This window comes from Silurus aristotelis (assembly GCF_946808225.1).
Source record: "Silurus aristotelis genome assembly, chromosome: 13".
Lineage (NCBI taxonomy): Eukaryota > Metazoa > Chordata > Actinopteri > Siluriformes > Siluridae > Silurus > Silurus aristotelis.
In genome coordinates, this window is record NC_139586.1 from 6563361 (window position 1) to 6625257 (window position 61897).

Here is a 61897-nt window from a genome sequence, read left to right on the forward strand (position 1 = left end):
CACAACATAGGTAGCATTAGAGCTATAGTAGCAGAACAATGTTGTGCTACTATGACTTAATTCAAAATAGCTTGTGCTGCCAGGGCCCTGATGTGAAACACTGTGCTGCTATAATAGCTCAAATGCTAATTATGTTGCGGTGCTATGACTATAATCCGATTTATGTTGGCCAACTATGGCTCTAAGTCGAATGATGCTCTGCTACTATGACTCTAATTCAAATTATGTTGTGCTGCTAGGGGCCTGATGTGAAACACAGTTAGCATTACAGCTATAGTAGCGGAACAGTATTTCACATCAGGGCCCTAGCAGCACAACCTAATTTGAATTAGAGCCTTAGTAGCACAACATTGCTCTGCTACAATAGCTCTAATGCTAATTATGTTGTGCTACTATGGCTCTAATTCAAATAAGGTTGTGCTGCTAGGGCCCTGATGTGAAACACTGTTGTGCTGCTATGGTTTCAATTCAAATGATGAAGTACTACTATGGCTCTAAATTACATTATGTTGTGCCACTATGACCTTGATGTGAAACACTGTTTTGCTACTATAGCTGTAATGCTATATATGCAGTGCTGCCATGACTCTAATCCAAATGATCTTGGCCAACTCTGGCCCTAAGTCTAATGATGCTCTGCTACTATGGCTCTAATTCAAATGATGAAGTACTACTATGGCTTTAAATTAAATTATGTTGTGCTACTATGGCCCAAGTGGGAAACACTGTTCCTCTACTGTGGCCCAATTCAAATTCTGCTGTGCTGTCCTGGCCCTGATGTAAAACACTGTTGTTCTACCGTAGCTCTAACTCTAATTATGCAATGCTGCTCTAATTCTAATTCAAATGATGGTGTGTTGCTAGGGCCCTCATGTGAAACACTGTACTGCTACTATAGCTCTAATGCTCACTGTGTTTCACATCAGGGCCCGAGCAGCACAGCATAACTTGAAGTAGAGTCATAGTAGCACAACATTGTTCTGCTACTATAGCTCTAATGCTAATTATGTAGTGCTGCTATTACTATAATTCAAATTATGTTGGCCAACTATGACTCCAATTTAAATGATGTGGTGCTACTATGGCTCTAATTCAAATTATGGTGTGCTGATTATGGCCCTGATGTGAAACACTGTGCTGCTGCTGCTATGGTTTCACTTCAAATGATGAAGTACTGCTATGGCTCTAAATTCAATTATGTTGTGCTACTATGGCCTTGATGTGAAACACTGTTGTGCTACCGTAGCATTAATGCTAATTATGTAATGCCAATATGACTCCAATACAAATCATGTGGGCCAACTATGGCTCTGATTCGAATCATGTTGTGCTGCTAGGGCCCTCATGTGAAACACTGTACTGCTACTATAGCTCTAATGCTAACTGTGATTCACATCAGGGCCCTAGCAGCACAACATGATTTGAATTAGAGCCATAGTAGCACAACATAGGTAGCATTAGAGCTATAGCAGCAGACCAATGTTGTGCTACTATGACTTTAATTCAAATTATGTTGTGCTATGTTGTGCTGCCAGGGCCTTGATGTGAAACACTGTGCTGCTACTATAGCTCTAATGCTCTCTTGTGTTGTGCTCCCATGACTCTAATCCAAATGATCTTGGCCAACTATGGCCCTAAGTCTAATGATGCTCTGCTACTATGGCTCTAATTCAAATTATGTTGTGCTGCTAGGGCCCTGATGTAAAACACTGTGGTGCTACTATAGATCTAATGCTAATTATGCTGAGATACTATCTCTCCAATTTAAATTTAGTTGTGCTGCTGTGGCCCTAGTGGGAAACACTGTTCCGCTACTGTGGCCTAAATTCAAATTATGCTATGCTGTGCTGTCCTGGTCCTTATGTGAAACACTGTACTACTACTATAGCTCTAATGCTAACTGTGTTTCACATCAGGGCCCTAGCAGCACAACATGATTCGAATTAAAGCCATAGTAGCACAACATAGGTAGCATTAGAGCTATAGTAGCAGAACAATGTTGTGCTACTATGACTTAATTTAAATTAGGTTGTGCTGCCAGGGCCCTGATGTGAAACACTGTGCTGCTACTATAGCTCTAATGCTAATTATGTTGTGCTGCTAGGGCCCTGATGTAAAACGCTGTGCTGCTACTGTAGCTCTAATGCTCCCGGTGTTTTACGTCAGGGCCCTAGCAGCACAACATAATTCGTATCAGAGCCATAGTAGCACAACATAGGTAGCATTAGAGCTATAGTAGCAGAACAATGTTGTGCTACTATGACTCTAAATCAAATTATTTTGGCCAAATATAACTCCAATTCAAATGATGTGCTACTATGGCTCTAATTCAAATTACTGTTGTGCCACCATGGTCCAAATTTAAATTATGTTATACAAAAGTGCACATGTATATTAGGTTGTGCTGCTATGGTTCTAATTTAAATTATATTGTGCTGTTCTGCAACTATAGCTCTAATGCTAATTATGCAGTGCTGCTATGACTATAAATCAAATTATGTTGGCCAACTATGACTCCAATTTAAATGATGCAGTGCTACTATGGCTCTTATTTAAATTATGTTGTGCCACTATGGCCTTGATGTGAAACACTCGACTGCTACTATAGCTCTAATGCTAACTGTGTTTCACATCAGGGCCCTAGCAGCACAACATAATTTGAATTAAAGTCATAGTAGCATAACATTGTTCTGCTACTATAGCTCAAATGCTACCTATTTTATGCTACTATGACTAATTCAAATTATGTTGTGCTGCTATGACGATAATCCGATTTATGTTGGCCAACTATGGCTCCAATTCAAATGATGCTCTGCTACTATGGCTCTAATTCAAATTATGTTGTGCTGCTAGGGCCCTGATGTGAAACACTGTGGTGCTACTATAGATCTAATGCTAATTATGCTGGAATACTATCTCTCCAATTTAAATTTAGTTGTGCTGCTATGGCCCTAGTGAGAAACACTGTTCTGCTACTGTGGCCCAAATTCTAATTATGCTGTGCTGTCCTGGCCCTGATGTAAAACACTGTTGTGCTACCATAGCTTTAATGCTAATTATGCAATGCTGCTCTAACTCTAATTTAAATTATGGTGTGCTGCTAGGGCCCTCATGTGAAACACTGTAGTGCTACTATAGCTTTAATGCTAACTGTGTTTCACATCAGGGCCCTAGCAGCACAACATAACTTGAGTTAGAGTCATAGTAGCACAACATTGTTCTGCTACTATAGCTCTAATGCTAATTATGTAGTGCTGCTATGACTAAAATTCTAATTATGTTGGCCAACTAAGACTCCAATTTAAATGATGTGGTGCTACTATGGCTCTAATTCAAATTATGGTGTGCTGTTAGGGCCCTGATGTGAAACACTGTGCTGCTACTATAGCTCTAATGCTAACTGTCTTTTACGTCAGGTCCCTAGCAGCACAACATAATTCGAATCAGAGCCATAGTAGCACAACATAGGTAGCATTAGAGCTATAGTAGCAGAACAATGTTGTGCTACTATGACTCTAAATCAAATTATTTTGGCCAAATATAACTCCAATTCAAATGATGTTGTGCTACTATAGCTCTATTTCAAATTACTGTTGTGCCGCTCTGGCCCAAATGGCAATTATGTTGTGCCACCATGGTCCAAATTTGAATTGTATTGTTCTACAAAAGTGCACATGTATATTAGGGTGTGCTGCTAGGGCCCGAATGGGAAACACTGTTGTGCTGCTATGGTTCTAAATCAAAAGATGATGTGCTACTATGGCCCTAATTTAAATTATGTTGTGCCGCTAGGGCCCTGATGTGAAACACAGTTAGCATTAGAGCTGTAGTAGCAGAACAGTGTTTCACATCAGGGCCCTAGCAGCACAAAATAATTTGAATTAGAGTCATAGTAGCACAAAATTGCTCTGCTATGATAGCTCTAATGCTAACTATGTTGTGCTACTATTGCTCTAATGCTAATTATGATGTGAAACAGTATTCTGCTGCTATGGTTTCAATTCAAATGATGAAGTACTACTATGGCTTTAAATTAAATTATGTTGTGCTACTATGGCACAAGTGGGAAACACTGTTCCTCTACTGTGGCCCAATTCAAATTCTGCTGTGCTGTCCTGGCCCTGATGTAAAACACTGTTGTTCTACCGTAGCTCTAACTCTAATTATGCAATGCTGCTCTAATTCTAATTCAAATTGTGGTGTGTTGCTAGGGCCCTCATGTGAAACACTGTACTGCTACTATAGCTCTAATGCTCACTGTGTTTCACATCAGGGCCCGAGCAGCACAGCATAACTTGAAGTAGAGTCATAGTAGCACAACATTGTTCTGCTACTATAGCTCTAATGCTAATTATGTAGTGCTGCTATTACTATAATTCAAATTATGTTGGCCAACTATGACTCCAATTTAAATGATGTGGTGCTACTATGGCTCTAATTCAAATTATGGTGTGCTGATTATGGCCCTGATGTGAAACACTGTGCTGCTGCTGCTATGGTTTCACTTCAAATGATGAAGTACTGCTATGGCTCTAAATTCAATTATGTTGTGCTACTATGGCCTTGATGTGAAACACTGTTGTGCTACCGTAGCATTAATGCTAATTATGTAATGCCAATATGACTCCAATTCGAATCATGTTGTGCTGCTAGGGCCCTCATGTGAAACACTGTACTGCTACTATAGCTCTAATGCTAACTGTGATTCACATCAGGGCCCTAGCAGCACAACATGATTCGAATCAGAGCCATAGTAGCACAACATAGGTAGCATTAGAGCTATAGTAGCAGAACAATGTTGTGCTACTATGACTTTAATTCAAATTATGTTGTGCTATGTTGTGCTGCCAGGGCCCTGATGTGAAACACTGTGCTGCTACTATAGCTCTAATGCTAATTATGTTGTGCTCCTATGACTCTAATCCAAATGATGCTCTGCTACTATGGATCTAATTCAAATTACGTTGTGCTGCTAGGGCCTGATGTGAAACACTGTTCTGCTACAATAGATCTAATGCTAATAATGTTGGGCAACCATCTCTCCAATTTAAATTTTGTTGTGCTGCTATGGCCCTAGTGGGAAACACTGTTCCGCTACTGTGGCCCAAATTCAAATAATGCTGTGCTGTCCTGGCCCTGATGGAAAACACTGTTGTGCTACCGTAGCATTAATGCTAATTATGTAATGCCAATATGACTCCAATACAAATTATGGTGTGCTGCTAGGGCCCTCATGTGAAACACTGTACTGCTACTATAGCTCTAATGCTAACTGTGTTTCACATCAGGGCCCCAGCAGCCCAACACGATTCGAATTAGAGCCATAGTAGCACAACATAGGTAGCATTAGAGCTATAGTAGCAGAACAATGTTGTGCTACTATGACTTAATTCAAAATAGCTTGTGCTGCCAGGGCCCTGATGTGAAACACTGTGCTGCTATAATAGCTCAAATGCTAATTATGTTGCGGTGCTATGACTATAATCCGATTTATGTTGGCCAACTATGGCTCTAAGTCGAATGATGCTCTGCTACTATGACTCTAATTCAAATTATGTTGTGCTGCTAGGGGCCTGATGTGAAACACAGTTAGCATTACAGCTATAGTAGCGGAACAGTATTTCACATCAGGGCCCTAGCAGCACAACCTAATTTGAATTAGAGCCTTAGTAGCACAACATTGCTCTGCTACAATAGCTCTAATGCTAATTATGTTGTGCTACTATGGCTCTAATTCAAATAAGGTTGTGCTGCTAGGGCCCTGATGTGAAACACTGTTGTGCTGCTATGGTTTCAATTCAAATGATGAAGTACTACTATGGCTCTAAATTACATTATGTTGTGCCACTATGACCTTGATGTGAAACACTGTTTTGCTACTATAGCTGTAATGCTATATATGCAGTGCTGCCATGACTCTAATCCAAATGATCTTGGCCAACTCTGGCCCTAAGTCAAATGATGCTCTGCTACTATGGCTCTAATTCAAATGATGAAGTACTACTATGGCTTTAAATTAAATTATGTTGTGCTACTATGGCCCAAGTGGGAAACACTGTTCCTCTACTGTGGCCCAATTCAAATTCTGCTGTGCTGTCCTGGCCCTGATGTAAAACACTGTTGTTCTACCGTAGCTCTAACTCTAATTATGCAATGCTGCTCTAATTCTAATTCAAATGATGGTGTGTTGCTAGGGCCCTCATGTGAAACACTGTACTGCTACTATAGCTCTAATGCTCACTGTGTTTCACATCAGGGCCCGAGCAGCACAGCATAACTTGAAGTAGAGTCATAGTAGCACAACATTGTTCTGCTACTATAGCTCTAATGCTAATTATGTAGTGCTGCTATTACTATAATTCAAATTATGTTGGCCAACTATGACTCCAATTTAAATGATGTGGTGCTACTATGGCTCTAATTCAAATTATGGTGTGCTGATTATGGCCCTGATGTGAAACACTGTGCTGCTGCTGCTATGGTTTCACTTCAAATGATGAAGTACTGCTATGGCTCTAAATTCAATTATGTTGTGCTACTATGGCCTTGATGTGAAACACTGTTGTGCTACCGTAGCATTAATGCTAATTATGTAATGCCAATATGACTCCAATACAAATCATGTGGGCCAACTATGGCTCTGATTCGAATCATGTTGTGCTGCTAGGGCCCTCATGTGAAACACTGTACTGCTACTATAGCTCTAATGCTAACTGTGATTCACATCAGGGCCCTAGCAGCACAACATGATTTGAATTAGAGCCATAGTAGCACAACATAGGTAGCATTAGAGCTATAGCAGCAGACCAATGTTGTGCTACTATGACTTTAATTCAAATTATGTTGTGCTATGTTGTGCTGCCAGGGCCTTGATGTGAAACACTGTGCTGCTACTATAGCTCTAATGCTCTCTTGTGTTGTGCTCCCATGACTCTAATCCAAATGATCTTGGCCAACTATGGCCCTAAGTCTAATGATGCTCTGCTACTATGGCTCTAATTCAAATTATGTTGTGCTGCTAGGGCCCTGATGTAAAACACTGTGGTGCTACTATAGATCTAATGCTAATTATGCTGAGATACTATCTCTCCAATTTAAATTTTGTTGTGCTGCTGTGGCCCTAGTGGGAAACACTGTTCCGCTACTGTGGCCTAAATTCAAATTATGCTATGCTGTGCTGTCCTGGTCCTTATGTGAAACACTGTACTACTACTATAGCTCTAATGCTAACTGTGTTTCACATCAGGGCCCTAGCAGCACAACATGATTCGAATTAAAGCCATAGTAGCACAACATAGGTAGCATTAGAGCTATAGTAGCAGAACAATGTTGTGCTACTATGACTTAATTTAAATTAGGTTGTGCTGCCAGGGCCCTGATGTGAAACACTGTGCTGCTACTATAGCTCTAATGCTAATTATGTTGTGCTGCTAGGGCCCTGATGTAAAACGCTGTGCTGCTACTGTAGCTCTAATGCTCCCGGTGTTTTACGTCAGGGCCCTAGCAGCACAACATAATTCGTATCAGAGCCATAGTAGCACAACATAGGTAGCATTAGAGCTATAGTAGCAGAACAATGTTGTGCTACTATGACTCTAAATCAAATTATTTTGGCCAAATATAACTCCAATTCAAATGATGTGCTACTATGGCTCTAATTCAAATTACTGTTGTGCCACCATGGTCCAAATTTAAATTATGTTATACAAAAGTGCACATGTATATTAGGTTGTGCTGCTATGGTTCTAATTTAAATTATATTGTGCTGTTCTGCAACTATAGCTCTAATGCTAATTATGCAGTGCTGCTATGACTATAAATCAAATTATGTTGGCCAACTATGACTCCAATTTAAATGATGCAGTGCTACTATGGCTCTTATTTAAATTATGTTGTGCCACTATGGCCTTGATGTGAAACACTCGACTGCTACTATAGCTCTAATGCTAACTGTGTTTCACATCAGGGCCCTAGCAGCACAACATAATTTGAATTAAAGTCATAGTAGCATAACATTGTTCTGCTACTATAGCTCAAATGCTACCTATTTTATGCTACTATGACTAATTCAAATTATGTTGTGCTGCTATGACGATAATCCGATTTATGTTGGCCAACTATGGCTCCAATTCAAATGATGCTCTGCTACTATGGCTCTAATTCAAATTATGTTGTGCTGCTAGGGCCCTGATGTGAAACACTGTGGTGCTACTATAGATCTAATGCTAATTATGCTGGAATACTATCTCTCCAATTTAAATTTAGTTGTGCTGCTATGGCCCTAGTGAGAAACACTGTTCTGCTACTGTGGCCCAAATTCTAATTATGCTGTGCTGTCCTGGCCCTGATGTAAAACACTGTTGTGCTACCATAGCTTTAATGCTAATTATGCAATGCTGCTCTAACTCTAATTTAAATTATGGTGTGCTGCTAGGGCCCTCATGTGAAACACTGTAGTGCTACTATAGCTTTAATGCTAACTGTGTTTCACATCAGGGCCCTAGCAGCACAACATAACTTGAGTTAGAGTCATAGTAGCACAACATTGTTCTGCTACTATAGCTCTAATGCTAATTATGTAGTGCTGCTATGACTAAAATTCTAATTATGTTGGCCAACTAAGACTCCAATTTAAATGATGTGGTGCTACTATGGCTCTAATTCAAATTATGGTGTGCTGTTAGGGCCCTGATGTGAAACACTGTGCTGCTACTATAGCTCTAATGCTAACTGTCTTTTACGTCAGGTCCCTAGCAGCACAACATAATTCGAATCAGAGCCATAGTAGCACAACATAGGTAGCATTAGAGCTATAGTAGCAGAACAATGTTGTGCTACTATGACTCTAAATCAAATTATTTTGGCCAAATATAACTCCAATTCAAATGATGTTGTGCTACTATAGCTCTATTTCAAATTACTGTTGTGCCGCTCTGGCCCAAATGGCAATTATGTTGTGCCACCATGGTCCAAATTTGAATTGTATTGTTCTACAAAAGTGCACATGTATATTAGGGTGTGCTGCTAGGGCCCGAATGGGAAACACTGTTGTGCTGCTATGGTTCTAAATCAAAAGATGATGTGCTACTATGGCCCTAATTTAAATTATGTTGTGCCGCTAGGGCCCTGATGTGAAACACAGTTAGCATTAGAGCTGTAGTAGCAGAACAGTGTTTCACATCAGGGCCCTAGCAGCACAAAATAATTTGAATTAGAGTCATAGTAGCACAAAATTGCTCTGCTATGATAGCTCTAATGCTAACTATGTTGTGCTACTATTGCTCTAATGCTAATTATGATGTGAAACAGTATTCTGCTGCTATGGTTTCAATTCAAATGATGAAGTACTACTATGGCTTTAAATTAAATTATGTTGTGCTACTATGGCCCAAGTGGGAAACACTGTTCCTCTACTGTGGCCCAATTCAAATTCTGCTGTGCTGTCCTGGCCCTGATGTAAAACACTGTTGTTCTACCGTAGCTCTAACTCTAATTATGCAATGCTGCTCTAATTCTAATTCAAATTGTGGTGTGTTGCTAGGGCCCTCATGTGAAACACTGTACTGCTACTATAGCTCTAATGCTCACTGTGTTTCACATCAGGGCCCGAGCAGCACAGCATAACTTGAAGTAGAGTCATAGTAGCACAACATTGTTCTGCTACTATAGCTCTAATGCTAATTATGTAGTGCTGCTATTACTATAATTCAAATTATGTTGGCCAACTATGACTCCAATTTAAATGATGTGGTGCTACTATGGCTCTAATTCAAATTATGGTGTGCTGATTATGGCCCTGATGTGAAACACTGTGCTGCTGCTGCTATGGTTTCACTTCAAATGATGAAGTACTGCTATGGCTCTAAATTCAATTATGTTGTGCTACTATGGCCTTGATGTGAAACACTGTTGTGCTACCGTAGCATTAATGCTAATTATGTAATGCCAATATGACTCCAATACAAATCATGTGGGCCAACTATGGCTCTGATTCGAATCATGTTGTGCTGCTAGGGCCCTCATGTGAAACACTGTACTGCTACTATAGCTCTAATGCTAACTGTGATTCACATCAGGGCCCTAGCAGCACAACATGATTCGAATCAGAGCCATAGTAGCACAACATAGGTAGCATTAGAGCTATAGTAGCAGAACAATGTTGTGCTACTATGACTTTAATTCAAATTATGTTGTGCTATGTTGTGCTGCCAGGGCCCTGATGTGAAACACTGTGCTGCTACTATAGCTCTAATGCTAATTATGTTGTGCTCCTATGACTCTAATCCAAATGATGCTCTGCTACTATGGATCTAATTCAAATTACGTTGTGCTGCTAGGGCCTGATGTGAAACACTGTTCTGCTACAATAGATCTAATGCTAATAATGTTGGGCAACCATCTCTCCAATTTAAATTTTGTTGTGCTGCTATGGCCCTAGTGGGAAACACTGTTCCGCTACTGTGGCCCAAATTCAAATAATGCTGTGCTGTCCTGGCCCTGATGGAAAACACTGTTGTGCTACCGTAGCATTAATGCTAATTATGTAATGCCAATATGACTCCAATACAAATTATGGTGTGCTGCTAGGGCCCTCATGTGAAACACTGTACTGCTACTATAGCTCTAATGCTAACTGTGTTTCACATCAGGGCCCCAGCAGCCCAACACGATTCGAATTAGAGCCATAGTAGCACAACATAGGTAGCATTAGAGCTATAGTAGCAGAACAATGTTGTGCTACTATGACTTAATTCAAAATAGCTTGTGCTGCCAGGGCCCTGATGTGAAACACTGTGCTGCTATAATAGCTCTAATGCTAATTATGTTGCGGTGCTATGACTATAATCCGATTTATGTTGGCCAACTATGGCTCTAAGTCGAATGATGCTCTGCTACTATGACTCTAATTCAAATTATGTTGTGCTGCTAGGGGCCTGATGTGAAACACAGTTAGCATTACAGCTATAGTAGCGGAACAGTATTTCACATCAGGGCCCTAGCAGCACAACCTAATTTGAATTAGAGCCTTAGTAGCACAACATTGCTCTGCTACGATAGCTCTAATGCTAATTATGTTGTGCTAATATGGCTCTAATTCAAATAAGGTTGTGCTGCTAGGGCCCTGATGTGAAACACTGTTGTGCTGCTATGGTTTCAATTCAAATGATGAAGTACTACTATGGCTCTAAATTACATTATGTTGTGCCACTATGACCTTGATGTGAAACACTGTTTTGCTACTATAGCTGTAATGCTATATATGCAGTGCTGCCATGGCTCTAATTCAAATTATGTTGGCCAACTATGACTCTAATTAAAATTACGTTGTGCTGCTAGGGCCCTCATGTTTAACACTGTACTGCTACTATAGCTCTAATGCTCACTGTGATTCACCTCAGGGCCCTAGCAGCACAACATGATTTGAATTAGAGCCATAGTAGCACAACATAGGTAGCATTAGAGCTATAGCAGCAGAACAATGTTGTGCTACTATGACTTTAATTCAAATTATGTTGTGCTATGTTGTGCTGCCAGGGCCTTGATGTGAAACACTGTGCTGCTACTATAGTTCTAATGCTCTCTTGTGTTGTGCTCCCATGACTCTAATCCAAATGATCTTGGCCAACTATGGCCCTAAGTCAAATGATGCTCTGCTACTATGGCTCTAATTCAAATTATGTTGTGCTGCTAGGGCCCTGATGTAAAACACTGTGGTGCTACTATAGATCTAATGCTAATTATGCTGAGATACTATCTCTCCAATTTAAATTTTGTTGTGCTGCTATGGCCCTAGTGGGAAACACTGTTCCGCTACCGTGGCCTAAATTCAAATTATGCTATGCTGTGCTGTCCTGGTCCTTATGTGAAACACTGTACTACTACTATAGCTCTAAGGCTAACTGTGTTTCACATCAGGGCCCTAGCAGCACAACATGATTCGAATTAAAGCCATAGTAGTAATTATGTTGCGGTGCTATGACTATAATCCGATTTATGTTGGCCAACTATGGCTCTAAGTCAAATGATGCTCTGCTACTATGACTCTAATTCAAATTATGTTGTGCTGCTAGGGGCCTGATGTGAAACACAGTTAGCATTACAGCTATAGTAGCGGAACAGTATTTCACATCAGGGCCCTAGCAGCACAACCTAATTTGAATTAGAGCCTTAGTAGCACAACATTGCTCTGCTACGATAGCTCTAATGCTAATAATGTTGTGCTACTATGGCTCTAATTCAAATAAGGTTGTGCTGCTAGGGCCCTGATGTGAAACACTGTTGTGCTGCTATGGTTTCAATTCAAATGATGAAGTACTACTATGGCTCTAAATTACATTATGTTGTGCCACTATGACCTTGATGTAAAACACTGTTTTGCTACTATAGCTGTAATGCTATATATGCAGTGCTGCCATGACTCTAATTCAAAATTATGTTGGCCAACTATGACTCTAATTAAAATTACGTTGTGCTGCTAGGGCCCTGATGTAAAACACTGTTGTTCTACCGTAGCTCTAACTTTAATTATGCAATGCTGCTCTAATTCTAATTCAAATTGTGGTGTGTTGCTAGGGCCCTCATGTGAAACACTGTACTGCTACTATAGCTCTAATGCTCACTGTGTTTCACATCAGGGCCCGAGCAGCACAGCATAACTTGAAGTAGAGTCATAGTAGCACAACATTGTTCTGCTACTATAGCTCTAATGCTAATTATGTAGTGCTGCTATTACTATAATTCAAATTATGTTGGCCAACTATGACTCCAATTTAAATGATGTGGTGCTACTATGGCTCTAATTCAAATTATGGTGTGCTGATTATGGCCCTGATGTGAAACACTGTGCTGCTGCTGCTATGGTTTCACTTCAAATGATGAAGTACTGCTATGGCTCTAAATTCAATTATGTTGTGCTACTATGGCCTTGATGTGAAACACTGTTGTGCTACCGTAGCATTAATGCTAATTATGTAATGCCAATATGACTCCAATACAAATCATGTGGGCCAACTATGGCTCTGATTCGAATCATGTTGTGCTGCTAGGGCCCTCATGTGAAACACTGTACTGCTACTATAGCTCTAATGCTAACTGTGATTCACATCAGGGCCCTAGCAGCACAACATGATTCGAATCAGAGCCATAGTAGCACAACATAGGTAGCATTAGAGCTATAGTAGCAGAACAATGTTGTGCTACTATGACTTTAATTCAAATTATGTTGTGCTATGTTGTGCTGCCAGGGCCCTGATGTGAAACACTGTGCTGCTACTATAGCTCTAATGCTAATTATGTTGTGCTCCTATGACTCTAATCCAAATGATGCTCTGCTACTATGGATCTAATTCAAATTACGTTGTGCTGCTAGGGCCTGATGTGAAACACTGTTCTGCTACAATAGATCTAATGCTAATAATGTTGGGCAACCATCTCTCCAATTTAAATTTTGTTGTGCTGCTATGGCCCTAGTGGGAAACACTGTTCCGCTACTGTGGCCCAAATTCAAATAATGCTGTGCTGTCCTGGCCCTGATGGAAAACACTGTTGTGCTACCGTAGCATTAATGCTAATTATGTAATGCCAATATGACTCCAATACAAATTATGGTGTGCTGCTAGGGCCCTCATGTGAAACACTGTACTGCTACTATAGCTCTAATGCTAACTGTGTTTCACATCAGGGCCCCAGCAGCCCAACACGATTCGAATTAGAGCCATAGTAGCACAACATAGGTAGCATTAGAGCTATAGTAGCAGAACAATGTTGTGCTACTATGACTTAATTCAAAATAGCTTGTGCTGCCAGGGCCCTGATGTGAAACACTGTGCTGCTATAATAGCTCTAATGCTAATTATGTTGCGGTGCTATGACTATAATCCGATTTATGTTGGCCAACTATGGCTCTAAGTCGAATGATGCTCTGCTACTATGACTCTAATTCAAATTATGTTGTGCTGCTAGGGGCCTGATGTGAAACACAGTTAGCATTACAGCTATAGTAGCGGAACAGTATTTCACATCAGGGCCCTAGCAGCACAACCTAATTTGAATTAGAGCCTTAGTAGCACAACATTGCTCTGCTACGATAGCTCTAATGCTAATTATGTTGTGCTACTATGGCTCTAATTCAAATAAGGTTGTGCTGCTAGGGCCCTGATGTGAAACACTGTTGTGCTGCTATGGTTTCAATTCAAATGATGAAGTACTACTATGGCTCTAAATTACATTATGTTGTGCCACTATGACCTTGATGTGAAACACTGTTTTGCTACTATAGCTGTAATGCTATATATGCAGTGCTGCCATGACTCTAATCCAAATGATCTTGGCCAACTATGGCCCTAAGTCAAATGATGCTCTGCTACTATGGCTCTAATTCAAATTATGTTGTGCTGCTAGGGCCCTCATGTGAAACACTGTACTGCTACTATAGCTCTAATGCTCACTGTGATTCACCTCAGGGCCCTAGCAGCACAACATGATTTGAATTAGAGCCATAGTAGCACAACATAGGTAGCATTAGAGCTATAGTAGCAGAACAATGTTGTGCTACTATGACTTTAATTCAAATTATGTTGTGCTGCTAGGGCCCTGATGTAAAACACTGTGGTGCTACTATAGATCTAATGCTAATTATGCTGAGATACTATCTCTCCAATTTAAATTTTGTTGTGCTGCTATGGCCCTAGTGGGAAACACTGTTCCGCTACTGTGGCCTAAATTCAAATTATGCTATGCTGTGCTGTCCTGGTCCTTATGTGAAACACTGTACTACTACTATAGCTCTAAGGCTAACTGTGTTTCACATCAGGGCCCTAGCAGCACAACATGATTCGAATTAAAGCCATAGTAGCACAACAATGTTGTGCTACTATGACTTAATTTAAATTAGGTTGTGCTGCCAGGGCCCTGATGTGAAACACTGTGCTGCTACTATAGCTCTAATGCTAATTATGTTGTGCTGCTAGGGCCCTGATGTGAAACTCTGTGCTGCTACTGTAGCTCTAATGCTCCCGGTGTTTTACGTCAGGGCCCTAGCAGCACAACATAATTCGAATCAGAGCCATAGTAGCACAACATAGGTAGCATTAGAGCTATAGTAGCAGAACAATGTTGTGCTACTATGGCTCTAATTCAAATTACTGTTGTGCCACCATGGTCCAAATTTAAATTGTTATTCAAAAGTGCACATGTATATTAGGTTGTGCTGCTATGGTTCTAATTTAAATTATATTGTGCTGTTCTGCAACTATAGCTCTAATGCTAATTATGCAGTGCTGCTATGACTATAAATCAAATTATGTTGGCCAACTTATTTAACTCCAATTTAAATGATGCAGTGCTACTATGGCTCTTATTTAAATTATGTTGTGCCACTATGGCCTTGATGTGAAACACTCAAATCATGTGGGCCAACTATGACTCTAATTCAAATTATGGTGTGCTGCTAGGGCCCTTATTTGAAACACTGTACTGCTACTATAGCTCTAATGCTAACTGTGTTTCACATCAGGGCCCCAGCAGCCCAACACGATTCGAATTATAGCCATAGTAGCACAACATAGGTAGCATTAGAGCTATAGTAGCAGAACAATGTTGTGCTACTATGACTTAATTCAAAATAGCTTGTGCTGCCAGGGCCCTGATGTGAAACACTGTGCTGCTATAATAGCTCTAATGCTAATTATGTTGCGCTGCTATGACTATAATCCGATTTATGTTGGCCAACTATGGCTCTAAGTCGAATGATGCTCTGCTACTATGACTCTAATTCAAATTATGTTGTGCTGCTAGGGGCCTGATGTGAAACACAGTTAGCATTACAGCTATAGTAGCGGAACAGTATTTCACATCAGGGCCCTAGCAGCACAACCTAATTTGAATTAGAGCCTTAGTAGCACAACATTGCTCTGCTACGATAGCTCTAATTCAAATTAGGTTGTGCTGCTAGGGCCCTAATGTGAAACACTGTTGTGCTGCTATGGTTTCAATTCAAATGATGAAGTACTACTATGGCTCTAAATTACATTATGTTGTGCCACTATGACCTTGATGTAAAACACTGTTTTGCTACTATAGCTGTAATGCTATATATGCAGTGCTGCCATGACTCTAATTCAAAATTATGTTGGCCAACTATGACTCTAATTAAAATTACGTTGTGCTGCTAGGGCCCTCATGTGAAACACTGTACTGCTACTATAGCTCTAATGCTCACTGTGATTCACATCAGGGCCCTAGCAGCACAACATGATTTGAATTAAAGCCATAGTAGCACAACATAGGTAGCATTAGAGCTATAGCAGCAGAACAATGTTGTGCTACTATAGCTCTAATGCTAATTGTGTTGTGCTCCCATGACTCTAATCCAAATGATCTTGGCCAACTATGGCCCTAAGTCAAATGATGCTCTGCTACTATGGCTCTAATTAAAATTTTGTTGTGCTGCTATGGCCCTAGTGGGAAACACTGTTCCGCTACTGTGGCCTAAGTTCAAATTATGCATTGCTGTGCTGTCCTGGTCCTTATGTGAAACACTGTACTACTACTATAGCTCTAAGGCTAACTGTGTTTCACATCAGGGCCCTAGCAGCACAACATGATTTGAATTAAAGCCATAGTAGCACAACATAGGTAGCATTAGAGCTATAGCAGCAGAACAATGTTGTGCTACTATGACTTTAATTCAAGCTATGTTGTGCTGCCAGGGCCTTGATGTGAAACACTGTGCTGCTACTATAGCTCTAATGCTAATTATGTTGTGCTGCTATGGCTATAATCCGATTTATGTTGGCCAACTATGGCTCTAAGTCAAATGATGCTCTGCTACTATGGCTCTAATTCAAATTATGTTGTGCTGCTAGGGCCCTGATGTGAAACACTGTGGTGCTACTATAGATCTAATGCTAATTATGCTGGGATACTATCTCTCCAATTTAAATTTTGTTGTGCTGCTATGGCCCTAATGGGAAACACCGTTCCGCTACTGAGGCCCAAATTCAAATTATGTTGTGCTGCTAGGGCCCTGGTGTTAAACACTGTGCTGCTACTGTAGCTCTAATGCTCCCTGTGTTTTACGTCAGGGCCCTAGCAGCACAACATAGGTAGCATTAGAGCTATAGTAGCAGAACAATGTTGTGCTACTATGACTCTAAATCAAATTATTTTGGCCAAATATAACTCCAATTCAAATTACTGTTGTGCCACCATGGTCCAAATTTAAATTATGTTGTTATACAAAAGTGCACATGTATATTAGGTTGTGCTGCTAGGGCCCAAATGGGAAACACTGTTGTGCTGCTATGGTTCTAATTTAAATTATATTGTGCTGTTCTGCAACTATAGCTCTAATGCTAATTATGCAGTGCTGCTATGACTATAAATCACTATAATTCAAATTATGTTGGCCAACTATGACTCCAATTTAAATGATGCAGTGCTACTATGGCTCTTATTTAAATTATGTTCTGCTACAATAGCTCTAATGCTTAATATGCTGTGTTGCTACGGCCCAAATTCAAATTGTGCTCTACTAATGTACCTCTAATGCTATGTTTGTTTACTTACCTCGTTATACAAAAGGTCATAGTGAGCGGGCGGCGAGAATTGCTGCCCGCGCAAAAAAGACCGCTCTTTGTATGAAAAAATGGGTGGCTCTTAAAAGAGCCGTTGGTTTTTATCTTAAAGACGGCGTAACACGCTTTACTTTGAGCTGGTGTACTTGGTGACGGCCTTTGTGCCCTCGGACACGGCATGCTTTGCAAGTTCACCGGGAAGCAACAGGCGCACGGCTGTCTGGATTTCCCTAGAAGTGATGGTGGACCGCTTGTTGTAGTGAGCGAGACGAGAAGACTCACCGGCGATGCGCTCGAAAATGTCGTTTACGAAGGAATTCATGATGCCCATAGCCTTAGAAGAGATGCCGGTATCAGGGTGCACCTGCTTCAGGACCTTGTACACGTAGATAGCGTAGCTCTCCTTCCTTGACTTTCTGCGCTTCTTGCCACCTTTGCCGGCCGTCTTTGTGACAGCCTTCTTAGAGCCCTTCTTGGGCGCGGTCTTGGCTGGATCAGTAGGCATAATGCTGCTTCTCGAGGAAACTGCGAGAGAATGAAAAAGGGCCGCCTCGCCGCCTCTCTATTTACAGACCTGCATTGTAATTACGTACAGGTCCCCTGGTGGTCTAGTGGTTAAGATGCAGCGCTCCCACCGCTGCGACCCGGGTTCGATTCCCGGTCAGGGAACCATCCCCAGCCACTCTTAGTGCCGGTCCCAAGCCCGGATAAATTGGGGAGGGTTGCGTTAGGAAGGGCATCCAGCGTAAAACATGTGCCAAATCAAACGTGCGGAGGATCCGCTGTGGCGACCCCTAACGGGAGAAGCCGAAAAGAAAGTTTATTGTAATTACGTACAAGGGAAAGGAGTCGTATTATTGGTCACAAATTCAAACCTCATCATACAAGGCTCCGCCCTCGTCCCATCCTCTCCCGTTCCCTCTACCCCGCCCCTGAGCTACGCTTTGTTCCCATGCCCGCCGTTTTGTGCGCGCACACGCACATATACATATATATATATATATATATATATATATATACACACACACACAAACAAATGTGAAGTATGTATATAAACTTTGAAACAAAACTGTAGTGCTGGTGCAAGGTTTTACCTTATTAGAATATATCTACAATTATTTCAAATTCTATTAGTCACATACACTTGAAAAAAGTTATTTCATCCCCTTCTTCGCGCCACACACACACACACACACACACACACATTAAAAGAAACAATAGCTCGTTTTGTAATATTTGGGTGGCTCTTAAAAGAGCCGTTGTGTTGACGTTATTTGGTAGGTAAGCGTTTAGCCGCCGAAGCCGTAAAGAGTGCGTCCCTGGCGTTTCAGGGCATACACCACATCCATAGCGGTGACGGTCTTTCTCTTCGCATGCTCGGTGTATGTGACTGCATCGCGGATGACGTTCTCCAAGAACACCTTCAGTACACCACGAGTCTCCTCGTAGATCAGACCGGATATACGTTTAACACCACCACGGCGAGCCAGACGGCGGATAGCCGGCTTAGTGATACCCTGGATGTTATCGCGCAGAACCTTACGGTGGCGCTTAGCGCCTCCTTTGCCGAGTCCTTTGCCACCCTTTCCTCTTCCAGACATGGTGCTGCTCTCACAAATTCAAGCTGCTCAATAAAGAAGCCCCGCGCAATGCCCGCCTATTTATTCTCTCTCCACAGGACCTACTTGAGAACAGGCGAGGGGGCGGACCTAAAACCAACGATCACACAAAAGAATGTCTTCAAAGCGAACCGCCACAGCCGTTAACATGCTAGAGTCTTGTACTTCCTTTTTGTCCACACAAACATAGTGATATATAAATAGTAATAGTCATGTAGTGGAATAGATTTAATTTGGTTTTTGCTCACAGCATGGTACACTCAATGCAGTTCAACACACAAATATTTGCATTGAGGATTATAATCAGAACTGTTTTGACTCAGTTGCAATTTTTATTCCAGTAGAAGTATAAATCAAATTGCAGTTCTTGTTGCATTAAGTAGGCTTATATCATCATGAGGAATGCAAAATATTGAACACACTATGGTTTCAGTTAATTACACACTGTGCCACCACTGACCAGAAGGGTGTAAACCTGATGGGGGACAAAATATTGAGCTACTGTACATATGCAATTAAAAGATTTACACATATCCCAACTTATCTGGAAGCTGCAGTCAGAGCGCAGGGTCAGCCATAATACGGTGCCCCTGGAGCTGATAAGGCTAAGTGCCTTGCTCAAGGGCTCAACAGTGGCAGCTTGGCAGTGCTGGGGCTTGAACCCCTGACCTTATGATCGGTAACCCAGAGCCTTAACCACTGGACCACCACTGCCCTGCTGCCACCTACTACCAGTAGTAGTAGTGGTAGTGTTAATCTTGTAATATACTTTTCAACACAAGAAATATAGCATGACTATTGTAGGAATGGCCCATGATTATTATTAATATTAACAAGCATTATTCTCATTTCTATTAATGTGGTACTATTTGCAATAGCAGTAGTAGCAATAGTAGTAGTCGTATTAGTAGTAGTAGTACAGTAAAACCCCGTTGTACGAGCATAATTCGTTCTTGAAAATTGCTCGTATGTCCATTTGCTCATACATTCGAACTGATTTTCCCCATAGGAATGAATGAAAAATGGTTTAATCCGTTCCGAGACCTCATTCGATCGCTTATTTCTGCACCTAAAAAGTATTTGTAGCCTATTTTAACAAACAAATACACCGCAAATTACCGTAATGTAAAAATAATTTAACACTTACCCATGTGGTAGTGGTTGATTGCGAGTGTGAGACGCGCACAACGCTCGTAAACTCGTATGGTTTCCATGGTAATTCTATTTACTTTCGTTTTCACAGCACCACCACTGATTTTCTTGGGACATTTTTCAAGATTTCTAGTGAAATCAAAATATAAAACAAAAAAAAGTTAAGTTTTTGCTGCACTGAACAACGAGAGCGACTGAGTAATGCGTCATCAACTAAGTGACTGATGCTTCCCTCCGCCGAAAACGGAGAACCGGCAGCGTAGGTTTGCTCGTATCTCCGTTTGCTCGTACTATAGGTTGCTCGTACAACGGGGTTTTACTGTAGTAGTAGTAGTAGTAGTCGTCAGGTATCCATACATCTGTCACATAGTTCAGGAGATTATGCTAATATTTGCATCAAGCATCAGAATGAGTGAGCATTGTGTGTACCTACATGGGCTGTAGAACATTGAGTAAATATATGCATATTATTTTTTACAATTCAATAGGAGGAAGTTTCAGAGACAGATGATGCTTAAGGTACACATTCACTTTTACAGCACAAATATTTTGATGGCACCTTAAAAAAGGGAGAAACGTTCCTTTATTGAGAAAAGATATATACAGATGCAAATATGAGTGCAGGAACAGGAACTCACAAATCATTCGTGAACATCATTCCACCACAGCAGGAGCTGACAAGCTGAACAAACCCAGTGCTCAAACTGCACTAGTGTCCAGAAGTATTTGGTGTGTGCATCTTTTACCTATGCTGTAATAATAATAAATATACAGTAAGGTCTCTATGTATTTGGACAGTGTCACACTGACTTGTACAAACTGTCAATCAAACTATTATTCTAGAACTTATTGCATCACGACACATTTTATTGGTAACTGCTCCACTTTCACAAAGAGTGTGTATGCTCACTGAGCGCTCACCTGAATAGGAAATGCAGTGTATGCTATATATATCTCTGTTTATATTTCCTAATAACGTACCATGTAGTGTAGACAGGCATCATTGAGAAAGTGAACAATTCCTTTGACTTGACTTGACTTGACTTGACTTCGGCAATCAACAAAAAGTAGAGAGAAATGTGCACTTTCTAGATTTGGTCACACAATAGCAGTCAAGACCGATGCAGAACTACACACCATGCTGCCTTAAGCAATCATTATTATTATTTATGGTATTCATCAAACCCTATTCTTAACTCATTCCTCAACTTACTAAGAATAATTTGTATGATCATGGTTAGTAGTAGTAGTCAAGAAGAGTCAAGAAGCTTTTATTGTCATTTCAACCATATATAGCTGATGCAGTACACAGTGAAATGAAACAACGTTCCTCCTGAACCCAGGTGCTACATAAAACAACATAAAACAAACAGTACAGAACAGAAAGACACAGGGCCGAGAACTAAGATCCTCGCCACATAAAGTGCATGTGTGCAGCTGGTGCAAACAGTGCAAAAGACAACACAAGACAGTGCAAGACAACACAGGACAGTGCAGGACAATACACAATAAACAAAATATAAAAATAGAAATAGCTCCGCCAGTAAAACCTGTCATAACAGAATAAGGTGCAGTGTAAACAGAAAGATGTAAACAGAATTTGCGCAATTCAGCAGTAGCAGCAATCAAAAATAAAGTAAACAGTAACCAAAGGATTTGGACAGAATATTGTGCAAAATAACAAGTCCCGGAATCAGCAACAGACGGCATGTAAACATTTTGCGATAGTGAAAAAGTGTGATTGGTATTGAAACCTGGGTGAACGAAGTGTATGATGGGTGTTGAGTCCGGTTTGTGCGGATCACTCACACAGTTGTGTGTAAGTGTGTGTGTGTGTGTGTGTGTGTGTGTGTGTGTGTGTGTGTGTGTGTGTGTGTGTGTGTGTGTGTGTGTGTGTGTGAGAGAGAGTTCAGTTCAGTTCTTTGTTGAGGAGCCTGATGGCTTGCGGGAAAAAACTGTTGCACAGTCTGGATGTGGCGGCCCGAATGCTTCGGAACCGTAGTAGTAGTAGTAGTAGTAGTAGTAGTAGTAGATGTAGTAGAAGAATTAGGTTTGAGATGAGATCAGAACAAACAAACAAACAACATACACGAATAAAACATTTTAAAAAAATAGACCAAAAACAATTCATACTAGTGTATACAGGGTATACAGGAATATTCCTAATAAAGGCAGAGGTCAGTGGACTTTGTAGAGCTTGACTGCCATCGTGTGGCAATGTTTACACGTTGCAGAAAAATGTAGATTAAAGGAATTGATGCTCACATCATTTTGTGTGATTATTGTGTATGGAACAGCCATTTCGCATTAATAGTTTTAGATGAGATCAGAACAAACAAAGAAGCAAACAACATACATGAATAAAACCTTAAAAAAAAATAGACCAAAAACACTTCATACTAGTGTTTAATGGTATACAGGGTTTCTTTCTAATGTGAACTGTGAGTCTCTTTTTGTCTCGCTTCGTGTTTATCTAATAGGCCAGTAGAACACGTCATATATATCAAATTGCACTAGTGCCCATAACTATTTTGACAGTCACAAGTTCCTAGATCATTCAAATATTTGTGTGCGTGTGTTTGTTTGTTTGTTTTTAGTTGTTGCTCTTCCTAAATCTCTTCTTTTGTCCAATACTGCACAATATCATGGAAAGTGTCAGTATATTTGGACTGTGTAACTAAGTCAATAATGTCACATTAGATTAACATATGTCTCTCTCTCTCTCTCTCTCTCTCTCTCTCTCTCTCTCTCTCTCTCTCTCTCTCTCTCTCTCTCTCTCTCTCTCTCTCTCTCTCTCTCTCTCTCTCTCTCTCTCTCTCTCTCTCTCTCTTTCTGGACCAATAGCAATTGCCTACCTCTTTCCAATCTGGATGCTATTCCCACAGTGATCTATCAGCCCTGACTCACCTGGACAACCCCAGACACTCATCAGTTTGCTGATGACACCACGAATGGTAGGCCTGATCAGAGCTATTTTGTATTTTATTGCTTGTCCTGTACTGTCTTGTGTTGTCTTGCACTGTCTTGTGTTGTCTTTGCACTGATTGCACCAGGTTGCACACATGCACTTTATGTGACAAGGACACTTACCAGTCCTTAGCCCTGTGTGTTTTGTTTCTGGAATTGTTGTTTAATGTAGCATCAGGGTCCTGGAGAAATGTTCATTTTACTGTGTACTGCGTCAGCTATATATGGTTGAAATGACAATAAAAGCTTCTTGACTCATCAGAAAGACTCAACAACGCCTGTGTTTGCTGAGGACACCTTAAAAGTCCTGTCTGTGCTTCAGGATACTGGAGAACTTCTACAGCTGTACCATTTCTGTTGGTACAGCAACTGCATTGCTTCAGGCCCCTAAAAATGAAATGAAAAATGAAAATCTCCCAATGAATCATTGGCACTCAGCTCCCCATCTTGGAGGACATTCACAAGAAACACTGTCTGGAAAGGGCACAGCAGTTGTCTGTGCAGAGCTCACAAGATCATCAAGGACACTTCACATCCCAGTCACAAACTGTTTAACCTCCTTCCGTCAAGATCGAGATACAGAAACATATGCACCAGAACCAGCAGGATCAGGGACAGCTTTATTTCCATCCACCATCACCACACTGAACTCTACACTACACCGTTAGATCACTGTATATGTAAATGTTACATATTGTATTTTGTATACTCCGCATTCTCTACACAGTGTTTTACTTACAGTACATCTGCACTACTATTTTATTTATGTGTATCTATATATACCTTACTGTACATTCTGTCACATTCATGTATATACAGATATCTATTTCTATCTATCTAACGCACCTCTGAGCAGATGCTAAATGCATTCTCTTAGCTCTGTACATGTATCTTGCACAATGACAACAATAAATCTAATCTAATATATAATATAAAATTACACTAGTGTCCATGAGTATTTGGAGAGGGCCACTATTTATATATTTGTGTGTGTAGTCAGGTTTGGACGTGCTGTATATGCACAGGGACACGACAATGAAAGAAAACATACATATAGTGCTTTGGATTCCCGTTATATCAAATTGATCCTAACGCATAAAAAAACATGTTTAAATGTTCATACTAAAGTTATCTGTGAGAGAATTCATACTATGATGAATGCAATTTATTGGTTCGTTTGCCTCCATTAGAATACAAACGAGGACACGAGAATGGGAAGTGACACTTTGGCCACAAGATGGCAGTCATGTTCCGTGCAGAACAGCAAGCGACCAGCTTTTTGTATTTTTTATTACTACTGTCGCCAAGTACTAAAATAATCTATAATAAACACAAAATGCTCAGCGACACAGCCACAAAAATCAGACGTGTTTCCTGAAGCGCTCCATTCTTCTAAACTAGACACTATATAATCATCATTTGTTTAAAACAACCATGGTATAGACTTGCTCGTTTTACTGAGACAATGCGGTGGCTCTTAAAAGAGCCTTTGTGTGTATTGGACAGAGTTATTGTTTAAGCGCGCTCTCCGCGAATACGGCGGGCCAGCTGAATGTCCTTGGGCATGATGGTCACTCTCTTGGCGTGGATGGCGCACAGATTGGTGTCCTCGAACAGGCCGACCAAGTATGCCTCGCTCGCCTCCTGCAAAGCCATCACGGCGGAGCTCTGGAAACGCAAGTCAGTCTTGAAGTCTTGAGCAATTTCTCTCACCAGGCGCTGGAAGGGCAGCTTGCGGATGAGCAGCTCAGTAGACTTCTGATAGCGACGGATCTCTCTTAAAGCCACGGTGCCGGGACGGTAACGGTGAGGCTTCTTCACACCGCCGGTAGCCGGAGCGCTCTTGCGAGCAGCCTTGGTGGCGAGCTGCTTCCTGGGCGCCTTGCCACCAGTGGATTTACGGGCAGTCTGCTTAGTTCTTGCCATAGCGTTGCGCTCTGCACTTCACGGACAAAATAACAGAATAAAAAGCGCTAGCAAACGTTGGCTTTTTAAGCCTGAACGACGCCTTGCGTTCATTGGGCGTCTCGAAACCTCTCGTCTTGCATTGGATCGATCGCTCTACGTCACTCGACGACCATTGGCTTAGACCAAGTCAGCGCCACAGTCCGACCACTCCACCCTCCCTCGGCTCTCTTGCACAGCTGTTTTCCTGTTCTATAGTTACACCATAACGGCCGTCGCAATTTAGCTTCACTTTTCAGACCTTGTTTAACCAGCATACTTCCCTATTATATTTATGCTTCTAAGATTATTAGACTATTCCAATGGGCCCTATTAAATGTGATTCTCTTGGGTGCAACGTTGTAGAATGAATACAATTATATACACAAAGCATACACAAAGTAACAAACTTGCACTTTTTGAGTCAAAGTGGGTGGCTCTTAAAAGAGCCTTTGGGTACTGACAAACACAGCATTGGACGACTTTACTTGGTCTTGACAGCCTTCTCAGTCTTCTTAGGCAGAAGTACAGCCTGAATATTAGGCAGCACACCACCCTGAGCGATGGTCACTCCGCCGAGCAGTTTGTTCAGCTCCTCGTCGTTACGCACGGCGAGTTGCAAGTGTCGGGGAATGATACGAGTCTTCTTGTTATCACGGGCAGCGTTGCCAGCCAACTCCAGAATCTCAGCGGTCAGATACTCCAGCACAGCCGCCAGGTAAACGGGAGCGCCAGCACCGACGCGCTCAGCGTAGTTGCCTTTACGCAGAAGCCTGTGCACACGGCCTACAGGAAACTGCAGTCCTGCCCTCGATGAGCGAGTCTTGGCCTTGGCCCTAGCTTTGCCGCCAGTTTTGCCTCTTCCACTCATTTTGCTGCAGATTAGATTTGTTCAAGGAACAAGTAGATAATAGTGAATGCTTCGCGCTGAAAACTCAGTGATATAGGCAACACAGCCACTCTCTTATTGGCTTAGAACACCATGTGATCAACATCCAATCACAAATGGTGAAATTCATTCAGCCTCAGCCTACCATGCACCCCCCCCCCCCCCCTTACACACACACACACACACACACACACCTCCCCTAGTCTCTCTGTGTGTGACTGAGGAGTAAACGCGCGCTCATGGAAGAAACAGGTCTCAGAAAACAACATTCATGTGACATGTGTACAACGATACATAAATCATGTAATCATAAGCATCCCTATACCTGTGTCTGTCGCGGTTTTGAAACTCTACATAGTTTGTGTATTTAAACATCATAAATCCCTATCTTGTATTCGCTTTCAGTTTCATCATGGGATGATCCAAAATGTTGCTCTTTGGGGGAAAATATAGGTGGCTCTTAAAAGAGCCGTTTAGTAAAGGAAGACATGAAATAAACAAACAAACATGTTTACTTCTTCTTGGGCGCTGTCTTTTTCGCCTTTGCAGCCTTGGGCTTCACGGCCTTTGCTTTCTTGGGGCTCTTGGCTGCTTTTTTAGGAGTCGCCGGCTTTTTCGCTTTCTTCGGGCTCTTGGTGGCTTTTTTAGCAGCCGCTGCAGGCTTCTTTGCCTTCTTCGGGGACTTCTTGGCGGCGGCAACAGGTTTCTTGGCCGCCACCTTCTTGGGCTTCTTCGCCGCAGCGGGTTTCTTCGCCTTAACAGCGACGGGCTTCTTCGCCTTAGTCGCGGTCTTCTTTGTGGGCTTCTTGGCTTCCGTCTGCTTCTTGTTTAGCTTGAAAGAGCCAGACGCGCCGGTCCCTTTGGTCTGTAGAAGAGTTCCTTTCAGCACGAGACCCTTGACAGCGAGCTTGACGCGGGAGTTGTTCTTCTCCACGTCGTATCCGCCGGCGGCCAAGGCTTTCTTCAGGGCGGCGAGCGACACACCGCTTCTCTCCTTGGACGAGGAAACCGCTTTGACGATGAGCTCGCCGACGCTGGGCCCGGCTTTCTTGGCCCTCGACGCTGCTTTCTTTTTCGGCGCTTTAGCCGGCGCGGCAACGGGCGCGGGAGCAACTTCTGCCATCTCTCTAGTATCTCTAGTCTCTCAGTGCGAGTCAGACTCTGTATACGCTGTGTAACACACAGAAACCTCCCGCCCCTCTGCTGGTAGGCCAGTCTTAAAACCGAGCATGAGAACGTTGTAGACTCAAACGGGCCGCCGCCGAATGAGTGTGCCTCCGCGACACGCTCGCGAGTGTGTTTTCTCGCAGCGTTTCTCGTCGTAAATAAGACGCCGAAGACAAGATCCCGCGCTATTATGCAAACATTTCGCGCGTACGGGCTTGCACGTGTTTCCCGAGGCCCGTCATTGCCGAATAGAGAGCAGTGGTCTCTCGCGTTTTGCACGGAAGTGCACCGCGCGCCTGGAGCTCGAGCCGGCGCTCGGCGCATTTGTGCAGAGTGCAGTGTAAAAAGTGGTGCGTAACAGCCATGTCGGTGGAACAGCGTGTGTTTCACGTGAACGGTGAGCCTTGTCAATGTGTCTGACGCATTAGCAGTGTGTGAGTGCTGTGCGTAGTATTGGGAACGCAGGCTCTTGTGGGCTGTGTGAAGCACATGTGTTAGTGTATGGAGCAGGTGTGCGAGCTCCCCGTGTGCCTCCCGCAGCCGGACTCTATGTCTATGTCATCGTCTGGTCTTCGCCACTCGGCCTGGCGCTCCTCGTGCACGGTCCAGTCCTCTAGAAGTCCCAGGCCGACAGGTGTGCCTCGTTGCCCTCTTAACCCTAATTCCAATCAGGTCAGGCTGCACTAACCCTAATTCGAACAGTGCTAACACTAACCCTAATTCCATGTCACTCAGGCTGCGCTAAACCAAATTCGAACAGTGGTAACCCTAACCCTAATTCCATGTCTTTCAGGCTGCACTAACCCTAATTCGAACAGTGGTAACTCTAACCCTAACCCTAATACCATGTCATTTAGGCTGCGCTAACCCTAACTCGAACAGTGTTAACCCTACCCCTAATCCCGTTCCATTCAGGCTGCTTTAACCCTAATTCGAACAGTGGCAACCCTAACCCTAATTCCATGTCACTCAGGCTGCTTTAACCCTAAATTGAACAGTGGTAACCCTAACCCGAACTCAGTTCCATTCAGGCTGCTTTAACCCTAATTCGAACAGTGGTAACCTTAACCCTAACTCTAATTCCATTCCAATCAGGCTGCTTTAACCCCAATTCAAACAGTGGTGGGCCGCTCTAACCCTCATTTGAACAGTGGTAACGCTAACCCTAACGTTGAATACCTTTGTGCTGCACTAAGCCAAATTCAAATTAAGTTTTGCTGCTATGGCCTTAATGTGAAACACTGTTATGCTACTATAGCGCTAATGTGAAATATGTTGTGCTGCCATCGCGCTCATTCAAATATATGTAGTGCTGTTATGGCCCTGATGTGAAACACTGTTCTACTACTACAGCGCTAAAGCTAACTATGTAGTCTTACTATGACTCTAATTTAAAAGATGTTGTGCTACTATGGCTGTAATATAAATGATGTTGTGCAGCCACGGCCCAAATTCAAATTATGTTGTTTTACTATAGCTCTAATTCAGATTTTGTTGTGCTACTATGCCTCTGAATGGAATTATGCTGTGCTGCTATGGCTCTGATGTGAAACAATGTTCTGCAACTATAGCTCTAATGCTAATTGCGCTACTATTATTCTAATTCAAATTATGTTGGCCAACTATGGCCCTGGTCAAATTATGCCGTGCTACAATGGCTCTAATTCAAATTAGGTTGTGCTGCTAGGGCCCTGATGTGAAACACTGTTGTGCTGCTATGGTTTTATTTCAAATGATGAAGTACTACTATGGCTCTAAATTAAATTATGTTGTGCCACTATGGCCTTGATGTGAAACACTCGACTGCTACTATAGCTCTAATGCTAACTGTGTTTCACATCAGGGCCCTAGCAGCACAACATAATTTGAATTAAAGTCATAGTAGCATAACATTGTTCTGCTACTATAGCTCAAATGCTACACCTATTTTATGCTACTATGACTAATTCAAATTATGTTGTGCTGCTATGACGATAATCCGATTTATGTTGGCCAACTATGGCTCTAATTCAAATGATGCTCTGCTACTATGGCTCTAATTCAAATTATGTTGTGCTGCTAGGGCCCTGATGTGAAACACTGTGGTGCTACTATAGATCTAATGCTAATTATGCTGGAAGACTATCTCTCCAATTTAAATTTAGTTGTGCTGCTATGGCCCTAGTAAAAAAAAACACTGTTCCGCTACTGTGGCCCAAATTCAAATTATGCTGTGCTGTCCTGGCCCTGATGTAAAACACTGTTGTGCTACCACAGCTTTAATGCTAATTATGCAATGCTGCTCTAACTCTAATTTAAATTATGGTGTGCTGCTAGGGTCCTCATGTGAAACACTGTAGTGCTACTATAGCTCTAATGCTAACTATGTTTCACATCAGGGCCCTAGCAGCACAACATAACTTGAGTTAGAGTCATAGTAGCACAACATTGTTCTGCTACTATAGCTCTAATGCTAATTATGTAGTGCTGCTATGACTAAAATTCAAATTATGTTGGCCAACTATGACTCCAATTTAAATGATGTGGTGCTACTATGGCTCTAATTCAAATTATGGTGTGCTGATTATGGCCCTGATGTGAAACACTGTGCTGCTGCTGCTATGGTTTCACTTCAAATGATGAAGTACTGCTATGGCTCTAAATTCAATTATGTTGTGCTACTATGGCCTTGATGTGAAACACTGTTGTGCTACCGTAGCATTAATGCTAATTATGTAATGCCAATATGACTCCAATACAAATCATGTGGGCCAACTATGGCTCTGATTCAAATCATGTTGTGCTGCTAGGGCCCTCATGTGAAACACTGTACTGCTACTATAGCTCTAATGCTAACTGTGATTCACATCAGGGCCCTAGCAGCACAACATGATTCGAATCAGAGCCATAGTAGCACAACATAGGTAGCATTAGAGCTATAGTAGCAGAACAATGTTGTGCTACTATGACTTTAATTCAAATTATGTTGTGCTATGTTGTGCTGCCAGGGCCCTGATGTGAAACACTGTGCTGCTACTATAGCTCTAATGCTAATTATGTTGTGCTCCTATGACTCTAATCCAAATGATGCTCTGCTACTATGGATCTAATTCAAATTACGTTGTGCTGCTAGGGCCTGATGTGAAACACTGTTCTGCTACAATAGATCTAATGCTAATAATGTTGGGCAACCATCTCTCCAATTTAAATTTTGTTGTGCTGCTATGGCCCTAGTGGGAAACACTGTTCCGCTACTGTGGCCCAAATTCAAATAATGCTGTGCTGTCCTGGCCCTGATGTAAAACACTGTTGTGCTACCGTAGCATTAATGCTAATTATGTAATGCCAATATGACTCCAATACAAATTATGTTGTGCTGCTAGGGCCCTCATGTGAAACACTGTACTGCTACTATAGCTCTAATGCTAACTGTGTTTCACATCAGGGCCCCAGCAGCCCAACACGATTCGAATTAGAGCCATAGTAGCACAACATAGGTAGCATTAGAGCTATAGTAGCAGAACAATGTTGTGCTACTATGACTTAATTCAAAATAGCTTGTGCTGCCAGGGCCCTGATGTGAAACACTGTGCTGCTATAATAGCTCTAATGCTAATTATGTTGCGGTGCTATGACTATAATCCGATTTATGTTGGCCAACTATGGCTCTAAGTCGAATGATGCTCTGCTACTATGACTCTAATTCAAATTATGTTGTGCTGCTAGGGGCCTGATGTGAAACACAGTTAGCATTACAGCTATAGTAGCGGAACAGTATTTCACATCAGGGCCCTAGCAGCACAACCTAATTTGAATTAGAGCCTTAGTAGCACAACATTGCTCTGCTACGATAGCTCTAATGCTAATTATGTTGTGCTACTATGGCTCTAATTCAAATAAGGTTGTGCTGCTAGGGCCCTGATGTGAAACACTGTTGTGCTGCTATGGTTTCAATTCAAATGATGAAGTACTACTATGGCTCTAAATTACATTATGTTGTGCCACTATGACCTTAATGTGAAACACTGTTTTGCTACTATAGCTGTAATGCTATATATGCAGTGCTGCCATGACTCTAATCCAAATGATCTTGGCCAACTATGGTCCTAAGTCAAATGATGCTCTGCTACTATGGCTCTAATTCAAATTATGTTGTGCTGCTAGGGCCCTCATGTTTAACACTGTACTGCTACTATAGCTCTAATGCTCACTGTGATTCACCTCAGGGCCCTAGCAGCACAACATGATTTGAATTAGAGCCATAGTAGCACAACATAGGTAGCATTAGAGCTATAGCAGCAGAACAATGTTGTGCTACTATGACTTTAATTCAAATTATGTTGTGCTATGTTGTGCTGCCAGGGCCTTGATGTGAAACACTGTGCTGCTACTATAGGTCTAATGCTCTCTTGTGTTGTGCTCCCATGACTCTAATCCAAATGATCTTGGCCAACTATGGCCCTAAGTCAAATGATGCTCTGCTACTATGGCTCTAATTCAAATTATGTTGTGCTGCTAGGGCCCTGATGTAAAACACTGTGGTGCTACTATAGATCTAATGCTAATTATGCTGAGATACTATCTCTCCAATTTAAATTTTGTTGTGCTGCTGTGGCCCTAGTGGGAAACACTGTTCCGCTACTGTGGCCTAAATTCAAATTATGCTATGCTGTGCTGTCCTGGTCCTTATGTGAAACACTGTACTACTACTATAGCTCTAATGCTAACTGTGTTTCACATCAGGGCCCTAGCAGCACAACATGATTCGAATTAAAGCCATAGTAGCACAACATAGGTAGCATTAGAGCTATAGTAGCAGAACAATGTTGTGCTACTATGACTTAATTTAAATTAGGTTGTGCTGCCAGGGCCCTGATGTGAAACACTGTGCTGCTACTATAGCTCTAATGCTAATTATGTTGTGCTACTAGGGCCCTGATGTGAAACGCTGTGCTGCTACTGTAGCTCTAATGCTCCCGGTGTTTTACGTCAGGGCCCTAGCAGCACAACATAATTCGAATCAGAGCCATAGTAGCACAACATAGGTAGCATTAGAGCTATAGTAGCAGAACAATGTTGTGCTACTATGACTCTAAATCAAATTATTTTGGCCAAATATAACTCCAATTCAAATGATGTGCTACTATGGCTCTAATTCAAATTACTGTTGTGCCACCATGGTCCAAATTTAAATTATGTTATACAAAAGTGCACATGTATATTAGGTTGTGCTGCTATGGTTCTAATTTAAATTATATTGTGCTGTTCTGCAACTATAGCTCTAATGCTAATTATGCAGTGCTGCTATGACTATAAATCAAATTATGTTGGCCAACTATGACTCCAATTTAAATGATGCAGTGCTACTATGGCTCTTATTTAAATTATGTTGTGCCACTATGGCCTTGATGTGAAACACTCGACTGCTACTATAGCTCTAATGCTAACTGTGTTTCACATCAGGGCCCTAGCAGCACAACATAATTTGAATTAAAGTCATAGTAGCATAACATTGTTCTGCTACTATAGCTCAAATGCTACCTATTTTATGCTACTATGACTAATTCAAATTATGTTGTGCTGCTATGACGATAATCCGATTTATGTTGGCCAACTATGGCTCCAATTCAAATGATGCTCTGCTACTATGGCTCTAATTCAAATTATGTTGTGCTGCTAGGGCCCTGATGTGAAACACTGTGGTGCTACTATAGATCTAATGCTAATTATGCTGGAATACTATCTCTCCAATTTAAATTTAGTTGTGCTGCTATGGCCCTAGTGAGAAACACTGTTCTGCTACTGTGGCCCAAATTCTAATTATGCTGTGCTGTCCTGGCCCTGATGTAAAACACTGTTGTGCTACCATAGCTTTAATGCTAATTATGCAATGCTGCTCTAACTCTAATTTAAATTATGGTGTGCTGCTAGGGCCCTGATGTGAAACACTGTAGTGCTACTATAGCTTTAATGCTAACTGTGTTTCACATCAGGGCCCTAGCAGCACAACATAACTTGAGTTAGAGTAATAGTAGCACAACATTGTTCTGCTACTATAGCTCTAATGCTAATTATGTAGTGCTGCTATGACTAAAATTCAAATTATGTTGGCCAACTAAGACTCCAATTTAAATGATGTGGTGCTACTATGGCTCTAATTCAAATTATGGTGTGCTGTTAGGGCCCTGATGTGAAACACTGTGCTGCTACAATAGCTCTAATGCTCTCTTGTGTTGTGCTCCCATGACTCTAATCCAAATGATCTTGGCCAACTATGGCCCTAAGTCAAATGATGCTCTGCTACTATGGCTCTAATTCAAATTATGTTGTGCTGCTAGGGCCCTGATGTAAAACACTGTGGTGCTACTATAGATCTAATGCTAATTATGCTGAGATACTATCTCTCCAATTTAAATTTTGTTGTGCTGCTATGGCCCTAGTGGGAAACACTGTTCCGCTACCGTGGCCTAAATTCAAATTATGCTATGCTGTGCTGTCCTGGTCCTTATGTGAAACACTGTACTACTACTATAGCTCTAAGGCTAACTGTGTTTCACATCAGGGCCCTAGCAGCACAACATGATTCGAATTAAAGCCATAGTAGCACAACAATGTTGTTGTGCTACTAGTGGGAAACACTGTTCCGCTACTGTGTCCCAAATTCAAATAATGCTGTGCTGTCCTGGCCCTGATGGAAAACACTGTTGTGCTACCGTAGCATTAATGCTAATTATGTAATGCCAATATGACTCCAATACAAATCATGTGGGCCAACTATGACTCTAATTCAAATTATGGTGTGCTGCTAGGGCCCTTATTTGAAACACTGTACTGCTACTATAGCTCTAATGCTAACTGTGTTTCACATCAGGGCCCCAGCAGCCCAACACGATTCGAATTATAGCCATAGTAGCACAACATAGGTAGCATTAGAGCTATAGTAGCAGAACAATGTTGTGCTACTATGACTTAATTCAAAATAGCTTGTGCTGCCAGGGCCCTGATGTGAAACACTGTGCTGCTATAATAGCTCTAATGCTAATTATGTTGCGCTGCTATGACTATAATCCGATTTATGTTGGCCAACTATGGCTCTAAGTCAAATGATGCTCTGCTACTATGACTCTAATTCAAATTATGTTGTGCTGCTAGGGGCCTGATGTGAAACACAGTTAGCATTACAGCTATAGTAGCGGAACAGTATTTCACATCAGGGCCCTAGCAGCACAACCTAATTTGAATTAGAGCCTTAGTAGCACAACATTGCTCTGCTACGATAGCTCTAATTCAAATTAGGTTGTGCTGCTAGGGCCCTGATGTGAAACACTGTTGTGCTGCTATGGTTTCAATTCAAATGATGAAGTACTACTATGGCTCTAAATTACATTATGTTGTGCCACTATGACCTTGATGTAAAACACTGTTTTGCTACTATAGCTGTAATGCTATATATGCAGTGCTGCCATGACTCTAATTAAAATTACGTTGTGCTGCTAGGGCCCTCATGTGAAACACTGTACTGCTACTATAGCTCTAATGCTCACTGTGTTTCACATCAGGGCCCTAGCAGCACAACATGATTTGAATTAAAGCCATAGTAGCACAACATAGGTAGCATTAGAGCTATAGCAGCAGAACAATGTTGTGCTACTATAGCTCTAATGCTAATTGTGTTGTGCTCCCATGACTCTAATCCAAATGATCTTGGCCAACTATGGCCCTAAGTCAAATGATGCTCTGCTACTATGGCTCTAATTTAAATTTTGTTGTGCTGCTATGGCCCTAGTGGGAAACACTGTTCCGCTACTGTGGCCTAAGTTCAAATTATGCATTGCTGTGCTGTCCTGGTCCTTATGTGAAACACTGTACTACTACTATAGCTGTAAGGCTAACTGTGTTTCACATCAGGGCCCTAGCAGCACAACATGATTTGAATTAAAGCCATAGTAGCACAACATAGGTAGCATTAGAGCTATAGCAGCAGAACAATGTTGTGCTACTATGACTTTAATTCAAGCTATGTTGTGCTGCCAGGGCCTTGATGTGAAACACTGTGCTGCTACTATAGCTCTAATGCTAATTATGTTGTGCTGCTATGGCTATAATCCGATTTATGTTGGCCAACTATGGCTCTAAGTCAAATGATGCTCTGCTACTATGGCTCTAATTCAAATTATGTTGTGCTGCTAGGGCCCTGATGTGAAACACTGTGGTGCTACTATAGATCTAATGCTAATTATGCTGGGATACTATCTCTCCAATTTAAATTTTGTTGTGCTGCTATGGCCCTAATGGGAAACACCGTTCCGCTACTGAGGCCCAAATTCAAATTATGTTGTGCTGCTAGGGCCCTGGTGTTAAACACTGTGCTGCTACTGTAGCTCTAATGCTCCCTGTGTTTTACGTCAGGGCCCTAGCAGCACAACATAGGTAGCATTAGAGCTATAGTAGCAGAACAATGTTGTGCTACTATGACTCTAAATCAAATTATTTTGGCCAAATATAACTCCAATTCAAATTACTGTTGTGCCACCATGGTCCAAATTTAAATTATGTTGTTATACAAAAGTGCACATGTATATTAGGTTGTGCTGCTAGGGCCCAAATGGGAAACACTGTTGTGCTGCTATGGTTCTAATTTAAATTATATCGTGCTGTTCTGCAACTATAGCTCTAATGCTAATTATGCAGTGCTGCTATGACTATAAATCACTATAATTCAAATTATGTTGGCCAACTATGACTCCAATTTAAATGATGCAGTGCTACTATGGCTCTTATTTAAATTATGTTCTGCTACAATAGCTCTAATGCTTAATATGCTGTGTTGCTACGGCCCAAATTCAAATTGTGCTCTACTAATGTACCTCTAATGCTATGTTTGTTTACTTACCTCGTTATACAAAAGGTCATAGTGAGCGGGCGGCGAGAATTGCTGACCGCTCTTTGTATGAAAAAATGGGTGGCTCTTAAAAGAGCCGTTGGTTTTTATCTTAAAGACGGCGTAACACGCTTTACTTTGAGCTGGTGTACTTGGTGACGGCCTTTGTGCCCTCGGACACGGCATGCTTTGCAAGTTCACCGGGAAGCAACAGGCGCACGGCTGTCTGGATTTCCCTAGAAGTGATGGTGGACCGCTTGTTGTAGTGAGCGAGACGAGAAGACTCACCGGCGATGCGCTCGAAAATGTCGTTTACGAAGGAATTCATGATGCCCATAGCCTTAGAAGAGATGCCGGTATCAGGGTGCACCTGCTTCAGGACCTTGTACACGTAGATAGCGTAGCTCTCCTTCCTTGACTTTCTGCGCTTCTTGCCACCTTTGCCGGCCGTCTTTGTGACAGCCTTCTTAGAGCCCTTCTTGGGCGCGGTCTTGGCTGGATCAGTAGGCATAATGCTGCTTCTCGAGGAAACTGCGAGAGAATGAAAAAGGGCCGCCTCGCCGCCTCTCTATTTACAGACCTGCATTGTAATTACGTACAGGTCCCCTGGTGGTCTAGTGGTTAAGATGCAGCGCTCCCACCGCTGCGACCCGGGTTCGATTCCCGGTCAGGGAACCATCCCCAGCCACTCTTAGTGCCGGTCCCAAGCCCGGATAAATTGGGGAGGGTTGCGTTAGGAAGGGCATCCAGCGTAAAACATGTGCCAAATCAAACGTGCGGAGGATCCGCTGTGGCGACCCCTAACGGGAGAAGCCGAAAAGAAAGTTTATTGTAATTACGTACAAGGGAAAGGAGTCGTATTATTGGTCACAAATTCAAACCTCATCATACAAGGCTCCGCCCTCGTCCCATCCTCTCCCGTTCCCTCTACCCCGCCCCTGAGCTACGCTTTGTTCCCATGCCCGCCGTTTTGTGCGCGCACACGCACATATACATATATATATATATATATATATATATATATATATATATATATATACACACACACACAAACAAATGTGAAGTATGTATATAAACTTTGAAACAAAACTGTAGTGCTGGTGCAAGGTTTTACCTTATTAGAATATATCTACAATTATTTCAAATTCTATTAGTCACATACACTTGAAAAAAGTTATTTCATCCCCTTCTTCGCGCCACACACACACACACACACACACACATTAAAAGAAACAATAGCTCGTTTTGTAATATTTGGGTGGCTCTTAAAAGAGCCGTTGTGTTGACGTTATTTGGTAGGTAAGCGTTTAGCCGCCGAAGCCGTAAAGAGTGCGTCCCTGGCGTTTCAGGGCATACACCACATCCATAGCGGTGACGGTCTTTCTCTTCGCATGCTCGGTGTATGTGACTGCATCGCGGATGACGTTCTCCAAGAACACCTTCAGTACACCACGAGTCTCCTCGTAGATCAGACCGGATATACGTTTAACACCACCACGGCGAGCCAGACGGCGGATAGCCGGCTTAGTGATACCCTGGATGTTATCGCGCAGAACCTTACGGTGGCGCTTAGCGCCTCCTTTGCCGAGTCCTTTGCCACCCTTTCCTCTTCCAGACATGGTGCTGCTCTCACAAATTCAAGCTGCTCAATAAAGAAGCCCCGCGCAATGCCCGCCTATTTATTCTCTCTCCACAGGACCTACTTGAGAACAGGCGAGGGGGCGGACCTAAAACCAACGATCACACAAAAGAATGTCTTCAAAGCGAACCGCCACAGCCGTTAACATGCTAGAGTCTTGTACTTCCTTTTTGTCCACACAAACATAGTGATATATAAATAGTAATAGTCATGTAGTGGAATAGATTTAATTTGGTTTTTGCTCACAGCATGGTACACTCAATGCAGTTCAACACACAAATATTTGCATTGAGGATTATAATCAGAACTGTTTTGACTCAGTTGCAATTTTTATTCCAGTAGAAGTATAAATCAAATTGCAGTTCTTGTTGCATTAAGTAGGCTTATATCATCATGAGGAATGCAAAATATTGAACACACTATGGTTTCAGTTAATTACACACTGTGCCACCACTGACCAGAAGGGTGTAAACCTGATGGGGGACAAAATATTGAGCTACTGTACATATGCAATTAAAAGATTTACACATATCCCAACTTATCTGGAAGCTGCAGTCAGAGCGCAGGGTCAGCCATAATACGGTGCCCCTGGAGCTGATAAGGCTAAGTGCCTTGCTCAAGGGCTCAACAGTGGCAGCTTGGCAGTGCTGGGGCTTGAACCCCTGAACTTATGATCGGTAACCCAGAGCCTTAACCACTGGACCACCACTGCCCTGCTGCCACCTACTACCAGTAGTAGTAGTGGTAGTGTTAATCTTGTAATATAATTTTCAACACACAAGAAATATAGCATGACTATTGTAGGAATGGCCCATGATTATTATTAATATTAACAAGCATTATTCTCATTTCTATTAATGTGGTACTATTTGCAATAGCAGTAGTAGCAATAGTAGTAGTCGTATTAGTAGTAGTAGTACAGTAAAACCCCGTTGTACGAGCATAATTCGTTCTTGAAAATTGCTCGTATGTCCATTTGCTCATACATTCGAACTGATTTTCCCCATAGGAATGAATGAAAAATGGTTTAATCCGTTCCGAGACCTCATTCGATCGCTTATTTCTGCACCTAAAAAGTATTTGTAGCCTATTTTAACAAACAAATACACCGCAAATTACCGTAATGTAAAAATAATTTAACACTTACCCATGTGGTAGTGGTTGATTGCGAGTGTGAGACGCGCACAACGCTCGTAAACTTTATGGTTTCCATGGTAATTCTATTTACTTTCGTTTTCACAGCACCACCACTGATTTTCTTGGGACATTTTTCAAGATTTCTAGTGAAATCAAAATATAAAACAAAAAAAAGTTAAGTTTTTGCTGCACTGAACAACGAGAGCGACCGAGTGATGCGTCATCAACTAAGTGACTGATGCTTCCCTCCGCCGAAAACGGAGAACCGGCAGCGTAGGTTTGCTCGTATCTCCGTTTGCTCGTACTATAGGTTGCTCGTACAACGGGGTTTTACTGTAGTAGTAGTAGTAGTAGTCGTCAGGTATCCATACATCTGTCACATAGTTCAGGAGATTATGCTAATATTTGCATCAAGCATCAGAATGAGTGAGCATTGTGTGTACCTACATGGGCTGTAGAACATTGAGTAAATATATGCATATTATTTTTTACAATTCAATAGGAGGAAGTTTCAGAGACAGATGATGCTTAAGGTACACATTCACTTTTACAGCACAAATATTTTGATGGCACCTTAAAAAAGGGAGAAACGTTCCTTTATTGAGAAAAGATATATACAGATGCAAATATGAGTGCAGGAACAGGAACTCACAAATCATTCGTGAACATCATTCCACCACAGCAGGAGCTGACAAGCTGAACAAACCCAGTGCTCAAACTGCACTAGTGTCCAGAAGTATTTGGTGTGTGCATCTTTTACCTATGCTGTAATAATAATAAATATACAGTAAGGTCTCTATGTATTTGGACAGTGTCACACTGACTTGTACAAACTGTCAATCAAACTATTATTCTAGAACTTATTGCATCACGACACATTTTATTGGTAACTGCTCCACTTTCACAAAGAGTGTGTATGCTCACTGAGCGCTCACCTGAATAGGAAATGCAGTGTATGCTATATATATCTCTGTTTATATTTCCTAATAACGTACCATGTAGTGTAGACAGGCATCATTGAGAAAGTGAACAATTCCTTTGACTTGACTTGACTTGACTTCGGCAATCAACAAAAGGTAGAGAGAAATGTGCACTTTCTAGATTTGGTCACACAATAGCAGTCAAGACCGATGCAGAACTACACACCATGCTGCCTTAAGCAATCATTATTATTATTTATGGTATTCATCAAACCCTATTCTTAACTCATTCCTCAACTTACTAAGAATAATTTGTATGATCATGGTTAGTAGTAGTAGTCAAGAAGAGTCAAGAAGCTTTTATTGTCATTTCAACCATATATAGCTGATGCAGTACACAGTGAAATGAAACAACGTTCCTCCTGAACCCAGGTGCTACATAAAACAACATAAAACAAACAGTACAGAACAGAAAGACACAGGGCCGAGAACTAAGATCCTCGCCACATAAAGTGCATGTGTGCAGCTGGTGCAAACAGTGCAAAAGACAACACAAGACAGTGCAAGACAACACAGGACAGTGCAGGACAATACACAATAAACAAAATATAAAAATAGAAATAGCTCCGCCAGTAAAACCTGTCATAACAGAATAAGGTGCAGTGTAAACAGAAAGATGTAAACAGAATTTGCGCAATTCAGCAGTAGCAGCAATCAAAAATAAAGTAAACAGTAACCAAAGGATTTGGACAGAATATTGTGCAAAATAACAAGTCCCGGAATCAGCAACAGACGGCATGTAAACATTTTGCGATAGTGAAAAAGTGTGATTGGTATTGAAACCTGGGTGAACGAAGTGTATGATGGGTGTTGAGTCCGGTTTGTGCGGATCACTCACACAGTTGTGTGTAAGTGTGTGTGTGTGTGTGTGTGTGTGTGTGTGTGTGTGTGTGTGTGTGTGTGTGTGAGAGAGAGTTCAGTTCAGTTCTTTGTTGAGGAGCCTGATGGCTTGCGGGAAAAAACTGTTGCACAGTCTGGATGTGGCGGCCCGAATGCTTCGGAACCGTAGTAGTAGTAGTAGTAGTAGTAGTAGTAGTAGTAGTAGTAGTAGTAGATGTAGTAGAAGAATTAGGTTTGAGATGAGATCAGAACAAACAAACAAACAACATACACGAATAAAACATTTTAAAAAAATAGACCAAAAACAATTCATACTAGTGTATACAGGGTATACAGGAATATTCCTAATAAAGGCAGAGGTCAGTGGACTTTGTAGAGCTTGACTGCCATCGTGTGGCAATGTTTACACGTTGCAGAAAAATGTAGATTAAAGGAATTGATGCTCACATCATTTTGTGTGATTATTGTGTATGGAACAGCGGATCCCCTGGTGGTCTAGTGGTTAAGATGCAGCGCTCCCACCGCTGCGACCCGGGTTCGATTCCCGGTCAGGAAACCATCCCCAGCCGGTCTTAGTGCCGGTCCCAAGCCCGGATAAATTGGGGAGGGTTGCGTTAGGAAGGGCATCCAGCGTAAAACATGTGCCAAATCGAACGTGCGGAGGATCCGCTGTGGCGACCCCTAACGGGAGAAGCCGAAAAGAAAGTTATTGTGTATGGAACAGCCATTTCGCATTAATAGTTTTAGATGAGATCAGAACAAACAAAGAAGCAAACAACAAACATGAATAAAACCTTAAAAAAAAATAGACCAAAAACACTTCATACTAGTGTTTAATGGTATACAGGGTTTCTTTCTAATGTGAACTGTGAGTCTCTTTTTGTCTCGCTTCATGTTTATCTAATAGGCCAGTAGAACACGTCATATATATCAAATTGCACTAGTGCCCATAACTATTTTGACAGTCACAAGTTCCTAGATCATTCAAATATTTGTGTGCGTGCGTGTGTTTGTTTGTTTTTAGTTGTTGCTCTTCCTAAATCTCTTCTTTTGTCCAATACTGCACAATATCATGGAAAGTGTCAGTATATTTGGACTGTGTAACTAAGTCAATAATGTCACATTAGATTAACATCTCTCTCTCTCTCTCTCTCTCTCTCTCTCTCTCTCTCTCTCGACCAATAGCAATTGCCTACCTCTTTCCAATCTGGATGCCATTCCCACAGTGATCTATCAGCCCTGACTCACCTGGACAACCCCAGACACTCATCAGTTTGCTGATGACACCACGAATGGTAGGCCTGATCAGAGCTATTTTGTATTTTATTGCTTGTCCTGTACTGTCTTGTGTTGTCTTGCACTGTCTTGTGTTGTCTTTGCACTGATTGCACCAGGTTGCACACATGCACTTTATGTGACAAGGACACTTACCAGTCCTTAGCCCTGTGTGTTTTGTTTCTGGAATTGTTGTTTAATGTAGCATCAGGGTCCTGGAGAAATGTTCATTTTACTGTGTACTGCGTCAGCTATATATGGTTGAAATGACAATAAAAGCTTCTTGACTCATCAGAAAGACTCAACAACGCCTGTGTTTGCTGAGGACACCTTAAAAGTCCTGTCTGTGCTTCAGGATACTGGAAAACTTCTACAGCTGTACCATTTCTGTTGGTACAGCAACTGCATTGCTTCAGGCCCTAAAAAATGAAATGAAAAATGAAAATCTCCCAATGAATCATTGGCACTCAGCTCCCCATCTTGGAGGACATTCACAAGAAACACTGTCTGGAAAGGGCACAGCAGTTGTCTGTGCAGAGCTCACAAGATCATCAAGGACACTTCACATCCCAGTCACAAACTGTTTAACCTCCTTCCGTCAAGATCGAGATACAGAAACATATGCACCAGAACCAGCAGGATCAGGGACAGCTTTATTTCCATCCACCATCACCACACTGAACTCTACACTACACCGTTAGATCACTGTATATGTAAATGTTACATATTGTATTTTGTATACTCCGCATTCTCTACACAGTGTTTTACTTACAGTACATCTGCACTACTATTTTATTTATGTGTATCTATATATACCTTACTGTACATCCTGTCACATTCATGTATATACAGATATCTATTTCTATCTATCTAACGCACCTCTGAGCAGATGCTAAATGCATTCTCTTAGCTCTGTACATGTATCTTGCACAATGACAACAATAAATCTAATCTAATATATAATATAAAATTACACTAGTGTCCATGAGTATTTGGAGAGGGCCACTATTTATATATTTGTGTGTGTAGTCAGGTTTGGACGTGCTGTATATGCACAGGGACACGACAATGAAAGAAAACATACATATAGTGCTTTGGATTCACGTTATATCAAATTGATCCTAACGCATAAAAAAACATGTTTAAATGTTCATACTAAAGTTATCTGTGAGAGAATTCATACTATGATGAATGCAATTTATTGGTTCGTTTGCCTCCATTAGAATACAAACGAGGACACGAGAATGGGAAGTGACACTTTGGCCACAAGATGGCAGTCATGCTCCGTGCAGAACAGCAAGCGACCAGCTTTTTGTATTTTTTATTACTACTGTCGCCAAGTACTAAAATAATCTATAATAAACACAAAATGCTCAGCGACACAGCCACAAAATCAGACGTGTTTCCTGAAGCGCTCCATTCTTCTAAACTAGACACTATATAATCATCATTTGTTTAAAACAACCATAGTATAGACTTGCTCGTTTTACTGAGACAATGAGGTGGCTCTTAAAAGAGCCTTTGTGTGTATTAGACAGAGTTATTGTTTAAGCGCGCTCTCCGCGAATACGGCGGGCCAGCTGAATGTCCTTGGGCATGATGGTCACTCTCTTGGCGTGGATGGCGCACAGATTGGTGTCCTCGAACAGGCCGACCAAGTATGCCTCGCTCGCCTCCTGCAAAGCCATCACGGCGGAGCTCTGGAAACGCAAGTCAGTCTTGAAGTCTTGAGCAATTTCTCTCACCAGGCGCTGGAAGGGCAGCTTGCGGATGAGCAGCTCAGTAGACTTCTGATAGCGACGGATCTCTCTTAAAGCCACGGTGCCGGGACGGTAACGGTGAGGCTTCTTCACACCGCCGGTAGCCGGAGCGCTCTTGCGAGCAGCCTTGGTGGCGAGCTGCTTCCTGGGCGCCTTGCCACCAGTGGATTTACGGGCAGTCTGCTTAGTTCTTGCCATAGCGTTGCGCTCTGCACTTCACGGACAAAATAACAGAATAAAAAGCGCTAGCAAACGTTGGCTTTTTAAGCCTGAACGACGCCTTGCGTTCATTGGGCGTCTCGAAACCTCTCGTCTTGCATTGGATCGATCGCTCTACGTCACTCGACGACCATTGGCTTAGACCAAGTCAGCGCCACAGTCCGACCACTCCACCCTCCCTCGGCTCTCTTGCACAGCTGTTTTCCTGTTCTATAGTTACACCATAACGGCCGTCGCAATTTAGCTTCACTTTTCAGACCTTGTTTAACCAGCATACTTCCCTATTATATTTATGCTTCTAAGATTATTAGACTATTCCAATGGGCCCTATTAAATGTGATTCTCTTGGGTGCAACGTTGTAGAATGAATACAATTATATACACAAAGCATACACAAAGTAACAAACTTGCACTTTTTGAGTCAAAGTAGGTGGCTCTTAAAAGAGCCTTTGGGTACTGACAAACACAGCATTGGACGACTTTACTTGGTCTTGACAGCCTTCTCAGTCTTCTTAGGCAGAAGTACAGCCTGAATATTAGGCAGCACACCACCCTGAGCGATGGTCACTCCGCCGAGCAGTTTGTTCAGCTCCTCGTCGTTACGCACGGCGAGTTGCAAGTGTCGGGGAATGATACGAGTCTTCTTGTTATCACGGGCAGCGTTGCCAGCCAACTCCAGAATCTCAGCGGTCAGATACTCCAGCACAGCCGCCAGGTAAACGGGAGCGCCAGCACCGACGCGCTCAGCGTAGTTGCCTTTACGCAGAAGCCTGTGCACACGGCCTACAGGAAACTGCAGTCCTGCCCTCGATGAGCGAGTCTTGGCCTTGGCCCTAGCTTTGCCGCCAGTTTTGCCTCTTCCACTCATTTTGCTGCAGATTAAATTTGTTCAAGGAACAAGTAGATAATAGTGAATGCTTCGCGCTGAAAACTCAGTGATATAGGCAACACAGCCACTCTCTTATTGGCTTAGAACACCATGTGATCAACATCCAATCACAAATGGTGAAATTCATTCAGCCTCAGCCTACCATGCACCCCCCCCCCCTTTACACACACACACACACACACACACACACACCTCCCCTAGTCTCTTTGTGTGTGACTAAGGAGTAAACGCGCGCTCATGGAAGAAACAGGTCTCAGAAAACAACATTCATGTGACATGTGTACAACGATACATAAATCATGTAATCATAAGCATCCCTATACCTGTGTCTGTCGCGGTTTTGAAACTCTACATAGTTTGTGTATTTAAACATCATAAATCCCTATCTTGTATTCGCTTTCAGTTTCATCATGGGATGATCCAAAATGTTGCTCTTTGGGGGGAAAATATAGGTGGCTCTTAAAAGAGCCGTTTAGTAAAGGAAGACATGAAATAAACAAACAAACATGTTTACTTCTTCTTGGGCGCTGTCTTTTTCGCCTTTGCAGCCTTGGGCTTCGCCGCTTTGGGCTTCACGGCCTTTGCTTTCTTGGGGCTCTTGGCTGCTTTTTTAGGAGTCGCCGGCTTTTTCGCTTTCTTCGGGCTCTTGGTGGCTTTTTTAGCAGCCGCTGCAGGCTTCTTTGCCTTCTTCGGGGACTTCTTGGCGGCGGCAACAGGTTTCTTGGCCGCCACCTTCTTGGGCTTCTTCGCCGCAGCGGGTTTCTTCGCCTTAACAGCGACGGGCTTCTTCGCCTTAGTCGCGGTCTTCTTTGTGGGCTTCTTGGCTTCGGTCTGCTTCTTGTTTAGCTTGAAAGAGCCAGACGCGCCGGTCCCTTTGGTCTGTAGAAGAGTTCCTTTCAGCACGAGACCCTTGACAGCGAGCTTGACGCGGGAGTTGTTCTTCTCCACGTCGTATCCGCCGGCGGCCAAGGCTTTCTTCAGGGCGGCGAGCGACACACCGCTTCTCTCCTTGGACGAGGAAACCGCTTTGACGATGAGCTCGCCGACGCTGGGCCCGGCTTTCTTGGCCCTCGACGCTGCTTTCTTTTTCGGCGCTTTAGCCGGCGCGGCAGCGGGCGCGGGAGCAACTTCTGCCATCTCTCTAGTATCTCAGTGCGAGTCAGACTCTGTATACGCTGTGTAACACACAGAAACCTCCCGCCCCTCTGCTGGTAGGCCGGTCTTAAAACCGAGCATGAGAACGTTGTAGACTCAAACGGGCCGCCGCCGAATGAGTGTGCCTCCGCGACACGCTCGCGAGTGTGTTTTCTCGCAGCGTTTCTCGTCGTAAATAAGACGCCGAAGACAAGATCCCGCGCTATTATGCAAACATTTCGCGCGTACGGGCTTGCACGTGTTTCCCGAGGCCCGTCATGGCCGAATAGAGAGCAGTGGTCTCTCGCGTTTTGCACGGAAGTGCACCGCGCGCCTGGAGCTCGAGCCGGCGCTCGGCGCATTTGTGCAGATTGCAGTGTAAAAAGTGGTGCGTAACAGCCATGTCGGTGGAACAGCGTGTGTTTCACGTGAACGGTGAGCCTTGTCAATGTGTCTGACGCATTAGCAGTGTGTGAGTGCTGTGCGTAGTATTGGGAACGCAGGCTCTTGTGGGCTGTGTGAAGCACATGTGTTAGTGTATGGAGCAGGTGTGCGAGCTCCCCGTGTGCCTCCCGCAGCCGGACTCTATGTCTATGTCATCGTCTGGTCTTCGCCACTCGGCCTGGCGCTCCTCGTGCACGGTCCAGTCCTCTAGAAGTCCCAGGCCGACAGGTGTGCCTCGTTGCCCTCTTAACCCTAATTCCAATCAGGTCAGGCTGCACTAACCCTAATTCGAACAGTGCTAACACTAACCCTAATTCCATGTCACTCAGGCTGCGCTAAACCAAATTCGAACAGTGGTAACCCTAACCCTAATTCCATGTCTTTCAGGCTGCACTAACCCTAATTCGAACAGTGGTAACTCTAACCCTAACCCTAATACCATGTCATTTAGGCTGCGCTAACCCTAACTCGAACAGTGTTAACCCTACCCCTAATCCCGTTCCATTCAGGCTGCTTTAACCCTAATTCGAACAGTGGCAACCCTAACCCTAATTCCATGTCACTCAGGCTGCTTTAACCCTAAATTGAACAGTGGTAACCCTAACCCGAACTCAGTTCCATTCAGGCTGCTTTAACCCTAATTCGAACAGTGGTAACCTTAACCCTAACTCTAATTCCATTCCAATCAGGCTGCTTTAACCCCAATTCAAACAGTGGTGGCCCGCTCTAACCCTCATTTGAACAGTGGTAACGCTAACCCTAACGTTGAATACCTTTGTGCTGCACTAAGCCAAATTCAAATTAAGTTTTGCTGCTATGGCCTTAATGTGAAACACTGTTATGCTACTATAGCGCTAATGTGAAATATGTTGTGCTGCCATCGCGCTCATTCAAATATATGTAGTGCTGTTATGGCCCTGATGTGAAACACTGTTCTACTACTACAGCGCTAAAGCTAACTATGTAGTCTTACTATGACTCTAATTTAAAAGATGTTGTGCTACTATGGCTGTAATATAAATGATGTTGTGCAGCCACGGCCCAAATTCAAATTATGTTGTTTTACTATAGCTCTAATTCAGATTTTGTTGTGCTACTATGCCTCTGAATGGAATTATGCTGTGCTGCTATGGCTCTGATGTGAAACAATGTTCTGCAACTATAGCTCTAATGCTAATTCTAATGCTAATTGCGCTACTATTATTCTAATTCAAATTATGTTGGCCAACTATGGCCCTGGTCAAGTTATGCCGTGCTACAATGGCTCTAATTCAAATTAGGTTGTGCTGCTAGGGCCCTGATGTGAAACACTGTTGTGCTGCTATGGTTTTATTTCAAATGATGAAGTACTACTATGGCTCTAAATTAAATTATGTTGTGCCACTATGGCCTTGATGTGAAACACTCGACTGCTACTATAGCTCTAATGCTAACTGTGTTTCACATCAGGGCCCTAGCAGCACAACATAATTTGAATTAAAGTCATAGTAGCATAACATTGTTCTGCTACTATAGCTCAAATGCTACCTATTTTATGCTACTATGACTAATTCAAATTATGTTGTGCTGCTATGACGATAATCCGATTTATGTTGGCCAACTATGGCTCTAATTCAAATGATGCTCTGCTACTATGGCTCTAATTCAAATTATGTTGTGCTGCTAGGGCCCTGATGTGAAACACTGTGGTGCTACTATAGATCTAATGCTAATTATGCTGGAAGACTATCTCTCCAATTTAAATTTAGTTGTGCTGCTATGGCCCTAGTGAGAAACACTGTTCCGCTACTGTGGCCCAAATTCAAATAATGCTGTGCTGTCCTGGCCCTGATGTAAAACACTGTTGTGCTACCACAGCTTTAATGCTAATTATGCAATGCTGCTCCAACTCTAATTTAAATTATGGTGTGCTGCTAGGGTCCTCATGTGAAACACTGTAGTGCTACTATAGCTCTAATGCTAACTATGTTTCACATCAGGGCCCTAGCAGCACAACATAACTTGAGTTAGAGTCATAGTAGCACAACATTGTTCTGCTACTATAGCTCTAATGCTAATTATGTAGTGCTGCTATGACTAAAATTCAAATTATGTTGGCCAACTATGACTCCAATTTAAATGATGTGGTGCTACTATGGCTCTAATTCAAATTATGGTGTGCTGATTATGGCCCTGATGTGAAACACTGTGCTGCTGCTGCTATGGTTTCACTTCAAATGATGAAGTACTGCTATGGCTCTAAATTCAATTATGTTGTGCTACTATGGCCTTGATGTGAAACACTGTTGTGCTACCGTAGCATTAATGCTAATTATGTAATGCCAATATGACTCCAATACAAATCATGTGGGCCAACTATGGCTCTGATTCGAATCATGTTGTGCTGCTAGGGCCCTGATGTGAAACACTGTACTGCTACTATAGCTCTAATGCTAACTGTGATTCACATCAGGGCCCTAGCAGCACAACATGATTCGAATCAGAGCCATAGTAGCACAACATAGGTAGCATTAGAGCTATAGTAGCAGAACAATGTTGTGCTACTATGACTTTAATTCAAATTATGTTGTGCTATGTTGTGCTGCCAGGGCCCTGATGTGAAACACTGTGCTGCTACTATAGCTCTAATGCTAATTATGTTGTGCTCCTATGACTCTAATCCAAATGATGCTCTGCTACTATGGATCTAATTCAAATTACGTTGTGCTGCTAGGGCCTGATGTGAAACACTGTTCTGCTACAATAGATCTAATGCTAATAATGTTGGGCAACCATCTCTCCAATTTAAATTTTGTTGTGCTGCTATGGCCCTAGTGGGAAACACTGTTCCGCTACTGTGGCCCAAATTCAAATAATGCTGTGCTGTCCTGGCCCTGATGGAAAACACTGTTGTGCTACCGTAGCATTAATGCTAATTATGTAATGCCAATATGACTCCAATACAAATTATGGTGTGCTGCTAGGGCCCTGATGTGAAACGCTGTGCTGCTACTGTAGCTCTAATGCTAACTGTGTTTCACATCAGGGCCCCAGCAGCCCAACACGATTCGAATTAGAGCCATAGTAGCACAACATAGGTAGCATTAGAGCTATAGTAGCAGAACAATGTTGTGCTACTATGACTTAATTCAAAATAGCTTGTGCTGCCAGGGCCCTGATGTGAAACACTGTGCTGCTATAATAGCTCTAATGCTAATTATGTTGCGGTGCTATGACTATAATCCGATTTATGTTGGCCAACTATGGCTCTAAGTCGAATGATGCTCTGCTACTATGACTCTAATTCAAATTATGTTGTGCTGCTAGGGGCCTGATGTGAAACACAGTTAGCATTACAGCTATAGTAGCGGAACAGTATTTCACATCAGGGCCCTAGCAGCACAACCTAATTTGAATTAGAGCCTTAGTAGCACAACATTGCTCTGCTACGATAGCTCTAATGCTAATTATGTTGTGCTACTATGGCTCTAATTCAAATAAGGTTGTGCTGCTAGGGCCCTGATGTGAAACACTGTTGTGCTGCTATGGTTTCAATTCAAATGATGAAGTACTACTATGGCTCTAAATTACATTATGTTGTGCCACTATGACCTTGATGTGAAACACTGTTTTGCTACTATAGCTGTAATGCTATATATGCAGTGCTGCCATGACTCTAATCCAAATGATCTTGGCCAACTATGGCCCTAAGTCAAATGATGCTCTGCTACTATGGCTCTAATTCAAATTATGTTGTGCTGCTAGGGCCCTCATGTTTAACACTGTACTGCTACTATAGCTCTAATGCTCACTGTGATTCACCTCAGGGCCCTAGCAGCACAACATGATTTGAATTAGAGCCATAGTAGCACAACATAGGTAGCATTAGAGCTATAGCAGCAGAACAATGTTGTGCTACTATGACTTTAATTCAAATTATGTTGTGCTATGTTGTGCTGCCAGGGCCTTGATGTGAAACACTGTGCTGCTACTATAGCTCTAATGCTTTCTTGTGTTGTGCTCCCATGACTCTAATCCAAATGATCTTGGCCAACTATGGCCCTAAGTCTAATGATGCTCTGCTACTATGGCTCTAATTCAAATTATGTTGTGCTGCTAGGGCCCTGATGTAAAACACTGTGGTGCTACTATAGATCTAATGCTAATTATGCTGAGATACTATCTCTCCAATTTAAATTTTGTTGTGCTGCTGTGGCCCTAGTGGGAAACACTGTTCCGCTACTGTGGCCTAAATTCAAATTATGCTATGCTGTGCTGTCCTGGTCCTTATGTGAAACAGTGTACTACTACTATAGCTCTAAGGCTTACTGTGTTTCACATCAGGGCCCTAGCAGCACAACATGATTCGAATTAAAGCCATAGTAGCACAACATAGGTAGCAATAGAGCTATAGTAGCAGAACAATGTTGTGCTACTATGACTTAATTTAAATTAGGTTGTGCTGCCAGGGCCCTGATGTGAAACACTGTGCTGCTACTATAGCTCTAATGCTAATTATGTTGTGCTGCTAGGGCCCTGATGTGAAACGCTGTGCTGCTACTGTAGCTCTAATGCTAACTGTGTTTCACATCAGGGCCCCAGCAGCCCAACACGATTCGAATTAGAGCCATAGTAGCACAACATAGGTAGCATTAGAGCTATAGTAGCAGAACAATGTTGTGCTACTATGACTTAATTCAAAATAGCTTGTGCTGCCAGGGCCCTGATGTGAAACACTGTGCTGCTATAATAGCTCTAATGCTAATTATGTTGCGGTGCTATGACTATAATCCGATTTATGTTGGCCAACTATGGCTCTAAGTCGAATGATGCTCTGCTACTATGACTCTAATTCAAATTATGTTGTGCTGCTAGGGGCCTGATGTGAAACACAGTTAGCATTACAGCTATAGTAGCGGAACAGTATTTCACATCAGGGCCCTAGCAGCACAACCTAATTTGAATTAGAGCCTTAGTAGCACAACATTGCTCTGCTACGATAGCTCTAATGCTAATTATGTTGTGCTACTATGGCTCTAATTCAAATAAGGTTGTGCTGCTAGGGCCCTGATGTGAAACACTGTTGTGCTGCTATGGTTTCAATTCAAATGATGAAGTACTACTATGGCTCTAAATTACATTATGTTGTGCCACTATGACCTTGATGTAAAACACTGTTTTGCTACTATAGCTGTAATGCTATATATGCAGTGCTGCCAGGACTCTAATTCAAAATTATGTTGGCCAACTATGACTCTAATTAAAATTACGTTGTGCTGCTAGGGCCCTCATGTGAAACACTGTACTGCTACTATAGCTCTAATGCTCACTGTGATTCATATCAGGGCCCTAGCAGCACAACATGATTTGAATTAAAGCCATAGTAGCACAACATAGGTAGCATTAGAGCTATAGCAGCAGAACAATGTTGTGCTACTATGACTTTAATTCAAATTATGTTGTGCTATGTTGTGCTGCCAGGGCCCTGATGTGAAACACTGTGCTGCTACTATAGCTCTAATGCTAATTATGTTGTGCTCCTATGACTCTAATCCAAATGATGCTCTGCTACTATGGCTCTAATTCAAATTATGTTGTGCTGCTAGGGCCCTCATGTTTAACACTGTACTGCTACTATAGCTCTAATGCTCAATGTGATTCACCTCAGGGCCCTAGCAGCACAACATGATTTGAATTAGAGCCATAGTAGCACAACATAGGTAGCATTAGAGCTATAGCAGCAGAACAATGTTGTGCTACTATGACTTTAATTCAAATTATGTTGTGCTATGTTGTGCTGCCAGGGCCTTGATGTGAAACACTGTGCTGCTACTATAGCTCTAATGCTTTCTTGTGTTGTGCTCCCATGACTCTAATCCAAATGATCTTGGCCAACTATAGCCCTAAGTCTAATGATGCTCTGCTACTATGGCTCTAATTCAAATTATGTTGTGCTGCTAGGGCCCTGATGTAAAACACTGTGGTGCTACTATAGATCTAATGCTAATTATGCTGAGATACTATCTCTCCAATTCAAATTATGTTGTGCTGCTAGGGCCCTGATGTGAAACACTGTGGTGCTACTATAGATCTAATGCTAATTATGCTGAGATACTATCTCTCCAATTTAAATTTTGTTGTGCTGCTGTGGCCCTAGTGGGAAACACTGTTCCGCTACTGTGGCCTAAATTCCACCATGGTCCAAATTTAAATTATGTTATACAAAAGTGCACATGTATATTAGGTTGTGCTGCTATGGTTCTAATTTAAATTATATTGTGCTGTTCTGCAACTATAGCTCTAATGCTAATTATGCAGTGCTGCTATGACTATAAATCAAATTATGTTGGCCAACTATGACTCCAATTTAAATGATGCAGTGCTACTATGGCTCTTATTTAAATTATGTTGTGCCACTATGGCCTTGATGTGAAACACTCGACTGCTACTATAGCTCTAATGCTAACTGTGTTTCACATCAGGGCCCTAGCAGCACAACATAATTTGAATTAAAGTCATAGTAGCATAACATTGTTCTGCTACTATAGCTCAAATGCTACCTATTTTATGCTACTATGACTAATTCAAATTATGTTGTGCTGCTATGACGATAATCCGATTTATGTTGGCCAACTATGGCTCCAATTCAAATGATGCTCTGCTACTATGGCTCTAATTCAAATTATGTTGTGCTGCTAGGGCCCTGATGTGAAACACTGTGGTGCTACTATAGATCTAATGCTAATTATGCTGGAATACTATCTCTCCAATTTAAATTTAGTTGTGCTGCTATGGCCCTAGTGAGAAACACTGTTCTGCTACTGTGGCCCAAATTCTAATTATGCTGTGCTGTCCTGGCCCTGATGTAAAACACTGTTGTGCTACCATAGCTTTAATGCTAATTATGCAATGCTGCTCTAACTCTAATTTAAATTATGGTGTGCTGCTAGGGCCCTGATGTGAAACACTGTAGTGCTACTATAGCTTTAATGCTAACTGTGTTTCACATCAGGGCCCTAGCAGCACAACATAACTTGAGTTAGAGTAATAGTAGCACAACATTGTTCTGCTACTATAGCTCTAATGCTAATTATGTAGTGCTGCTATGACTAAAATTCAAATTATGTTGGCCAACTAAGACTCCAATTTAAATGATGTGGTGCTACTATGGCTCTAATTCAAATTATGGTGTGCTGTTAGGGCCCTGATGTGAAACACTGTGCTGCTACTATAGCTCTAATGCTAACTGTCTTTTACGTCAGGTCCCCAGCAGCACAACATAATCTGAATCAGAGCCATAGTAGCACAACATAGGTAGCATTAGAGCTGTAGTAGCAGAACAATGTTGTGCTACTATGACTCTAAATCAAATTATTTTGGCCAAATATAACTCCAATTCAAATGATGTTGTGCTACTATAGCTCTATTTCAAATTACTGTTGTGCCGCTCTGGCCCAAATGGCAATTATGTTGTGCCACCATGGTCCAAATTTGAATTGTATTGTTCTACAAAAGTGCACATGTATATTAGGGTGTGCTGCTAGGGCCCGAATGGGAAACACTGTTGTGCTGCTATGGTTCTAAATCAAAAGATGATGTGCTACTATGGCCCTAATTTAAATTATGTTGTGCCGCTAGGGCCCTGATGTGAAACACAGTTAGCATTAGAGCTGTAGTAGCAGAACAGTGTTTCACATTAGGGCCCTAGCAGCACAAAATAATTTGAATTAGAGTCATAGTAGCACAAAATTGCTCTGCTATGATAGTTCTAATGCTAACTATGTTGTGCTACTATTGCTCTAATGCTAATTATGATGTGAAACAGTATTCTGCTGCTATGGTTTCAATTCAAATGATGAAGTACTACTATGGCTTTAAATTAAATTATGTTGTGCTACTATGGCCCAAGTGGGAAACACTGTTCCTCTACTGTGGCCCAATTCAAATTCTGCTGTGCTGTCCTGGCCCTGATGTAAAACACTGTTGTTCTACCGTAGCTCTAACTCTAATTATGCAATGCTGCTCTAATTCTAATTCAAATTGTGGTGTGTTGCTAGGGCCCTCATGTGAAACACTGTACTGCTACTATAGCTCTAATGCTCACTGTGTTTCACATCAGGGCCCGAGCAGCACAGCATAACTTGAAGTAGAGTCATAGTAGCACAACATTGTTCTGCTACTATAGCTCTAATGCTAATTATGTAGTGCTGCTATTACTATAATTCAAATTATGTTGGCCAACTATGACTCCAATTTAAATGATGTGGTGCTACTATGGCTCTAATTCAAATTATGGTGTGCTGATTATGGCCCTGATGTGAAACACTGTGCTGCTGCTGCTATGGTTTCACTTCAAATGATGAAGTACTGCTATGGCTCTAAATTCAATTATGTTGTGCTACTATGGCCTTGATGTGAAACACTGTTGTGCTACCGTAGCATTAATGCTAATTATGTAATGCCAATATGACTCCAATACAAATCATGTGGGCCAACTATGGCTCTGATTCGAATCATGTTGTGCTGCTAGGGCCCTCATGTGAAACACTGTACTGCTACTATAGCTCTAATGCTAACTGTGATTCACATCAGGGCCCTAGCAGCACAACATGATTCGAATCAGAGCCATAGTAGCACAACATAGGTAGCATTAGAGCTATAGTAGCAGAACAATGTTGTGCTACTATGACTTTAATTCAAATTATGTTGTGCTATGTTGTGCTGCCAGGGCCCTGATGTGAAACACTGTGCTGCTACTATAGCTCTAATGCTAATTATGTTGTGCTCCTATGACTTTAATCCAAATGATGCTCTGCTACTATGGATCTAATTCAAATTACGTTGTGCTGCTAGGTCCTGATGTGAAACAATGTTCTGCTACAATAGATCTAATGCTAATAATGTTGGGCAACCATCTCTCCAATTCAAATAATGCTGTGCTGTCCTGGCCCTGATGGAAAACACTGTTGTGCTACCGTAGCATTAATGCTAATTATGTAATGCCAATATGACTCCAATACAAATCATGTGGGCCAACTATGACTCTAATTCAAATTATGGTGTGCTGCTAGGGCCCTCATGTGAAACACTGTACTGCTACTATAGCTCTAATGCTAACTGTGTTTCACATCAGGGCCCCAGCAGCCCAACACGATTCGAATTAGAGCCATAGTAGCACAACATAGGTAGCATTAGAGCTATAGTAGCAGAACAATGTTGTGCTACTATGACTTAATTCAAAATAGCTGGTGCTGCCAGGGCCCTGATGTGAAACACTGTGCTGCTATAATAGCTCTAATGCTAATTATGTTGCGGTGCTATGACTATAATCCGATTTATGTTGGCCAACTATGGCTCTAAGTCGAATGATGCTCTGCTACTATGACTCTAATTCAAATGATGTTGTGCTGCTAGGGGCCTGATGTGAAACACAGTTAGCATTACAGCTATAGTAGCGGAACAGTATTTCACATCAGGGCCCTAGCAGCACAACCTAATTTGAATTAGAGCCTTAGTAGCACAACATTGCTCTGCTACGATAGCTCTAATGCTAATTATGTTGTGCTACTATGGCTCTAATTCAAATAAGGTTGTGCTGCTAGGGCCCTGACTATAATGACTATGACTATAATCCGATTTATGTTGGCCAACTATGGCTCTAAGTCGAATGATGCTCTGCTACTATGACTCTAATTCAAATTATGTTGTGCTGCTAGGGGCCTGATGTGAAACACAGTTAGCATTACAGCTATAGTAGCGGAACAGTATTTCACATCAGGGCCCTAGCAGCACAACCTAATTTGAATTAGAGCCTTAGTAGCACAACATTGCTCTGCTACGATAGCTCTAATGCTAATTATGTTGTGCTACTATGGCTCTAATTCAAATAAGGTTGTGCTGCTAGGGCCCTGATGTGAAACACTGTTGTGCTGCTATGGTTTCAATTCAAATGATGAAGTACTACTATGGCTCTAAATTACATTATGTTGTGCCACTATGACCTTGATGTGAAACACTGTTTTGCTACTATAGCTGTAATGCTATATATGCAGTGCTGCCATGGCTCTAATTCAAATTATGTTGGCCAACTATGACTCTAATTAAAATTACGTTGTGCTGCTAGGGCCCTCATGTTTAACACTGTACTGCTACTATAGCTCTAATGCTCACTGTGATTCACCTCAGGGCCCTAGCAGCACAACATAATTCGAATCAGAGCCATAGTAGCACAACATAGGTAGCATTAGAGCTTTAGTAGCAGAACAATGTTGTGCTACTATGACTCTAAATCAAATTATTTTGGCCAAATATAACTCCAATTCAAATGATGTGCTACTATGGCTCTAATTCAAATTACTGTTGTGCCACCATGGTCCAAATTTAAATTATGTTATACAAAAGTGCACATGTATATTAGGTTGTGCTGCTATGGTTCTAATTTAAATTATATTGTGCTGTTCTGCAACTATAGCTCTAATGCTAATTATGCAGTGCTGCTATGACTATAAATCAAATTATGTTGGCCAACTATGACTCCAATTTAAATGATGCAGTGCTACTATGGCTCTTATTTAAATTATGTTGTGCCACTATGGCCTTGATGTGAAACACTCGACTGCTACTATAGCTCTAATGCTAACTGTGTTTCACATCAGGGCCCTAGCAGCACAACATAATTTGAATTAAAGTCATAGTAGCATAACATTGTTCTGCTACTATAGCTCAAATGCTACCTATTTTATGCTACTATGACTAATTCAAATTATGTTGTGCTGCTATGACGATAATCCGATTTATGTTGGCCAACTATGGCTCCAATTCAAATGATGCTCTGCTACTATGGCTCTAATTCAAATTATGTTGTGCTGCTAGGGCCCTGATGTGAAACACTGTGGTGCTACTATAGATCTAATGCTAATTATGCTGGAATACTATCTCTCCAATTTAAATTTAGTTGTGCTGCTATGGCCCTAGTGAGAAACACTGTTCTGCTACTGTGGCCCAAATTCTAATTATGCTGTGCTGTCCTGGCCCTGATGTAAAACACTGTTGTGCTACCATAGCTTTAATGCTAATTATGCAATGCTGCTCTAACTCTAATTTAAATTATGGTGTGCTGCTAGGGCCCTCATGTGAAACACTGTAGTGCTACTATAGCTTTACTGCTAACTGTGTTTCACATCAGGGCCCTAGCAGCACAACATAACTTGAGTTAGAGTCATAGTAGCACAACATTGTTCTGCTACTATAGCTCTAATGCTAATTATGTAGTGCTGCTATGACTAAAATTCAAATTATGTTGGCCAACTAAGACTCCAATTTAAATGATGTGGTGCTACTATGGCTCTAATTCAAATTATGGTGTGCTGTTAGGGCCCTGATGTGAAACACTGTGCTGCTACTATAGCTCTAATGCTAACTGTCTTTTACGTCAGGTCCCCAGCAGCACAACATAATCTGAATCAGAGCCATAGTAGCACAACATAGGTAGCATTAGAGCTATAGTAGCAGAACAATGTTGTGCTACTATGACTCTAAATCAAATTATTTTGGCCAAATATAACTCCAATTCAAATGATGTTGTGCTACTATAGCTCTATTTCAAATTACTGTTGTGCCGCTCTGGCCCAAATGGCAATTATGTTGTGCCACCATGGTCCAAATTTGAATTGTATTGTTCTACAAAAGTGCACATGTATATTAGGGTGTGCTGCTAGGGCCCGAATGGGAAACACTGTTGTGCTGCTATGGTTCTAAATCAAAAGATGATGTGCTACTATGGCCCTAATTTAAATTATGTTGTGCCGCTAGGGCCCTGATGTGAAACACAGTTAGCATTAGAGCTGTAGTAGCAGAACAGTGTTTCACATCAGGGCCCTAGCAGCACAAAATAATTTGAATTAGAGTCATAGTAGCACAAAATTGCTCTGCTATGATAGCTCTAATGCTAACTATGTTGTGCTACTATTGCTCTAATGCTAATTATGATGTGAAACAGTATTCTGCTGCTATGGTTTCAATTCAAATGATGAAGTACTACTATGGCTTTAAATTAAATTATGTTGTGCTACTATGGCCCAAGTGGGAAACACTGTTCCTCTACTGTGGCCCAATTCAAATTCTGCTGTGCTGTCCTGGCCCTGATGTAAAACACTGTTGTTCTACCGTAGCTCTAACTCTAATTATGCAATGCTGCTCTAATTCTAATTCAAATTGTGGTGTGTTGCTAGGGCCCTCATGTGAAACACTGTACTGCTACTATAGCTCTAATGCTCACTGTGTTTCACATCAGGGCCCGAGCAGCACAGCATAACTTGAAGTAGAGTCATAGTAGCACAACATTGTTCTGCTACTATAGCTCTAATGCTAATTATGTAGTGCTGCTATTACTATAATTCAAATTATGTTGGCCAACTATGACTCCAATTTAAATGATGTGGTGCTACTATGGCTCTAATTCAAATTATAGTGTGCTGATTATGGCCCTGATGTGAAACACTGTGCTGCTGCTGCTATGGTTTCACTTCAAATGATGAAGTACTGCTATGGCTCTAAATTCAATTATGTTGTGCTACTATGGCCTTGATGTGAAACACTGTTGTGCTACCGTAGCATTAATGCTAATTATGTAATGCCAATATGACTCCAATACAAATCATGTGGGCCAACTATGACTCTAATTCAAATTATGGTGTGCTGCTAGGGCCCTCATGTGAAACACTGTACTGCTACTATAGCTCTAATGCTAACTGTGTTTCACATCAGGGCCCCAGCAGCCCAACACGATTCGAATTAGAGCCATAGTAGCACAACATAGGTAGCATTAGAGCTATAGTAGCAGAACAATATTGTGCTACTATGACTTAATTCAAAATAGCTGGTGCTGCCAGGGCCCTGATGTGAAACACTGTGCTGCTATAATAGCTCTAATGCTAATTATGTTGCGGTGCTATGACTATAATCCGATTTATGTTGGCCAACTATGGCTCTAAGTCGAATGATGCTCTGCTACTATGACTCTAATTCAAATGATGTTGTGCTGCTAGGGGCCTGATGTGAAACACAGTTAGCATTACAGCTATAGTAGCGGAACAGTATTTCACATCAGGGCCCTAGCAGCACAACCTAATTTGAATTAGAGCCTTAGTAGCACAACATTGCTCTGCTACGATAGCTCTAATGCTAATTATGTTGTGCTACTATGGCTCTAATTCAAATAAGGTTGTGCTGCTAGGGCCCTGACTATAATGACTATGACTATAATCCGATTTATGTTGGCCAACTATGGCTCTAAGTCGAATGATGCTCTGCTACTATGACTCTAATTCAAATTATGTTGTGCTGCTAGGGGCCTGATGTGAAACACAGTTAGCATTACAGCTATAGTAGCGGAACAGTATTTCACATCAGGGCCCTAGCAGCACAACCTAATTTGAATTAGAGCCTTAGTAGCACAACATTGCTCTGCTACGATAGCTCTAATGCTAATTATGTTGTGCTACTATGGCTCTAATTCAAATAAGGTTGTGCTGCTAGGGCCCTGATGTGAAACACTGTTGTGCTGCTATGGTTTCAATTCAAATGATGAAGTACTACTATGGCTCTAAATTACATTATGTTGTGCCACTATGACCTTGATGTGAAACACTGTTTTGCTACTATAGCTGTAATGCTATATATGCAGTGCTGCCATGACTCTAATCCAAATGATCTTGGCCAACTATGGCCCTAAGTCAAATGATGCTCTGCTACTATGGCTCTAATTCAAATTATGTTGTGCTGCTAGGGCCCTCATGTTTAACACTGTACTGCTACTATAGCTCTAATGCTCACTGTGATTCACCTCAGGGCCCTAGCAGCACAACATGATTTGAATTAGAGCCATAGTAGCACAACATAGGTAGCATTAGAGCTATAGCAGCAGAACAATGTTGTGCTACTATGACTTTAATTCAAATTATGTTGTGCTATGTTGTGCTGCCAGGGCCTTGATGTGAAACACTGTGCTGCTACTATAGCTCTAATGCTTTCTTGTGTTGTGCTCCCATGACTCTAATCCAAATGATCTTGGCCAACTATGGCCCTAAGTCTAATGATGCTCTGCTACTATGGCTCTAATTCAAATTATGTTGTGCTGCTAGGGCCCTGATGTAAAACACTGTGGTGCTACTATAGATCTAATGCTAATTATGCTGAGATACTATCTCTCCAATTTAAATTTTGTTGTGCTGCTGTGGCCCTAGTGGGAAACACTGTTCCGCTACTGTGGCCTAAATTCAAATTATGCTATGCTGTGCTGTCCTGGTCCTTATGTGAAACAGTGTACTACTACTATAGCTCTAAGGCTTACTGTGTTTCACATCAGGGCCCTAGCAGCACAACATGATTCGAATTAAAGCCATAGTAGCACAACATAGGTAGCAATAGAGCTATAGTAGCAGAACAATGTTGTGCTACTATGACTTAATTTAAATTAGGTTGTGCTGCCAGGGCCCTGATGTGAAACACTGTGCTGCTACTATAGCTCTAATGCTAATTATGTTGTGCTGCTAGGGCCCTGATGTGAAACGCTGTGCTGCTACTGTAGCTCTAATGCTAACTGTGTTTCACATCAGGGCCCCAGCAGCCCAACACGATTCGAATTAGAGCCATAGTAGCACAACATAGGTAGCATTAGAGCTATAGTAGCAGAACAATGTTGTGCTACTATGACTTAATTCAAAATAGCTTGTGCTGCCAGGGCCCTGATGTGAAACACTGTGCTGCTATAATAGCTCTAATGCTAATTATGTTGCGGTGCTATGACTATAATCCGATTTATGTTGGCCAACTATGGCTCTAAGTCGAATGATGCTCTGCTACTATGACTCTAATTCAAATTATGTTGTGCTGCTAGGGGCCTGATGTGAAACACAGTTAGCATTACAGCTATAGTAGCGGAACAGTATTTCACATCAGGGCCCTAGCAGCACAACCTAATTTGAATTAGAGCCTTAGTAGCACAACATTGCTCTGCTACGATAGCTCTAATGCTAATTATGTTGTGCTACTATGGCTCTAATTCAAATAAGGTTGTGCTGCTAGGGCCCTGATGTGAAACACTGTTGTGCTGCTATGGTTTCAATTCAAATGATGAAGTACTACTATGGCTCTAAATTACATTATGTTGTGCCACTATGACCTTGATGTAAAACACTGTTTTGCTACTATAGCTGTAATGCTATATATGCAGTGCTGCCAGGACTCTAATTCAAAATTATGTTGGCCAACTATGACTCTAATTCAAATTATGTTGTGCTGCTAGGGCCCTCATGTGAAACACTGTACTGCTACTATAGCTCTAATGCTCACTGTGATTCATATCAGGGCCCTAGCAGCACAACATGATTTGAATTAAAGCCATAGTAGCACAACATAGGTAGCATTA

General features: G+C 41.9%; 7 protein-coding genes and 3 pseudogenes across 10 annotated transcripts; all 10 read right to left on the reverse strand.

Moving 5' to 3' along the window:
- Nucleotides 1-17703: 17703 nt before the first annotated feature.
- On the reverse strand, nt 17704-18081 carry LOC310736224 (histone H2B pseudogene; annotated as a pseudogene). Its single transcript has one exon. The product of its transcript is annotated as a histone H2B pseudogene (transcript).
- Nucleotides 18082-18865: 784 nt separating this feature from the next.
- Nucleotides 18866-19191, reverse strand: LOC310736225 (histone H4; the record flags this gene model as incomplete). Its single annotated transcript, XM_083559606.1, has 1 exon — nt 18866-19191. Exon 1 carries the CDS (start codon nt 19175-19177, stop codon nt 18866-18868), a length of 312 nt encoding a protein of 103 aa, XP_083415732.1. The 5' UTR covers nt 19178-19191.
- A 5592-nt stretch (nt 19192-24783) lies between these two features.
- LOC310736250 (histone H3.2) lies at nt 24784-25257 on the reverse strand. Its single transcript, XM_083559638.1, has one exon. It carries the CDS (start codon nt 25238-25240, stop codon nt 24830-24832), a length of 411 nt encoding a protein of 136 aa, XP_083415764.1. The 5' UTR covers nt 25241-25257; the 3' UTR covers nt 24784-24829.
- Nucleotides 25258-25690: 433 nt separating this feature from the next.
- Nucleotides 25691-26156, reverse strand: LOC310735370 (histone H2A). The gene has a single exon (XM_083558053.1). It carries the CDS (start codon nt 26127-26129, stop codon nt 25743-25745), a length of 387 nt encoding a protein of 128 aa, XP_083414179.1. The 5' UTR covers nt 26130-26156; the 3' UTR covers nt 25691-25742.
- Nucleotides 26157-26658: 502 nt separating this feature from the next.
- Nucleotides 26659-27270, reverse strand: LOC310735225 (histone H1-like; the record flags this gene model as incomplete). The annotated part of the gene is made up of 1 exon (XM_083557826.1): nt 26659-27270. One exon carries the CDS (start codon nt 27268-27270, stop codon nt 26659-26661), a length of 612 nt encoding a protein of 203 aa, XP_083413952.1.
- A 9037-nt stretch (nt 27271-36307) lies between these two features.
- LOC310735228 (histone H2B pseudogene) lies at nt 36308-36685 on the reverse strand (annotated as a pseudogene). Its single transcript has one exon. The product of its transcript is annotated as a histone H2B pseudogene (transcript).
- A 796-nt stretch (nt 36686-37481) lies between these two features.
- LOC310735231 (histone H4) lies at nt 37482-37807 on the reverse strand (the record flags this gene model as incomplete). The annotated part of the gene is made up of 1 exon (XM_083557829.1): nt 37482-37807. Exon 1 carries the CDS (start codon nt 37791-37793, stop codon nt 37482-37484), a length of 312 nt encoding a protein of 103 aa, XP_083413955.1. The 5' UTR covers nt 37794-37807.
- Nucleotides 37808-43584: 5777 nt separating this feature from the next.
- Nucleotides 43585-44020, reverse strand: LOC310735226 (histone H3.2). The gene has a single exon (XM_083557827.1). It carries the CDS (start codon nt 44001-44003, stop codon nt 43593-43595), a length of 411 nt encoding a protein of 136 aa, XP_083413953.1. The 5' UTR covers nt 44004-44020; the 3' UTR covers nt 43585-43592.
- A 433-nt stretch (nt 44021-44453) lies between these two features.
- LOC310735227 (histone H2A) lies at nt 44454-44896 on the reverse strand. The gene has a single exon (XM_083557828.1). It carries the CDS (start codon nt 44890-44892, stop codon nt 44506-44508), a length of 387 nt encoding a protein of 128 aa, XP_083413954.1. The 5' UTR covers nt 44893-44896; the 3' UTR covers nt 44454-44505.
- A 527-nt stretch (nt 44897-45423) lies between these two features.
- LOC310735224 (histone H1 pseudogene) lies at nt 45424-46050 on the reverse strand (annotated as a pseudogene). Its single transcript has one exon. The product of its transcript is annotated as a histone H1 pseudogene (transcript).
- Between the last annotated feature and the right edge of the window lie 15847 nt (nt 46051-61897).

Coding starts and splice junctions, on each gene's coding strand:
- LOC310735370 (XM_083558053.1), bottom strand. CDS start 26,129: ATGAGTGGAAGAGGCAAAACTGGCGGCAAAGCTAGGGCCAAGGCCAAG.
- LOC310736250 (XM_083559638.1), bottom strand. CDS start 25,240: ATGGCAAGAACTAAGCAGACTGCCCGTAAATCCACTGGTGGCAAGGCG.
- LOC310735227 (XM_083557828.1), bottom strand. CDS start 44,892: ATGAGTGGAAGAGGCAAAACTGGCGGCAAAGCTAGGGCCAAGGCCAAG.
- LOC310735226 (XM_083557827.1), bottom strand. CDS start 44,003: ATGGCAAGAACTAAGCAGACTGCCCGTAAATCCACTGGTGGCAAGGCG.